Genomic DNA, 57894 nt, shown 5'->3' with positions numbered 1-57894 from the left:
CAGGGTTGAGCTTTGGTTGCCCAGAGTGGTAACCTGGTTGACAACATACTTTCTTAGTATAGTTCCAGCATGAATTAAGTTTGATAGTTTCACTTGCATTAATGAATAAGATGAAAGTGAAATAATAAGACCTATCAGAACCCGACTCTTGAATCAAAGACAGGAACAACTTTGCTGAATAAAGTAGGAGTTCCCAAAGTCACAGTTTTATGCTGGTCACAATATAAGTACCATCTACAATGTGAACAGTTTCTCCATCACTTTACATCTGGACCAGGATTTGGCAAACTTCTCGGGCTGCAGCCAAGCCCATTATGCATGGATTGTAGCAAGATGGCAGCTGAGCAGTCATGACGCAGCCATATGTTGACAAAGTCTAAACTTTCTACTCTCTGCCTCTTTACAGAAAAGTTTCGCTAACAAAACTAAAATTCAAGCCCTATTTGCAACATTAGCTGCCACTTTCAGGCCGTTTTGAAGCAACCAACCAGAGCTGCATTCTGCTTTTCACGGGCCTTAGGGACTTTCGCCTTTATGCAATTCTTCCTGCACAATCATATATTACAGCTTATGTCACCAAAGGAGACTGGGATATGGAAGCCCTTTGGGGAAAAAAATACAAAGCATGAGGAGGGGAAACATGGAAATATTGAGGACTAATATGCCATTTATGGAGCTTTGTTCTTTATCAGTCAGTCCTCTTTGGGCAGCCAGAAATGGGAAGAAACCTCTAGAACCCAAGCTCCAGAACTGGTTACAAGTTTGGAATCTATTTTTACTGTGACAATGACAAATCCCTCTTGTCTCTCAAGCTTCTTCCCTCTTAGGGATAATATCTGATTTACTACCTTTTAGGATGGTTGTGCAGGTCACCAGTTTCAATGATTTACTACACCATAATAAAGCAATCCCCAAAGCTAAAACAACTAGGCTCAGCTGGACAGTTCTTTTGTTCCTCCTGGTGCTGATGAGGTGATTCATGCAGCTCTATTTAGTTGGTAGCTCAGCTGGGGTTGGAATGTGTGGGCACATGTGTAGTGCTCAGCTGGAGTTTCCAGAATGTCTTGAGGAATTGACTGCCCTCTGTGTCTCTCCACATGGCTCTCCAGCAGGGTAGTCAGATTTCTCTGCACCTATGAGGGTAGAGCAAAAGCTGCCACACCTAATAAGGCCTAGATTCAGAAGTGGCAGCCACTTGTATAACATTCTATTGCAAAGCAAGGGATTTGACCAGTCATATTCGATGGGAGGATAATAGTTTATTTTTTGGAGGGAGAAACCGTATTCTCATGAAAGGATGGAAGGGCTTGTTGGTAGCCATCTTTGCAGAAAATTCACCAGGGTGCTCATAGGTGGGGACCAAAGTTCACTGGTCCCCCTGCCAATAGGTAGAATTAGATAACTAAGAGTCTTAGGAACTATTTTTGCATAATGTTAAATGCTACTGCACACAACAAATATTCAGTCAATGCTGATTATTATCCCTAATGATTATTCTTTTAACAACTTTTTGAAACAATATAACAAGATATCCAATTTACAGTGGTATGCATAGACCAAATGAATTTTGAGGTCTTTTCCATCTATTTTTTTTTTTTTTTGCAGAGGGGGCGGGGAACTGGGGATTGAACTAAGGGTCACTTTACCATTGAGCTACATCCCCTGCCCTTTTTATTTTGAAACAAGTGTATCACTAAATTGCTGATGCCAGCCTGGAACTTGGATCCTCCTGTTTCTGCCTCCCAAGTCGCTGGGATCATAAGTATGTACCTCTGGGCCTTGCTCTCTCAATCTTAATACCATGATGATTTGAGTCTCTTTTTACCAGTATTGGAAACGAAGGTTTAGCAAGACTTAGTGACTTGCCTCAAGTCACACACTTAGCTAGTCAAACATGGTGAAGTCCATATTCAAAGATGTCTCCCTCCACTAAATATGCTGCATTTCATTTATTCATTCATTTAATACATAGTGTACCGTTCGCATCTACTATAAGCCTGAAGGAGTGTAGCTAAGCATATAATGATAATTATTTATTGAACGCATCCTATGTAACATATGTGACTGAATCTTCATCAGAAGCCTAGGATGGAGTTACTATAATCCCTTCCCTGTTTTACAGATGACAATGAAGTAGAGCAAGGTAAAATAAAAGACAGGACCCTAACTTCCTGCAGAGGATAGTCTATTAGAAAGGATATATGTTAGTCAAGCAAATAAACACATAATTGCAGATTATTCTCAGAGTTCGGCCGCTGCGGGAGCACCCTCCTCCTTCTATCAAGGTCTCGGTAACCCTGGCAACGGGTCTTTCTGCCAATAGTAAAGATGGCACCTAGAGAGCAAGCGTGTTTCGCACACTCCATTACCCACAAGGCAGCGAGAGTAGGGGAGGCGCCGTCTCTGCCAGGAGCTAATATGGCTCCAATAGTTACACCAGCCTCTCTCTCCACCTCGTCAGTGACATGACTGCTCGGACTAGCCTGTCTTGCGGGAGTTAAGTCTCCTTTGCCTTTTCGCTGACCGCGACGACAGGAGAGATTGGAATTGATAGACCACCTCGAGGACTCGAAGTCCGTAACCAGGGAAGCACCACTTCCGCTGACGTCATCACGGCGACACGTGGATCCAAGATGGCGGCGGCGATGGTGAGTGAAGGAGACTCCGGGAGCCGGAGCTGAGGCAGGGCCCTCTCGGGTATCCCAGGACCTTCCGGCACCCCATGCCTGGTGCCAAGCCACTTTCAGAACCCCTGCTCAGGTTACTCCTGACTGGGCTCTCCTCCCAATTCCCCCTCCCGGATCTTGGCCCCGCATTCAGGCTTGTCAAGGCCCGGAGTTTTAGGAGAGGCGCCTTTTCGGAGGAAGACCTCGGCTACTGCCTCCGCTGGGTTCCCAGCCCTACTTTGGTCCCCGCCCCCAGTGATCCCCACTTCCCCATTTCACCTTTCAGCCCTCACCCCCCGAAGAATCCCCGTTTTTTCCACCCTCGCTCCTCCCCCTCACGTCCAGACCCTGTTCTCCCCGCCTCCCCAACGTCCTGGCCAGTCCGCTGCTGCGACCTCGCTTCGGACCAGCCTCCCAGTCTAAGCTCTGTTCTCACCTCCACCCTCAACTGTCCCCATCACACACCCCTCTTGACTGCTGATAACGCAGAGCACACCCTCCCCTAGCCCACCGCTATCTTCCATTCCCAGATCCTTTCCTACCCCTTGTCTTTTTCAATGAGCTCCTTGCCTCTTCTCGTGTCCTTCTATCCCACTGTTTCTCAGACTTTACTATGCATAAGAAAAAGGTTGTGTGTGGGAAGACAAGTTAAAAGCCTCCTTCCCAAAGGTCCTAACTCCGTAGGGCTGGGCATTGCCCTGGGATCTGCACCTTTATATGCACTCCTGTGATTATGATGGAGGTGATCTGTGAACTAGATTCTGAAAAACACTTCTAGCCCCACCAGGCTGCCTCCCCTTCCCATTCCCCTACAGAGCCACACAGCTCCTTAGGGATAAATGCTCATTATGATGAAGCTCCTTAGGATAAAGTCTATGTTGGGTGAAGGCGGGGGTAAAAGCTGTGCGGGCTTCTCCTACAGAACCCTGGGAGTAAGTCTTTGAAGAACTGGCTTTTCTTCCAAAGTTCAGCTCACATTCTGCTTGTTAAGTGTTCAGAACTAAAATTGAAGTCACTTAGTCCAGAGATTTCCTGGGTCTTCCTGGATATTGTTATCTCAGCAGATAATTTCATCCTGGGAGTGAATGATAAGGAAAACCTGGAGAATAGGATGTAACATTTGACTTTAGCGGAGGAAGATTCTTGCTTCAATTCTTTGTGTTGATTTTCTCCAAACAGCAGTAGATTATTGACCAATAATGGATTTTTCTCCTTCTGTTAGCTGACTGATAACTTATCTTTTGTTTGTTTATTTGATGAAGGATTCTTTGTAGAATCACAAGTGTCAGGTAAAAGATTTCACATCCTGTGGCTGGTGTTGTAGCTTAGTGGTAGAGTGCTTGCCTAGCATGCACAAGGCCCTGTGGTTGATCCCCAGCACCACCAAAGGGGGAAGGGGGGTTGCAGCCTCACCTGATTCCCATGGTCTCAGACTTCAGTTTGAACCATAAGTGGGGAAAATCCCAAGTGATATGTTGAAACCCCTGTTTTTCCTTTACCACATTCAGAACAAAGATGGTGTAAGAACTTGACAGGAAGTCACACCCTCTCACCATAGGGAAAAGTTCAATAAAGTGGCATTTATAGCATTGCACTGGGAAATTCCTGCCCTGTTCAGAGGTTTTTAAGAGGTTATAAGTTAGCAATACATATTTTTGGTACACATTTATTTAATCAGCAAATATTTGAGTGCCTACTCTCTGCCAGGAACTGGAGGTGTACTTGTGAATTTGAGCTCCTTGTGGAGCTTTTCTAGTCTGAGGTGACAGGCAGTGAACATAGTAAATATGTAAATGCATAAATAAGTAAATACATAAAATAATGTTCCAGGGGCTGGAGCTGTGACTCAGTGGCAAAATGCTTGCCTAGCATGTGTGAGGCACTGGGTTCAATCCTCAGCACCACATAAAAATAAAAATAAACAAAATAAAGGCATGCTGTCCATCTACAACTACAAAACAGTTTAAAAAATAATAAGTTAATGTTTCATAATGTTAGGTTTGTGAAGACAGCAAGGTGAAGTAATAGTGATTGGAGTGACTGGGTGACACAACTATTTGGGATTGAGTGATTAGAGAAGTCTTCTCAGAGAAAGGGATGTAAGTTGAGACTTGATTGACAAGGAAGAATCAGGTATGCAGGGAATGTTCCAGGCGAAGGAAATGGTAAACCTAAAGGCCAAGATAGAGAGCTTGGCACATTTGAGGAACACAGGGTAGAGGATCTGAAGCATGTTGATAGGTGGGGGTTGGAGACAATGACACAAGATGAAATTGGACTGAGGCAAGAGTAAATGTGTACCTAGAAGCAGACTTAAAATCGGGGTGAGTTGTAGCCTACAGTTTGTAGTCTGCGAACTGTATTTTGAAATAGATTGTTGTTCTCTTAAGTTGTTCATGCTTCCTGTCCCTCCAGGACAATACATTAAGAGAACCAGTTTGTTCTCATGCTGCAGACAAGCCATGGAAATGAGTTTGGATTTTATCCTTAGCACAATGATTTAGTGTGCCACCTTGGAATATTATACTGCACTTTCATTTGAAAACCGTAGCCAATTTTAAGAAATGGAGTATGTGATATAAACAGTGACTCCCAGAGGCCAGTCTGAAGAGTGCATAAAACCTACACTTTGGTGCAGAGAAAGAATGAAAGTATTGTTATAGGGGTGTATGTGTAATGGGCAAAATGGAAATTCCTACCCTGTTCAGAGGTTTTTTAAGAGGTTATAAGTTAGCAATACATATTTTTAAAATTAGACTGAGTTTGGTCTGTGTCAAGCACTTTATTACGCGGAAGTCACAATGGTCCCCACATCTTCATACACATAGACTGTTTCACAACCATTGGGGATGGGGTGTGTGGGATCTAATTTGGGGTGCACAGGTTCCTGAAGCAGGTCATACAACCAAAGAGGAACTGAGCTAGTGGATTCAGTGGCCATGGGAACAGGCTGGGGTTTTTGCTTTGTTCTTTTGTTTTGAAAATTCAGGTTGTGACTACAGGGCTTCCCTCCCCCCCCATTTTTTTTTCTTTCTTTTTTTGGCAGTGCTAGGGATTGAACCCAGGGCTTTATGCATGGGAGGTAAGCACTCTACCAACTGAGCTATATCCACAGCCCCCCTTTCCCTCTCTCTTTTAGCTTGGTGAATAGTTCTTTTTCCCCAAGGGTTGGGCTGCTACCTCCCAGGTGGTCTTAGCACAGTGGCTGTTTTCTGAACCTGCAGGGCAAGACTTCTCCCACCATAGGAGAAGGTAGCCCCTATAAACTGAAGTTCTTTTTAAAATTTTCTTGCGTTCCTCCCATCCTACCCTATAAAATTATAGGATATGGAATTGATCTGGCTAGGTCTAAATTGAGAAGCAGGCTCCTATCTCATTCTTTATGTAAAACTGCTCTTGGGAATATTATTTTGGTGGAACTTGGGAAATGTACATTGAGTATATTTGTAGGCATTTCTGGTCTAGAAACTTGAATTTAGAGAATAAAACTCTACTTGTCTCACTTGTCTCTACTTGTCTCTCATTCGCACTGTTTTGGATTGTATTATAGTTTTATTTTTTACATATAATTCACATGCCATAAAACTTGTCCTTTTAAAGCGTACAATTCAGTGGTTTTTAGTATATTCAGTGTTGGGTCTCATTCCAGAACATTCTTATCACCCTAAAAAGAAACAGTAGTAGTCACTCCCACTCTTACTGCCTGCAGCCCTTAGCAACCACTAACATATTTTCTGTCTCTATGGATTTGCCTTTTCTGGACATTTCATATAAGGGGAATTTATAATATGTGGTCTTCTGTGTCTGAATTTTTTTACTTATGTTTTCAAAGTTATCCATTTATAGCACGTATCAGTGCTTCATTCCTTTTTATGCCTGAATAATGTTCTATTATGTGGTAGACCACAGGTTATTTTTTCATTAGTTGACAGACATTGGAATTGTTCCCACTTTTGAGCTATTAGGTATAATGCTGTAGAAATTCATGGGCACATTTTTGCATGAATATATCTTCAGTTTTCTTGGGTCTTTACCTAGTAGTGGAATTGCTGGCTCAGTGCACACTGTTTTGAGGTTGCTTAGATTTGATATGGTTTAGAGGCAGAGAAATGGATAGAATGACTTCAGGGTTCTTTTGAGCTGGGCACAGTGGCACAGCCATGTAGTCTTTGCTGTTTGAGAGGCTGGTATAGGAGGATTGCAAATTCAAGACCAGCTTGTTTCAAAATAAAATTTAAGACCCTGTCTTAAGAATAAAATTTAATGGGCTGGGGGTGTGGCTCAAGTGGTAGCGCGATCGCCTAGCATGCGTGAGGCACTAGGTTCGATTCTCAGCACCACGTAAAAATAAAATAAAGATATTGTGTCCACTTAAAAAACTAAAAATAAATATAAAAAAAAAAAGAATAAAATTTAAAAGAGCTGGGGTTGTAGCCTAGTGGTAGAGTATTTATCCAATATGCAGGAGGCCCTGGGTTTGACCCCAGTACCATGCACACACACAGAGTTTTCTTGAGTGCAGGCAGCACTGGCCAGCACCCGGCCCCCCCCCCCCCCAGCCAGAAGCACAGGAACAGTTTTTAGTTATGGAATCTAGTGCTAATCATAGGGCACTTGGATGGGAAAGTCCTGAACAAGGAGGCAAGAAGCCTGGACTCTGCCACCAGTCATGATGTGGGGAGCTGCTCTCCTTTGGACCTCATGTATGGCTGGGCATTAGCTATTGAGAAAGGAGCACAGGGTCAGTCTGGATGTGGTTCCAACACTATCACATTTTCTGTATACCCTAGACAAATCACTTTGGCTTTACTGGTCTGTTTTCCAAGTATGTCATGTGTGAAATTAAAACTTGGACTTTATGATTTCTAAATTACAAGTCAAAATTCTGTGGTCTAGAATACTTGCCTTTAAGGTGATTTTTTTGCTAATATGCCTATAACATCAGATTTTTTTTTCCATGATCATAGTTTTTGTGATCTTTGCAGGTTGTCTTGTGTTGGTTGTGTCTGTCTGCTCTCAAGTTGCCCCACCTGGTGCACACTCTGTAGGAGCTGCGGTGTTCTGAGAGGTGAAGTGCTGAAACTAGGCCTTGGTTAAATGTGTTTCCCTGAGGAGTCCCTTTAAAGGAGTGCCCTTAATCCCCCCAGGAAGTACAGAGGAGGGAGAGCCAGCATTTAGTTGCCTCTTGGTTTCTCTTTTACAACATGGACAAAAGTTCCCCTTTGATCTTGGCATTAAAAAAGCAGGTTACAGAATGTTGGAGAAGGTTGAGTTTTGATCTCTGGACACTGGCAGGATGGTGGGAAGGACCCAGGATAAGCAGGGCCATCTGGCCACAGACGAATAACAGGAGCCACCTACCTCCAAATCTGCTTTGATCCCTGAACCATTTGCTGACACCACTCTTTCCCAAATGGAGCACGAATGGGGACACCCAGGACTTCTCAGTTCCATCTCATTCCTCTTCATTGCTTCCTCTGTGCCAATCTAACATGATTTCTTACCTATGCCTGACACATGAAACCGAGCTCTCAAAATTTGAAATCTTTGTCTCAGGCTTGGGCTAAGAATCTGGGCTAGAATTCCAGCTCTTGATACTCTTGTTACTTCTGTGACTTTGTACTGGTTTTGTGACTGTGGTCAAACTGTTTGCCTCCTTATGCCTATTACCTTATTTTTTCCTAATCTTTTGTGTGTGTGTGCGTGTGTGCGAGTGCATGCATGAGAGAGAGAGAGACTGGTTTACCATTGTAGCCATTTTTAAGTGTAAAGGTTCCAACATTAATTCACAATGTTATGCAGCCATCACCAAACTTTTTTCATCATCTCATACTGAATCTATTTTTTTGTTTTTGAAGTGGGATGATACTCTGCTCAAAAGGGTTGTTGTGATGAGATGATCCTTTTGTGATGATCCTGTTTTGTGATGTGTGGATGATACATAAGATAAAAGGGCCTGGCACAAAGAGGGCGTTCTGTAACTCTACTCCAGGGTTTGAAATGGTGCGGAGGTGCTCTAAGCTGAGAGTTCTGTGGTCAGCCCTGAGGGCAGGAGAGAAGGGCAGGGCATTTCTGGCTGCCTATTGCTTTATGTGGATGGTTAGTTTCACCTGGACTTACACAACCTATTGGGGGTCTTCCTCCTCCCTCAGTAAATTTTTGTCTTTTTGTGTGTCTCTATTATTCTGTGTCTATTGGCCCTGAAATAAAGGCTACATTTTTCAGAGTCCCCAGTGGCTAATTTGGTTGTGGGTGTTTTTGTTTTCTTTTTCTCTATGAGTTCTTTAGCTCCATGGGCTTCTTAGTAAGTGTTCTTCAGCTGTCATTAGCCTTCATTCATGTGGGGTTGAATTCTCAGGGAGTTTTAACTGAGTGGGGAATTGATTTCATTTAACTGTTGGCAAACTGTGTCCCCAAAGCCTTTTTTCTGCTTCCTTTTCTTCCTCTCCCTCCCCTTTCTTTTTCCTTTTCTTTAATCTAGGAGCAGTTACTGATGTGGTCTTAACAAGGTGACTATCTTTGAGAAAGAAAAAGAAGAATCTAGCCACCTGTGAGGAAGGTGCTGCTTTTTCAGCAGCAGGAAGGGCATGGAAGAAACAGGAACCACTGTTCTTTGGGTTGGGGGGGGGGCAGTTACCAAGGTCTGAACTCAGGGGCACTCAATCACTGAGCCACATCCCCAGCCCTATTTTGTATTTTATTTAGAGACAGGATCTCACTGAGTTGCTTAGCACCTCACTTTTGCTGAGGCTGGCTTTGAACTCATGATCCTCCTGTCTCAGCCTCCCGAGCCACTGGGTTTACAGGCATGGGCCACCAGGCCCAGTGGAACCGCTGTTCAGATTGGCCAGACTGTATAGCTGGGTGATACTATTTATGGGAAAGGAGATTGCAAGGCAGAGGGCTCCAGAAAAGAAAAGGTTAACTTCTGGTCACGCAGCAATGTGAGTGAGTGAAATCGTTTTCAGTTCTCAGGGGAAACTTCCTATTCTTTGGGTAAATTAATTGTTCACACCTTTAAAACTAGGTGGAGGGCTGGGGCTGTAGCTCAGTGGCAGAGCACTTGCCTAGCATGCATTGAGGCACTGGTTTTGATCCTCAGCACCGCATAAAAATAAACAAATGAAAAAAAGGCATTCTGTCCATCTACAACTACAAAAAAAAATTTTTTAAAAACTGGGTGGAGCAAAATTTGGTGGGTAAGGAGTGCTATTTTGTTCTAGCAGTCCTTTTTTTGTTTGTTGTTTGTAGGGTTTTTCTGATTGTCCAATCCCCAAGAAGAAACGACAAGGAAGGAAAGACCTTGATTCTTGGGTCTCTTGAGCTTTATCACTTTTCAGGTCACCCATATCTTTGCCAGTGATGAAGTGTACGATTACTACACAAGAGGCCTTCTAGATTGCCATCACCTTGTTCTCTGACAAGCTGCCTTTGTGGTCTGGTGACTTGGAAACCAAATAAAGCAAAGTGACATTGAATGGGCTAGTTCATGTCTCTTAGAAGTCCCCCTCCTTTCATGGCTCTGAACATGCAAAAGATGTTTGCCAAATACTTAACTGACTTTTCATACTGAACCTCAAATGGGAGTTACTGAGATGATCGGTTGAAAATTATAGAAAAACACAGAGGAATTTCCAAAGAAGCAAGTGCTTTGCTACTTTGCCTTCTATACAGAAATGAACTGTGGGTCAATCATCCTTTCAGGCTGTCAAGGCTACAGAGGATAATGGAGTCCTAGTTGGAACAGCATGTAGTATGGCAGTCTTGTCAAAGGCCCATAAGCTACTATGGCCCTGATTCTCCTGGAATCATGTTACATTCTGTACATTGGAACTTCCCCACCTCCCTGCGAGCAGGGTCTGTAGCTCCTGTAAGGTTCTCAGAGAGGTTTGTGGTACTCCCTGAGCTGAAGAATTGCATGGAGCCAGAGTTGTGGTTCAATGGTAGAAGACTTGCCTAGCATATGTGAGGCACTGGGTTCAATTCTCCACACTGCATATAGATGAATGAATAAAATAAAGGTACATCAACATCTTAAGAAATAAAAAAGAATTGCTGATCTGTCTGGTTACCCACAAATCTGGTGGCAGAATCTTTTCTGCATCATTCCTCCTTTTTTTCTTTACTTTCTTTGTGATACTGGAGATTATATCCTGGCCCTCTGCCATGCTAGGCAAGTGCTCTGCTACTAACCTTCAGCTCCAGCTCCTTTCTGCATCATTCTTAAGTTTAACTCTTAATTGTCACTATTCAGAGGCAACTCATTTCCTTCCCTTCTTAAAATACAAATGTATTTTTTCTAATATTTATTTTTTAGTTGTAGTTGGACACAATACCTTTATTTTATTTATTTTTATGTGGTGCTGAGGATCGAACCCAGGGCCTTGCACGTGCTAAGCGAGCGTTCTTCCGCTGAGCCACAGCCCCAGCCCCCACAAATAAATTTATTTTGAATAAGAGTGACTCGTGGGCTGGACTGTGGCTCAGAGGTAGAGCGCTCGCCTACCGCGTGTGAGACATTGGATTTGACCCCCAGCACCACATAAAAATGAAATAAGGATATTGTGTCCTTATAACTGAAATAACTTATAACTGAAAATAAGTATTTTTATAATTTATAACAGAAAATAAATATTCTTTTTAAAAAAGAGTGATCCATGTACGTGGAAAAAAAAGTATAAAAGTTGTAAAATAAAAAAATGTTGTGATAGTAAAACATATAATTGTGTCAGTTTCTTAGAAAGCTATAAAGTGAAAAAGTCATTGAGCTACCTGTAATCCATTCATCAGAGGTAGTTTTTGACTTTTAAAATATCTTTACAGAACTTTTTTTTTTTTTTTAATGTACTCAGGATAGAACTCAGGGGCATGTGACCACTTAGCCACATCCCCAGCCCTATTTTGTATTTTATTTAGAGACAGGGTCTCACTGAGTTGTTCGGTGTCTCGAGTTGCTGAGGCTGGCTTTGAATTCACAATCCTCCTGCCTCAGCATCCCGAGTCACTGGAATTACAGGCATGCACCACTGCTCCAGGACATTTTTATGCATATAGCTACTTTTTTAAACTTTTTGTTATAAAAATTTCCAACATAAGTAAAAGTAGAATAACATAGCTAATCCCCATAATGCATCTCCAGCTTTCAATAATTATCATTATATTGTTAAACTAGTTTGATAGTCAGACCAGCTAGTTATTTTTTTCTTCAGACTTATGAAGCAAATTTGGTACCATAAAATCACTCACTGAACTTTAGTAAATGTAGACTTTTGCAGCTATCACCATAATGACACAATGCTTTATAACATTTCTATTACCTCAGTTTTCCTTATAGTCAACCCCTGCTTCCATAGCCAGCCAACTACTGATCTGCTTCCTGTCTGTAGACTTTCCTTTTCTAGGCATTTCGTGGAAGCAGAATCATGGTGTGTAGACTTTTGTATCTGACTTCTTTTACATAGTATAATGTTTTTGACATTTATCCATGCTTTAACATGTATTAGTAGTACTTTTTTTTTTTAATTGCTGAATACTATTCCATTGTGTGGAGATAGTACATTTTGTTTCTTCATTACTAATTGATTGGCCTTTGGATAGTTTCCAATTTTGAACTACAACAGTCTCCCCATTTGATGGAACAAATTCTGATGTTCCCAAGTGGATATTCGTCTAGTACTGAGCCCTATATGTACTGTTTTTCTCTATACATGTATATCTATGATAAAGTTTTAATTTATTAACTAAACATAGGAAGAGACTAAAAATAACAAATAACAAAATAGAGCCGTTATAACACTATGCTATAATAAAAGTTGTTTAAGACCTATGCATTGATTATTTCTGGAATTTTCCATGTAATAGAAAATTTTCCAGACCTTTATTGACTGCAGGTAACTGAAACTGGAAAGTGAAACACTTATATGAGGGGGAACTACTATGTGGTGATTAAATTTGCTGTGCACATTCACATACAGGTCTTTGGAAGTATATTTTTCTCTTGGGTAAATGCCTAGAGTTGGGAATGCTGGCTAGTATGGTAAGTTTAACTTTTTAAGATACTGTCAAACGTTCCAGAGTGCCTGTGCCATTTTACATTCCCATCAACAATATGTGGAGGTTCCTTTCTCCACATCCTGGTCCATATTGCTTGCCTGTATTTCTGGGTTGAGTCATTCTAGTGCTTGTGTGGTTACCTCACTGCGGTTTTGGTTTGCATTTCCCCAATGATAAATGAGATTAAACTTTTTTTTTTTTTTTGTAGTACTGGGAATTGAATCCAGGGGTGCTCTACTATCAAACTATGTCCCCAGGCCTGTATTTGTTTATTTTTATTTTGAGGCAGAGTCTTACTACCCAAACTGTCCTCAAACTTGTATTCTTCATGCCTCAGCCTCCTGAGTAGCTGGCATGTGCCGCCATAACCAGCTAGACATCTTATGTGTTTATTAGCCGTTCATATATCTTTATATATCTTCTCTTGTGAAAAGTCTATACACATCTTTAGCTTCTGGGGCTGGGGTTATGGCTCAGCGGTAGCGTACTTGCGTTGCATGCGTGAGGCACTGGGTTAGAGTCTCAGCACCACATGTAAATAAATAAATAAAGGTCAATCAACAAATATTAAAAAAAAAATCTTTAGCTTCTGTTGGGGGGGGGGTACTGGGGGTTGGACTCAGGGCTTCCCACCTGCTAGACAAGTATTTTATCACCAGCTTTCACCAGTTTTTTTATTTGGGGGGTTGTATTTGTTTGTTTTGGTTTTTTGTATTTTGGTACCGGTGATTGAACTCAGGGGCACTTGACCTCTGGGGCACATCCCCAGCCCTATTTTTTATTTTATTTAGAGACAGGGTCTCACTGAGTTGCTTAGCACCTTGCTTTTACTGAGGCTGGCTTTGAACTCGTGAGCCTCCTGCCTCAGCCTTTCAAACTGCTAGGATTACAGGCATGCGCCACTGTACCTGGCTCACCTGTTTTTTAGTTGGATTATTACAAGAGTTCTTTATTTATTCTAGATATAAATCCTTTATTATATAAATGATTTGCAAAGATTGTCCCCCTAGTCTGTGGCCTATCTTTTCTTAATGGTGTCTTTGAAAGTATAAAAGTTTTATTTTTTTATGAGATCTAAATTATGATTTTTTTTTCTTTTCTTATCAGGGATTAAACCCCAGGGCGCTTAACAACTGAGCCACATCCCCAGCCCTTTTTTGTATTTTATTTAGAGACAGGATCTTGCTAAGTTGCTGAGGCTGGCTTTGAACTTGCAATCCTCTTGCCTTGGCCTCTGAGCTGCTGGGATTATAGGCATGCACCACTGTGCCCAGCTATTTATTAATTTTTTAATGAATTATACTGTTGGTGACATGTGTAAGACATCTTTGCCTAATCCACACAGGTTTTCTCCTCTGTATTCTAGAGATTTTGAGGGTTTGGGCTTTTCTATTTAGGTCTATAGTTCACTTTGAGGTTGTTTTTGTTTGTTTGTTTTTGTGGTACTGGCCTATTGAATTGCCTCAGCACCTTTATTGAAGATCAGTTTATTATAAATGTAAAGATTTATTTCTAGAATTTAAATTCTGTTCCATTGACATGTATGTGTATCCTTACTATACTGTCTTTATTACTGTGCTTTATAATATTTAGAAATTGGATAATGTAAATCCTCTGATTTGGTTTTTAAAATTGTTTTGTATGTATTAGGTCCTTTCTGTTCCTGTGTAAATTTTAGGGTCAGGTTGTCAATTTCTGCAAGGAAGTCTGCTGAGATTTTGATAGGGATCACGTTGAATCCAATATGAGGAGAATTTCCATCCCTAACAGTATTGAGTTCCAATCCGTAAACATGGAATATCTCCAATTATTTAGATCTTCTTTAATTTCTCTTAGCAATGTTTTGTAATTTTAAATGTACAAGTCCTTCTTAAAAATATATTCCTAAATATTCTTTTTGATACTAAGTAGAATTTTTTTTTAATTATATTTTTCAGGTTGATTGCTGCCAGTATGTAGAAATATAGTTAATTTTTTGTATGTTGATCTGGTGGCCTGTGACCTTCCTCAATTTGCTTATTAGTTCTAGTTAATTATTTTGTAGATTCCTTAGGATTTTCTAAATACAAGATCATGTGATGTGCAAGTAAAAGCACTTTTTACCTCTTCTTTTTAAAATATTTTTAGTTGTAGATGGACACAATGCCCTTTATTTTATTTATTTTTATGTGGTGCTGAGAATTGAACCCAGTGCTTCACATGTGCTAGGCAAGCACTTTACTACTAAGCCCAGCCCCTTTACTTATTTTTACTGTAGTTGCCTTTAATTTCTAATTAATTTATTTGCTTCCATGTATTGGCTTATAGCATAGTGGTGAAATAGATGGTGAAAATGGACATCCTGCCTTGTTCCTGATTTTAGGGGAACTTAACATTTAGTCTTTCACCATTAAGTATGATGTCAGCTATGGGTTTTTCATAGTTGCCCTTTATCTGAGTGAAGAAGTTCCCTGGTTTGTTGAGTTTTATGATTGCCATGTGTTGGATTTTGTTGTGCTTTTTTTTTAGTCTGTTGCAATAATGGTGTTGTTTTTGTTTTCTATGCTATTTATTACAGCAAATTGTATTAATCTGGCATTCCTGGGATAAATCCCACTTGGTCATGATATATAGACCTTTTTATATGTTGCTGGTTCAATTTACTAACTTTTTGGTAAAGACTTTTTTATCTATGTTCATGATAGATATTTGTAGCTTCCTTTTCTTGTGATGTCTTTGTCAAGTTTTGGTACTTGCTCTTTAAAAAACTATTTAAAGCTGGACATGGTGATGCAGGCCTGTAATCCCAGCAGCTCAGGAGGTTAAGGCAGGAGGATCATGAGTTCAAAGCCAGCCTCAGCAATTTAGTGAGGCCCTAAGCAACCCAACAAGACCCTGTCTCTAAATAAAATATAAAAAAGGGCTGAGGTTGTGGCTCAGTGGTAAAGTATCTGTGGGTTCAATCCCTGGTACAAAAAAAAAAAAAAAAAGCTATTTAGCAAATGAGACCATGCTATACATAGACCCTGAGCATCATACTTTTTTTCTCTCCAATAACTCACATTGGCAGTCCTTCAATAATAGTTCTGCCTTCCATTTAAGAATACATGACTAACTTGCTCTCCCCAAAAACTATGCCAGACATTTTTATACTTTGTGACTCTGATAGGTTAAAAATGAGATGTCATTATTTTGACTCACATTTTTAAAATCATGAATGATATTGATCATCCTTTTGTGCTTAGCCATTTGAACTTTTTGTTTCATTTTGTTTTTAAACTGCCTGATTGTATTCTTTTGAGTTATGAGTTATTTGTTCTTCATTAATTATAAATTATTGGTATCTTGAAGAAATGACTCTTTTGTCAAGTGAGTTGTAGATGTTTTTATCTAAACCATTTTTTTTTATTTCTTTGTGGTGTGTATTTTTTTTTTTTCATTTTCTTCCTTTATATGTCCTTTATATTTTTAGCTCCTGGATTTTTTTTCTTAGAAAACTTTCCATCAAGATTATTTAAAAGGGGCTGGGGATGTGGCTCAAGCGGTAGCGCGCTTGCCTGGCATGCGTGCGGCCCGGGTTCGATCCTCAGCACCACATACAAACAAAGATGTTGTGTCCGCCGATAACTAAAAAAAAAAAAAATATATTAAAAAATTCTCTCTCTCTCTCTCTCTAAAAACAACAACAAAAAAAAGATTATTTAAAAGTATATCCATACACCAAAAATTGTTGTCATTGCCTGATACCTCATTAGGAATGCAGAATCTCAGGACCCACCACAGACCTACTGAATCAGAGTCTGCATTTTAACAAGGTTGCTGGGTGATTTATCCACGCTGTCAGCTTTGAAGAATACAGCCTGTGCTTTTACCTGCCAGAAACTTCCAGTTGCCACCAGGCCTTTGTTACCTGTGTTTTTCTCTTCCTGGAACACTCCTCCCTTCCTTATGCCTGCCTTCCCCTAACTCTTAAGACTAGGTGTGTTGCTGTATACTCCCCAATAATTCCTATCCTCTTAACCAGCTGCTAGCATTGGACACCTAGTGGGATTGACTGGTGTCTTGTCACTGTCCCCCTGTAGGCTAAAAGCTCCTTGTAGGCATCTGTGAGGCTGCTCACATGGTACTACCTGACACATAGTAGGTGGTCAATAAATAATTGGTGAACTCATTTCTGTACTGGCTCAAACATGGGCTTTGGGCTCAGACTGCCTAGGTATAAATCCTGGCTCATCCAATATTTGTCACCTCTCTGAACCTCATTTACCTTATCTGTGAATTGGGAATTATAAGAGTCCCTTTCCAATAGGATTGTTGTGATAATTAGTTGTTAAATGAAAAGAACTAGAACTGATTATGTGCCTGATACATAATCAGTATTGAGTAAATGTTAGCTGCCATTTTTATCAGCAGCATCATTACATTCTCATTTTCTATTACAACTCACCTGTCCTCCACTTTCTGGCTGGATGACCTTATGCAAGTTATGCAAGTTATGAATCTCTGACTCATGTTAACTGGCAATTGCCTACAAAATGGTGGTAAAAATCTACAGGTAGTTGTAAGGCTATGACTCACTGTGTATGTGAAGGACTTAGAACCAGCAGGACTAGGTGAATGGAAATTGGAAGTTACCATGTCTGCCACAGTGCCTTGTACTTGGTATGTACTGAGCAACTGTCTTCTTTTTTATTTGTGGTGTGTCTTTCCCTTAGGGTGAGTATTATTCTCACTGTGGTCTTTCTGTTTTTGTCCTGCCTGTGTGGACTTGCTCCATTTGTTTAAGACTTTGGAACAAAAGTGTACTGATGTCTCTCAGGATTTGGTTTTCATTCCTCTGCAACCTGAACTCTCAGAGAGCCCTTGAGTTCCCCAGGGCAGGGTCTCTCATCTAAGTTTGGAAGATTCTGTTTCAAAAGAAGGTAGAACTGAAGTAACTTCTTAGATTTAATTGGCTTGATAAAGAGATTGTAATCCTCTGCCCCAGCTTCAAGTCACTTATCAGATAAAGCTAAAAGGTCTGGTGTCAGGCTTCTTAGAAGGGGAAACTCAGAACACTTGCTTTTAGTTAGCAAGAAATAATGATCATAATGTCTCATATGTGATGGTAATGGTGTTTCCACACCCCCCCTTCTGCATGAATCTATCCCAATAAGTAAGGACACCAGCACCAACCAAAGTTGATGGCCCAAAGCTTCGAGCTGAAGGATAGGGTTCAATTTCCTGTTTGTATTTTGGGGCCTTAGGCTCAGTACTTTCCCCAGTGTATGATAGCCACCTCCCTGTTGATTGTCAGGATGTAATTTTGGGGTTTTTTTTGGTGGGGGGTACCAGGGATTGAACTTGGGGGCACTCAACCTGAGCTACATTCCCAGCCCTATTTTGTATTTTATTTAGAGACAGAGTCTCACTGAGTTACTTAGTGCCTCACTGTTGCTGAGGCTGCTTTGATTCTCCTGCCTCAGCCTCCCAAGCCGCTGGGATTACAGGCGTGCACCCAGCCAGGAAGTTTGAAACATGGCCAAAGAGAAACAGAAACCTAGCACCTCCTTTCCAAGGGGTGTATATCATCTAGGATAGACACTGCCACCTGAGCAGTGGTTCTTAACCCTGGCTACATTAAGATTACCTAGAGTGGTGATCCTTTGACTTGGACAGCGTGCTAAAATGTAGATTCTGGTTCAAGTCCTAGGGTAGGGCCTGAGGTTCTGTATTTTTTAACAAGCTTCCAGAAAATGGTAATACTATTCTCCAAAGATCTAAGAACCTAGTGACCCTTTAAAAATGCTGAAGACAGGGCTGGGACTGTGGCTCAGTGGTAGCTCACTTGCCTGACATGTGTGAGGCACTGGGGTTCGATTCTCAGCACCACATATAAATAAATAAAATAAAGATCTGTCAACAACTAAGAAAAAAAATGCTGAAAACAGGATCCTATCTCTCAGAAATTTGACTTTTCATTGGTCATGATGACCAGTAATCTAGCATGAGACTTTGGCGTGGGGGTAGATTTTTGTTTTTTTGATACTAGGGATTGAACCCAGGACCTCCTCACACATGCCAAGCAAGTGCTCTACCACTGAGCTATGTCCCCAGCACTTGGAATATTTTTTTTTTTTTTTTTTTTGAGGGAAACAGGGAAGATTAAGAACCACAGTATTAAGCCTGTGTGTGAATGGATGGTTTCATATTTTAATAGATCAGAGTTTGGTTGGTGTTTAATAAGGATTTATTGAGCACCCTAATCAACAAAGCTAGAAGTGCAGGGAGAGAGATGGCAGATACTGAAATGGCCATAACTAAACGTGAAAAGTGCCATAATAGCACCTTAAACAAGTAGAGAATTGAGTATTTCTCACTTAAGCAGCAATCTTCAGAAGTATATATAGGTGTGAAAGTTCACTTGGGCATCAGGTGATGTTTCCATTCTCTTTCCTCTAGTGTCATAGAGATATTTATAAAGCACCTTGAAAAGTAAGGAAGAAACATTTCGTCCGGACCTCCACGGGGCAGTAGGACTTGATCAAGCAAGGTGGAGTGTCTAAAACAAAGCAAGCCCACCAGTGTGCTCTCCAGGCCAGGAACATTTCCTGGATCTCCCCAAGGCTTCGAAAGAAAAGGTGGGAGATGCTGCTGGAAAGTCGTCCTAGGGCCAGCAGGAGGATGTTCTTCGTGCCAGACTCAAATTACTTGAACCTGAACATTCACACAGTGACGTTTTGTTTGGCCTCATTTTTTTCTGAAGTTATATAAATACTATATAATTTTGTTAGAAAATACAGATACATAAAGAAAGAAAAAATCCATCACTCAATTCACTTAAATAATGCTGTGGGAAACCCCTTTTAGATTTTGTCATACTTGCCATATGTTTTTGAACATGACTAGAAATAGAATTGAGTATATACTTTTGGGGGCTTTTGGGATACAGATGCCAGGTTGTCTCCAGAAATGTTCCAGTTTATAATTCCTCCAACTATGTGAGAATACCATGGCAGTGACCTTTAATATCTAATACTAAGCCAGGAATGGTGGCACACACCTGTATTCCTAGGAACTCAGAGTCTGAGGCAGTGGGATTGAAAATTTGAGGTCAGCCTCAGTAACTTATCAAGGCTCTGAGCAACTTAGTGAAACCTATCTCAAAATAAGAAATAAAAAGGACTGGGGATGTGGCTTCAGTGGCAAAGTGTCCCATCCCCCTAAAAAAAAAAAAAAATCTAGATTAAAATTAGATTTAGAAAAAAATCTAACACTGCCGGTCTTGCATGAGTATAATGATTAGTTCTAATTCTAAGCTGAATTTCTGAATTGCTTTTGGTTGTCAGTGTAAGTATTCAAAGACTCTATTTGCCTGACTATCTATTTATCTAGCCATCTTTTCTATTTATTTTGGTACCAGGGATTGAACCCGGTTAACCACTAAGCCACAGCCACAGTCCATTTTTTTTTTTTTTTTAGTTGTAGATGAATACAGTACCTTTATTTTCTCTTTATGTGGTGCTGAGGATCAAACCCAGTGCCCTCTGTATGGGAGGTGAGCACTCTCCACCACTGAACTACAACCCCAGCCCAGCCACAAGCCATTTTTTAATATTTTGAGTTAGGGTCTTTCTGAGTTGCTCAGGGCCTTGCTAAGTTGATGAGGCTGGCTTTGAACTCACGATCCTCCTGCCTCAGCCTCCCAAGCCCCTGGAATTACATACATGTGTGCGCCACTGCACCTGGCTCACAAACTCGAGTTTATTATGGAGATATTCTTTGTAATTTTTTGCTTCCCTTATCCTTTCTCTAAAACAAATTGGTTTGCTAGTAGTATCTTTGTGTGACAATTGTTTTCTGCATTTTCAAAAATTGAGTTTTTTAAGCGACTTTTGAATGGCAGTTTATGCCAGTAACACAGGATTTGTCTTCCTTATATCTTGGCTAACCAGAATTCAGATATAAAGGGAAATTAGAGAAAAAAAGGAGGACAATGTTTATTTCTCAAGTGAAACACATTCTAACCACTAAGTGAGTGTCCGCAAAGCTTTCAAGAAGGAGGACTGGAATCTTCAGATGGCTGATGAAGTGGAGGAAATCCTCCCATGGAGAGAAAATCGGACATTGAAGCCAGCTTTCCATTACTGTCAGAAAAAATCAAAACCTGTTTGTTGTAGTCAAGGCAAGCCCCAGCACTGAAAACCTTCCCTTTGTGCAAACATAGTATGCCTCTGGAGGGATTTAAAAGAACTGGTGGTAGCAGTTGTCCCTGGGTAGCTGGAATGGGAGGAAGATTCATTTTTCCCATGGATAGTGTTTGAATTATTCATTGAATGGTTTTACTTTTTAAAAAAACATGTATTTCTTTCTTTTTTAAAATTTTTTGTTTAGTTGTAGATGAATACAGTACCTTTATTTTCTCTTTATGTGGTGCTGAGGATCAAACCCAGTGCCCTCTGTATGGGAGGTGAGCACTCTCCACCACTGAACTACAACCCCAGCCCAGCCACAAGCCATTTTTTAATATTTTGAGTTAGGGTCTTTCTGAGTTGCTCAGGGCCTTGCTAAGTTGATGAGGCTGGCTTTGAACTCACGATCCTCCTGCCTCAGCCTCCCAAGCCCCTGGAATTACATACATGTGTGCGCCACTGCACCTGGCTCACAAACTCGAGTTTATTATGGAGATATTCTTTGTAATTTTTTGCTTCCCTTATCCTTTCTCTAAAACAAATTGGTTTGCTAGTAGTATCTTTGTGTGACAATTGTTTTCTGCATTTTCAAAAATTGAGTTTTTTAAGCGACTTTTGAATGGCAGTTTATGCCAGTAACACAGGATTTGTCTTCCTTATATCTTGGCTAACCAGAATTCAGATATAAAGGGAAATTAGAGAAAAAAAGGAGGACAATGTTTATTTCTCAAGTGAAACACATTCTAACCACTAAGTGAGTGTCCGCAAAGCTTTCAAGAAGGAGGACTGGAATCTTCAGATGGCTGATGAAGTGGAGGAAATCCTCCCATGGAGAGAAAATCGGACATTGAAGCCAGCTTTCCATTACTGTCAGAAAAAATCAAAACCTGTTTGTTGTAGTCAAGGCAAGCCCCAGCACTGAAAACCTTCCCTTTGTGCAAACATAGTATGCCTCTGGAGGGATTTAAAAGAACTGGTGGTAGCAGTTGTCCCTGGGTAGCTGGAATGGGAGGAAGATTCATTTTTCCCATGGATAGTGTTTGAATTATTCATTGAATGGTTTTACTTTTTAAAAAAACATGTATTTCTTTCTTTTTTAAAATTTTTTGTAGTTGTAGATGAACAGAATGCCTTTATTTTATTTGTTTATTTTTATATGGTGCTGAGGATCGAACCCAGTGCCTCACACATGCGAGGCAAGTATTCTGCCACTGAGTCAAAATATTATTTCTTAATAGCTTTTTCCATGGTATGAAAGATGTTAATGCTAGGGGAAACCGAGTGAAGAATAACATGGGAACTCATGGTGTCTTCGCAACTCTTCTGTAAATCTAAATTTATTTAAGAATAAAAGGTAGGATCGAAACCACTACCTGTAATCCCAGGACTCAGGAGATTGAGGTAGGAGGATCGCAAATTCCAGGCCAGCCTTAGCAACTTAGCAAGACCCTATCTCAAAATAAAAAGAACTGGAGATGGAGCTGAGTGGGAGAGCACCACCACTGGGTCCAGTCGGCGGGGTGGGGAGGGGTTCTGCCTTTCAGTGTGGAATTCTGTCCCTTGAATCAATTTTCTACCTTCTTTTAAAGATTTTTCTGTTCTCCCTATTCTGTCTACTTCCTGACTACCAAATACAGTATACCTATCTTGGCCAATGTTGCTATTTTTATCAGGGTCAAACTTTTATTTCATAATGGTATTAGATACTAATAAAAGTGTACATCAAACCTGAAGAGAAACACTGTGAATGTATTGCTTTTAAGACTTTTTGTTGTTGTTGTTCTTTTGTTTTTGGTATCAGGGATTGAACCCAGGGGTGCTTAATCACCAAGCCATGTCCTCAGCCCTTTTTTAAATTTTGAGACAGGGTCTCACTAAGTTGCTAAGAGCCTCACTAAGTTGCTGAGGCTGGTTTTGAACTTGTAATCCTCCTGCCTCACCTTCTGAGCCATTGGGATTACAGGTGTATGCCACCATGCCTGGTACTTTTAAGACTTTGACCAAGCTGTGTTTCTACAGAAAGTACACTGAACTCAGAACCTTAATTTTTTTTGTCTTTGAGATGGAATCTCTCTATGTTGCCTAAGCTGGCCTCAAATTCCTGGGCTCAAGCAGTCCTCCTGACCCAGCCTCCCAAGTAGCTAGGACTTTAGGCATGTACCATTGCCCCCAGCTAGAACCTAAAACTTCTAAAGCCATTGTTTTTCCACTTATAGTCCAGGTAAAGACACAGATGAGTGTGTTCTTGGTAGTCAGTGACTGCCTGCAAAACTGGACTTCAGAAAGATTCATGAGTATGTCTTTGGGGGCTGGGAATAACTTGGTGGATGGAGGGACTGCCGCAGCAAAGTAATGAGTCAGCTGTAGCCAGTGTCTGAGTGGGAAGAAACTAGCATCTGAAATAGAGTAGCAGTGAAGGGGGAAAAGAAGGCAGATACAGAAACAATCAAGCTGGTGACTCAGATGTGTGGATGATGAAAGTTCCTTGTTCAGACCAGGCAGAGGAGCAGAAGGAGGCAACTCTTCTAGTTCCTGGAACAGGTAAAGTGCTGATATTAATGGAGGGAAAGGGAAGCTTTGATGGGCAGACCTATTGAGGTCAGAAATTGGTCTCGCTTGCCTTGGATTCCCACGTGCATATCCTACATGCAGATATTTACTGAGTGCCTGCTCTGTGCCGGGCACTATTCATGGTACTGGAGAAATTATGTCCAAGTGGAGGGGACATATAATATACAAATAAATCTGTATCATCCATGTCAAGTAGATAAATCCAGGAATAATAATAAAGTAGAGTAAGGGACTAGAGAAATGGGTCATGGGAACCGTAAAGATACTATTTTAGATAGAATCTTGTCTGAGGAGGTGACATTTGAGATACCTGAGTGAAATAAGGAATGTGGGAGCCATGCAGATGTGGGAGAAGCCTTCTGGCAGAAGAAACAGTAAAGGTGAAGGCCCTGAGGCTTAGGGAAGGGCTTGGGGTCAAGGGAAAGCTAGAGGGTCCCTGTGGCTGGAGCTGAGGAGGGTAGGAGGTGATGAGGCCTGTTCCATTTTGGGAGAAGGCTCATAGAAAAATGGTAACATAGGAGCATCTTGACAAGGAGAGGCTGTTGATATAAAGAGAAATGGGAACATTATGGAGCTTTACTTCCTGTGAGCTGTAGTGGAAAGTGATATATATGAAGTGGTTAAAGGAACAGTGTGATCTAGGCCAGGCACAGTGGCACATGCCTGTAATTCCAGTGTCTTGGGAGGCTGTGGCAGGAGGATTGCAAATTCAAAGCCAATCTCAACAATTTAGCAAGGTCCTGTCTCAAAAAAGGGAGTCAGGGAGTGGGGATGTGGCTCAGTGGTTAAGTGCACCTGGTTCAATCCCTAGTGCTGACAAAAAACCCACTGATCCAGAAGCAGGGAGGTGTGGCTCCTGTGTGGCAGTGTTGCCCAGATGTTGATTACCTGATCCATTCTGTGGCATATTTCTGGAAGTACAGAATCGTTTTGTAGCTTGTTTTTTTTTTTTCTTTTGTTTTAAGAGACAAAGTCTTACTATGTTGTCCAGGCTCTCCTCGAACTCCTGTGCTCAAGTGTTCCCTCAGCCTCCCAAGTAGCCAACATTACAGTTGTGTACTACCATGCCCATTATTGGGGATTTGGGAGACAACATTTACAAGGGCGCAGCCTTCCCAAAGGGGAAGGGACACTGGCTCATTGGAAGCAGGCATGAGGGTAGTCTGCTGTAGGAGAAAGTTCACTTCTTTCCCCCATTCCATCTGTGCCCTTTCTTCTGAACAGGTATGGTTGCCGTGGTCCCTGTTACTTCTCTCTCTCAAGTGTGAAACGAACGCCTTCTACGTCCCTGGGGTTGCACCAATCAACTTCCACCAGAACGACCCAGTAGAAATCAAGGTATGTTTCTGCACTATTGGAGCCTCACTAGACAGTCAGGCTGGAGTGTGTGGTGAGCTGTTCGTGTCCATCCTGTGGTTACGGAGAACACAGATGACTGCCATTGACACTGAGAAAAAGAGAGCTCAGTGCATGCTTCCTGACCCAAAGTCGAGTGCCCCGGAGCGTGCATTCCGGGAATTCTGTCCTGCCTCTTCATCTCTGTCTCTGTGTCTCTGGCTGTCCTATTGAGTGACCTCTCTGTGCTTCTGCTTTGTTCCGTTTCTCTCTGTTTGATTGAATTCATGCAGATCTCTTTTATCTCCTTCTCTCTCTGTCAAGGGGGTGTGTGTGTTGGTGTGTGTGTGTGTGTGTCCACGTCCATCTCTGTCTCTTGTCTCACTCCACTTGCCTCTTCTTATGTGGCATTTCTGACTCTCTCTTTAATCGGCTCCATCCTCCTCTCAGTTACCGGCTTTCTCTGTGGAACTCATAGCATCTGCTCATATTGTTTATATATTGTAAGTATCTTCCTTAGAGACAGACTCGTATCTTGAGAAAACAATAAAAATAAAATAACATTTACTGAGGGTTATTTACATGCCAGGTTTTGGGCCTGGCTTAGCTCAGGATGTCCCCTATCTAAGAATGCTCTAAGGCAAAGTATGTTTTACAGATTTTCTGTACATTTTATAGATACGGACAAGGCCTGGGCAAATGAACCAGTTTCCCAAGGTCACATGGTTAAGAAAGATACAGAATGTATTTCAGGCCCCATCTCTTTACCATTGCAATACTTTCTCCCACTGACACCCAAGGTTTTTCTAAGCTACTGGAGGCAAGACCTGACCTCAACTAACATGAAGCTACTTATTCACATCATTTATCCCACTTAGTATGAATGTTTTTACATTTCTCTTCACAAATGGTCATGGACCATGAGGTACTACTCCCGACCCATCTGGGGATGTTATGAAACCCACAGTATGCATGCCACATTGCCTATCTGAAGTCCAAAAAAATGCCTAATTCCAAAGCAAGAGTTTTAAATAAACAGACCTAGAATTCTAAAATTATTTATATTTTTTGATGATATGAATTTGGTGGGTAGCTTCCAAATTATAAAGATAATTTTTGTTAGATATTAAAATTTAATTTTTTTTTCTTTATTTTATTTATTTATTTATTTATGGTGCTGGGGATTGAACCCAGGGCCTTATGTGCAAGTAAGTAGTCTACCAACTGAGATAATATCCCCCGCTCCACTATTTTTGATGATTCCCTTATTTATGGTTTGGGTTTTCTGTGACTGGTGCACTTTCTAAAGCTGTGTTCTGTGTGCTTGCATCATTTCCTATACATGTTCCTGTATCTTATACCTCATTCTCAATGGCTATACAGTGTTGAATTGAACAAAATATTGTAGCCTATTGATGGGTTGGTTTTCTCATTCAGCAGACATTTAGTAGCACCTACTCTGCCTTATTCTTAAGGCACAAGGGCTAATAAGATGACCAAAACACCTGTGATTCTTGCCCTCCAGGAATTTAAATCTTAGCTTCTGTTTCATAAAACAGAATCATTGCTTTTTTGGCAGATGGGGGATGAGACAACCAGGGATTGAACTCAGGGGCACTCAACCACTGAGCCACATCCCCAGCCCTATTTTGTATTCTATTTAGAGATAGGGTCTCACCTCGCTTTTGCTAAGGCTGGCTTTGAACCCATGATCCTCCTGCTTTAGCCCCAATCTGGCATTACAGGTGTACTGGGATTTTAGGCATGCACCACCACACCAAGCTGAATCATTGCATTTTTATTTGATATGTTGTAAAGGAAACTGAGAGGGTTGGAACTGGGAAAGATGGAGGGTTCCTTTAGGTGGATTAGTTAGGGAAGGACTCACAGATGAGGGCATTCAAAATGCATGAAGTCATTAGAAAGGGTCAGAGAGGAGCAGCAGGATGAATTCTTGAGGCAGGGGAGTAAGAAGGCCTTGTGGGTATGAATAAGGAGTGCCCTCTTTGTTCCTAGGGGCTTTTTTTCTCATCTGGAATATTTCCTTAGGAAAGAGGCCCAGAATAAAATGATCTTTTCAAAGGATAGTAAAATGTTCAAGACTCGTAGTGTCTTAAATCAGTTGTGATTTTTAAACTAAATCTGTACTGCAGTCTAAAATTACTGAAAAGTGAAATAATCCAGGGTTATGGACACTATAGTAGGCCATATTCATGTCTGCTACAGTTAGTTTGCTTGGTGGATGATACTACCAAGTGTACTGAATATGTGTGGCTGTGGGGAGGATTCTTAGAGCAATTATCTTGGTTTCTGCTGGGTTGAGGAATAACAGCCTCTCTTCTCCTACCAGGCTGTGAAGCTTACCAGCTCTCGAACTCAGCTGCCTTATGAATACTACTCATTGCCCTTCTGCCAGCCCAGCAAAATAACCTACAAGGCAGAGAATCTGGGTAAGTTCTCTCACACAGCTGCAGCCTGCCCCAAAGGGGAACCCAGAACAATTTTTGCAATGATAATAGCAGTTGACCCTTATCTAGACACTGTTGCTCATAGTTTCTGTGCCTGTTAGCTTATCTAATCTTCATAGCAGCTCTTGGGGGAGAGGAGTTGCAGTTTTCATTCCCATTTTGCAGATTACGTGATTTGCCTTTGGTTGTACCATGAATGGCTAAACTAAGCTTTGAACCCACCCAGCTGGTCTTTTTCAGAATTGGAGCACTTGGCTTCTACTCAGACTGGCTTCCCTCTATTTCTAAATATCCCCTTCTCTCTGGTGGCTTCTGTCACCTGCTCTGCCTTTCATTGAAAGAGGGAGCGATTACCTTTGCTCTAAAGCAAGCAGAGATGTTGCCATATTAGCTAAGCTGTTGAAGAGGTGCCTCAAATAATGTGTTAAGTACCCAGCGCAGTGTTTGACACAGGTGTTCCATAAATGGTAGCCATTTCATTCTAAGTTAAGTAATTCTCCATTTGTCATCCACACTTGACCCATTCACACTGAAGGTGCCTGCTCAGGACAGTTTTTAGTGCTTCCTCTCTGCCTGGCTTGTGTGTTAAGTCCTGGAGCTAAGACTGGGGAAATGCTTTCCCTGACCTCTAGGACCTTTCCTTTTCTCATACCTTAGGAAGAAGAAAGAGAGAACTGGTTCTTGATCAGGCCTCTGAAAGAGCTGTCTTCTCTATTAGGGCTCTCATGGCTCAGATACTTCCAGAACCCCCAGATGACAAGTTTTCCTACTGCCAGATCTTGAGGGTCCTGAACCAGCTACAGGCAGGTCATGGAGCTAGTTTAACCAAAAGTGGGCTGCATCCCTTCCCCTAAATACCACCTGTGCATAGGCCAAGCACTGTGTTCTAATCATCTGTGTGCTTCACCTTATTAATTCTCACAATACCTATGAGGTATAATCTCTTAAGGAAAGTGAAGCACAAAGTAGCTAAGTCTCTTGCCCAGTAGACCACCTAGTAATAGTGCCACTTACACAGAACCCTGGGAGCTGTGGCTCCAGTTCACCTTTGAGCACCATGTTCTGTTCATTGTCCTGCCTGATCCTTCTATTAACTCTGCTAGCTGAGTAAAATTGTCCCCACTCAGTATCATATGCCCAATAGGTGAAGAAATTGAGCTTTTAACTCATTTTTTATTTATTAAAGCCAGAGTTATTTCTGTTGTCCCAGCTGCCTTCTCCAGAAAGGTTCACCAGGGCTATCTGAAGGCTGTGCTTGTGTTTGTCAATGTTGATGGCGATTTATATTGTGGCATATGTGTTGGATCATCTGTGGCATTGCTGGGGTATGGTAGTAGGTGCTCTTAGCAGGTCCATGTCATGGCTTGTGGCTCATTGTGAACAAGGAATACTTATTGCCGGGCATGGTAGTACATACCTATAGTCGCAGCTACTTGAGAGGATTGCTTGAGTCCATGAGTTCAAGATCACCCTGGGCAACATAGGGAGACCCCCATTTAAAAAAAAAAAAAAAAAATGCTTCCGTATTAGAAATGAGTCATTTCAGACTAGTATGTCCTCTTTCTCGGTTTAAGTTTAATTTCTAAATATCAAGAAGTGTACCAGCTTACATGGTCTGTTCCTCTCTCTGCAGATTCTCCTCTCCTCAGGCCAGCTCCCTACTAGACCTTCAAGAAAGTGAGCAGTAGCATTGGGTGTGGGGAGAGAATGCAGGACACTGGTACCATCACAACTCCATGATGATCATGGGCAAGCCACTGTCCCTCTTTGGTCCTCAGTCTTTAAAATGACCTTTTAGCTGTGGCCGTGCAGATGTCCTATTGATGGCCTTGCTGTCTACTGGGTCACTCCATCCCTTAGCCTTGCAGGCTCACCTGCACTGCCAGTCTTCTAAAATAGGACACAAGGGGGAGAGGCCTTCATCCAGGCTCAGCTTCTCCTTCTCACTTCCCCTCAGGGGTGACCCATCCACACTTGAGGTGTCATTTGCCAGGGTGCTCATTTGCCAGGCTTCTGCCTTGCTCATTGAGCACTGCCATTGTACTTATCACCTTTGTACCAGCCACTCACAGCCTCCATCTCTGTCCTGATCTCTCCTCTAGGCCTTAAGTCTTGATATCTCTTTGGTGTGTCCAAACTGAAAATACCTTCCATCTGAGTTTGCTGTTTTTCCTGTCCTGCTTTCAGGTTCTGCCTGGTCTTAGAAACCTGCGAGTCTTCTTAACACGTATCATTCCCCCTCATTCCTCATATCCAGTCTGCAGCAGGCCCCTAGATTTATCCCTTCAGTAGCTCCTCAATTTGTGCCCTTTGCTCCAGGCTCCCCTCATGCTCACCTCCTGCCGCATCCTCAATCATCTGCACGACTGCTGCCATTGCCCCCACCATCTTCTCACATCCTCTGTTTTCTGCACAAAGCAACTTGAGTGATTTTTCTGTGACCAGAGTCAGATAAACATCTCCCCCATCATATCAGGAATCCTTCACTGACTTTCATTGCTTTCTAGATAAAGATCGAACTGTGGGTGGCCCACAGGCCCTCTGGGTCCAGCTCCATTCCATCTCTCACCCATCTCTCCAGCTCACTCTAGTCCTTCCCCAGCTCTCTTGATTTGCAGCCACACAGGTCTCTTTGCCTAGTTAACTCCTCCCTTCCTTTAAAGTCACTTCAGGCACCACTTCCTCGTGGAGCCTTTCCTAGACCCACTCCACTCTCCACAGCAGTTGTACAGTATATTCTCATTTTGCTGATTATTGATCGTGGTCCAACTTCCCGCATACCGTAACATTGTCTAACATTGTAGCTTCAAAGCCTTGGCAAGTAAGTAAGTGTTTATGATGGAGAAACAAATGACTAGGTGACAAGGCAGACAGCTGTATCAAGCAGATCCACACTGGTATGCAAGTGTTAGAACAAGTGCACGTGGGGGCATTCGTCCTGCCTGTTGGTACTGGGCGCTCTCCTTCAGTTTGCTCCAGTTTCACATCATCACAGTAGAATTGTTGAGCAGCTCAGGATGAAAGCTCAGTAGAGTTTAGGTGACCTCCCTAATTGCTCAGTGCCTGTCTGTATGACATCTGGCAGCAGGTTACTGAAGACAGACAGTCTTGCAAGGGGTGTGCCGGTTCATTAAGCAAAAAGATGTTTTGGCTAAAAATGTCAAGTGCTCGATTTCACCCTGCTTTCTTCTCTGCCTAACCAGGATCTAAAGACACAGAGATAAACAGGAAATAGTGTCTCCCCTCAAAAAGCTCATGATCAGATAGAAGAGGCAGAATCACAAATATATTAACACAGTGTACAAAATAACATTGCTGGGGCTGGGGCTGGGGCTGTAGCTCAGTGGTAGAGCACTTGCCTTGCATGTGTGAGGTACTGGGTTCGATCCTCAGCCTCATAAAAATAAATAAATAAATAAAGATATTGAACCAACTACAACTTAAAAAAAATTTTTTTTTTAAAATAACATTGCTGGGGCTGGGGATGTGGCTCAAGCGGTAGCGCGCTCGCCTGGCATGCGTGCGGCCCGGGTTCGACCCTCAGCACCACATACAAACAAAGATGTTGTGTCCGCCAAAAACTAAAAAATAAATATTAAAAAAAAATAAAAATAAAATAAAATAACATTGCTGACATATGAAAAGGTGCAGGGGTATTGCTGATGATAAAAATGGTATCCTCCCCAACGGCATTCCTCACAGAAATAGAAAAAGCAATTATGAAATTCATCTGGAAAAATAAGAGACCCAGAATAGCTAAAGCAATTCTAAGCAGGAAGAGTGAAGCAGGTGGTATCGCTATACCAGATCTTAAACTATACTACAGAGCAATAGTAACAAAAACAGCATGGTACTGGCACCAAAACAGGCTGGTAGACCAATGGTACAGAATAGAGGACACAGAGACCAACCCACAAAATTACAACTATCTTATATTAGACAAAGGTGCTAAAAGCATGCAATGGAGAAAGGATAGCGTCTTCAATAAATGGTGCTGGGAGAACTGGAAATCCGTATGCAACAAAATGAAATTGAATCCCTATTTCTCACCATGCACAAAAGTTAACTCAAAATGGATCAAGGATCTAGGAATCAAACTAGAGACTCTGCGTCTAATAGAAGAAAAAGTAAGCCCTAATCTCCATCACGTAGGGTTAGGCCCCAAGTTTCTTAATAAGACACCTGTAGCACAAGAATTAAAACCAAGAATCAACAAATGGGACGAATTCAAACTAAAAAGTTTTTTCTCAGCAAGAGAAATAATATGTGAAGTGAATAGGGAGCCTACATCCTGGGAACAAATTTTTACCCCTCACACATCAGATAAAGCTCTAACCTCTAGGGTATACAAAGAACTCAAAAAGTTAAACAACAAAAAAGCAAATAACCCAATCAAAAATAGGCCAAGGACCTGAACAGACACTTCTCAGAAGAGGATATACAATCAATCAACAAATACATGAAAAAATGCTCACCATCGCTAGCAATCAGAGAAATGCAAATTAAAACTACTCTAAGATACCATCTCACTCAAATAAGAATGGCAGCCATTATGAAGTCAAACAACAAGTGCTGGCGAGAATGCAGGGAAAAAGGTACAGTCACACATTGCTGGTGGGACTGCAAATTGGTGCAGCCAATTTGGAAAGCAGTGTGGAGATTCCTTGGAAAACTGGGAATGGAACCACCATTTGATCCAGCTATTCCTCTTCTTGGGCTATACTCAAAAGACCTAAAAACGGCATACTGTAGGACACAGCCACATCAATGTTTATAGCAGCACAATTCACAATAGCTAGACTGTGGAGCCAACCTAGATGCCCTTCAATGGATGAATGGATTTTAAAAATGTGGCATTTATACACAATGGAATATTACTCAGCACTAAAAAATAACAAGATCATGGCATTTGCAGGGAAATGGATGGCACTAGAGCATATTATGCTAAGTGAAGTTAGCCAATCCCAAAAAAACAAATGCCGAATGTCTTCTCTGATATAAGGGGGTGACTCAAAATGGGATAGGGAAGAGGAGCATGCGAAGAAAATTACCTCTAGATAGGGAACAGAGGTGGGAGGGTAAGGGAAGGAGAAGGGGAATTGCATGGAAGAGGGAAGGAGACCCCCTTCGTTATACAGAATACAGGTATGAAGATGTGAGGGAAAAAGAAAGAAGTGGGTCACATTAAATTGGGTAGAGAGAAGTGATGGGAGGGATGGGAGGGGAGGGGAAGGGCGGAATGGAAGGATAGCAGAATAAAAATGGACATTATTATTGCTGTGGGTAAATATGTGACTGCATGACCAATGTGATTCTGTAACCTGTGCACTCAGAAAAATGAGAAATTATACCCCCATCTGATTCAAATGTATGATATGTCAAGATCATTGTACTGTCATGTGTAACTAATTAAAACAAATTAAAAAAAAAAAAAAAATGGTATCCTTGGCCTGCCTGCTCTGTGCCTGGACTTTACTTGTCTCACTGTAACTCTGTGAGATGGGTACTGTTATTATCCCATTTTATGGATAAGGAAATTGAGGCTCAGCAAAGTTAAGTGAATTACCAAGACTGTTAACCTAGTAAGTGGCAGAGGCAGGGCACAACAGCAGATAGCCTGAAGTCAGCTATCTCTTCAGTACACGATGCTGCCTCTGCTCTGCACAGGAGACTGGGGGAAAGTAAAGAACACTGTGCTGATGAGGTCAGGAAGGGCATCTCAGAGAGGGTGTAAGGGAAGCTGAGTGTGTAGCCAGGCATGTGGGACAGGGCATGGCACCCCAGGTCCAGGTGTGTGGTCATGTGATGAGCTCTGATAGGCTGGTACTAGAACTCAAAGGAGGAAGGAAGGACGACAGAGGGCCTGTTAGATGGGCAGGCTGGGCACAAACAGATGAGACACAGCATTGACCAGGTCAAGGCACTGCTGAAGTCCTGGGAAGTCCATTTTGCCCTGCCGTCCCACGACTTGTGACTCTGCTGACCTCAGCAAACTCAGGGCTGAGACTCTGAGCTCGATCTGTCTCTCTTATGGCAGGAGAGGTGCTGAGAGGGGACCGGATTGTCAACACCCCTTTCCAGGTTCTCATGAACAGTGAGAAGAAGTGTGAAGTTCTATGCAGCCAGGCCAACAAGCCAGTGACCCTGACAGTGGAGCAGAGCCGGCTGGTGGCTGAGCGCATCACGGAAGACTACTATGTCCACCTGTAAGTTGTCCTCTGCCTCCTGTTGGCCTCGCAGTCACTTAGGGGAGGGAGCTGATGGGAGAGGCGGTCCAGAGGGACTGAGTGGGGCCTTGGGTTTCCAGCATTGCCGATAACCTGCCTGTGGCCACCCGGCTGGAGCTCTACTCCAACCGCGACAGTGATGACAAGAAGAAAGAAAAAGATGTGCAGTTTGAACATGGCTACCGGCTCGGCTTCACAGATGTCAACAAGGTAGAGTGTCTTTGGTGTGTTCAAAGAGCTGGGGAGCCATAAGCACTGGGGGCCACAGAGAAGAGGGATACATTCCTCTCTAGGCTTGTGACAGAAAGATAGGGTCAGTCCAAGGCATATTTCTCCCATTGCCTCTAGAGGAGATGGTCTGTCGGAAGTCTGCAGCCTTGGATAAGGCTCTGGTAATTCTGTAAAGTGCAGAAAGCCAGTTGCTAAAATTTTAGAATTTGTTTTGATAGAATTCAACCAGACAAATCTGGAAGTTCTTCAGTATACAGAAGAGGGCCATGTAGCAAGCATGAGCAGGTGGGCAGCCTGGGTTTCTGAATCTGTAAATGTGTATAATAATGATATTCACCCCCTGGGGTTGTTCTCCAGGGTAAATCTGTGAGCGCTTTGTGATGTAAATCCCAGGAATAAGCTAATAGTGGCGACAGTGACTAACTGTTCTCTTTACATGTTATCCCATTTTCTAAACTGAAAACATATTACTTAAGGAGTAAAGGACAAAAAGATTTCATTTGAGGTGCAGCCCCTGTACTCAAAGGACTTCTTTCCTATTTGGGAGCAAATTCGCAGTGTGAGGCCTTGGGTCCTCTCAGCTGATTAGCAGGGAAGCTCGTTGTGCATCCAGGTGCCACAGGGGAGGTAGGCCTTGGAAAATAGGCAGGCTTGAGCCAAGAGGAAGTGGTGCTGGCTTGCGAGCTGCAGTGAATATGAGAATGGAGGACTGTGAGGCAGGCAGGGGCTGGGGAAACCAGGTGGACTAGTGTATCTTAGAAGATGCTGATGGCCAGCTCTGTTAGGGTCAGAGGGTAGAAGGCCTTGAATGCCAGGCTGAGGAAATAGGACTTTTATCTGATAACCCCCAGGGAGCCCTGGAGAGCTTCGGAGTTGGAGGGTGATAGGAAGAAAGCAGTGTTTTTGGAAGGTTGGTACAACCAGGCATGTTGGACGAGGGGAGGGACCTAGTGCCTGGGCTGGTCTCTCTGAGTGGCTTCTGATTGTTTCTTGGCTGCCAGCTGTATTGTTCTCTCTGTTGCTCTCTTTTAGATCTACCTTCACAATCACCTCTCGTTCATCCTTTACTACCACCGGGAGGACATGGAGGAGGACCAGGAGCATACATACCGCGTCGTCCGCTTCGAGGTGATTCCCCAGAGCATCAGGCTGGAGGGTGAGTGGGGAGGTCTGACCAGTGGGGCAGGGCTGGATGGGCCTGTGCTTCCCACTCAGTTTTCTCATTTCTCACCCCTGAACTGGCCAGTAGGCCCAGGTGTAAAGTATGGGTCTGGCCACAGAAGGGTCACTGTATTTCCAGAAGAGAATGTGGGGATCAAGGGAAAGTTGACATCTGCTATGTCATAGGCTGGGCACCCACCAGCTTACCACCATCTAGCAACCCCAGGAGGGTGTTGATTACCTATGAGGAGTCAGAGGCTCAGAGAGGTTGGTAACTTGGGTGAGACCAAACAGCAAGTGAGGCTTTGTTGAGCCTCTTCACAAGAACCAGGCAGCTCACCCTGGGTTGCAGTACAAGGAGTAAGGATGCAGGCAAAGCTGCTGGGCAGCAGCCGTCTTGTTCCCCTCTGTGTGAGTGATTGGTACAGACTAAAATTGCCCAGGGTCAGCAGTTATGTAGGATTTTGAGATCCTAGCCCAGTCCTGACAGGCTTTATAGGACCTGATCTAGCTCCCCCTCCCTTGTAGGCCCTCACTCCACAGGGAGGTCTTCAATTAAGCAGCAGGCCAGAGTCATACACAGAAGCCTTATAAAGCAGATCCCATACTTTAAGGGCACCATGCTGCCTCTCCTATGAGCATGATGGACACGCTCAAAGATTATTTTGATTATTTTGAGGTTTCTGCTCCATCAGTGACTCATTGAGATTAGAGTCTCTGTCTCCTTTTCTCACCATTTTATCTCTAGCACCCAGCACAGTTCCTGGCACATACTTGGTGCCTATCATATGTTTGTTGGCTGAATGAATGGGGCAATGGCAGAATGAAAAAATGATTAAATGAATGGAGATAGCACCTAAGTGATTAAAGTCATGGGGGCAGACTGAGTGAATGAGGAAACATGATAGAATGAGCCACTATCGTGTGCTGAATGGGCCTGACTGAATAAGTAAGTGGATGTTTGAATCAAGTGCAAGAGATTGATTGCCTAAAGGAGGGGCTTAGACTTGGACCCCTCTCTTCCCCCCTTCCCCTCCCCTCCCCCCATGCATACACCTCTCGCAGCCCCAAAGGCCCTTTGGAAGGTCAGGGCCCTAGGGGATATAATTTTAAAAGCCACTGTTGCCTGCTGAGCTCTCAGACCCTTGAGGCCAGAGTCCCAGCAGTAAGTAGCCTTGAGGGGAGCCCCAGAACAGCCCTTGGATAGTGGTACTGGCCACCATGGGAACAGACTGAGTCTCTTGTTTCTCACAGACCTCAAAGCAGATGAGAAGAGCTCATGTACCCTGCCTGAGGGTACCAACTCCTCACCCCAAGAAATTGACCCCACCAAGGAGAATCAGCTGTACTTCACCTACTCTGTGCACTGGGAGGTGAGAAGGAACCAGAGCTCACTGGCAGGGGAGAAGGTCTAGTCTGGATTTAAGAACAGGAGGCCTGATTCTGCTTCCTCTTGCCTATCAGGAAAGTGACATCAAATGGGCCTCTCGCTGGGATACCTACCTGACCATGAGCGATGTGCAGATCCACTGGTTTTCCATCATCAACTCTGTTGTGGTGGTCTTCTTCCTGTCAGGTGAGAGCTCTGTGGGTCAACAGGTGGAGAGGACCCAGTGGGGGGATTTCTGATTTGTCCTCAGGGCCCAGTGTGGGTCAGGATCTATGCTGGGCACCAAATATACTGAAGTGAACAAGATTCAGTCTCTGCTGAGAGCTCACTAGAGGAAATTGGATCTGTTTGCACACACATTCATTGATAATTCAGTAACACTTTATTGTTGCGTAGTCTGTACCAGGTGCAGTGCCAGATGCTGGTGATAAGGTATTGAGCAAGCCAACCAGTCAGTCCTCTCTGTCCAGAATCTACAAACTAGTGATGGGAGGAAACAAAACATCAAATAAGTAGTGGTATTCCAGATAGTAACAAATGCTTCATGGAGCAGATAAAGAGAGGGATCAAGTATTCAAAAGTGGAAGAAAAAGTGAAGGCTACTATAGGGAAGTCTTCTCTGAATGAAGGGGAAGAGCCACCATTCAGAGACCCAGGGAAGAACTATTCCAACCAGGGTTGCAGCCCTGCAGTGAGACATGCTTGGCAGGAAGCCCGATGGTGAGAGGGCAGTGGACAGAGGTAAAGAGACACTGATCATTTCAGTGTCATGAGAAGCAAAGACTGTGCAAGCTACTATTTATTAAACATTTGCCAAGGGGCCAGCTGCTATCCTAGTACTTTACAAACATCTCAGTCCTTCATCCCCATGAGCTAAGCCTAAAAGCATTAAGTGAATCAGAATCATAGAGTTTGCTCTCCTAACAGCTATACTGCTGCCTTGGGAGGTTGAAAGGCCAAATCAGGACAGGGGCAGCGGGTGTCTCTGAGCTAGTTGGGGGCACTAACAGGCAATGATGCCCGGAATGAGTCTTGAAAAGTGCGTAGGAGGCTGTCAGGGCAGCATGGGTATTCCCAGTTGGAGTACAGCATGGAGGTGAGAAAGAGACGAGCTGTGGACTCAGTGTTGGGTGAGAGCGAGCCTGGGAGAGATGAAGCCAGAGAAGCCAGGAGGACTAAGCCATGAAGAGGCTGAGATACTCTCCTTCCTGACATAAAAAAACAGTGTCCTGTGGCTCTCCCACCCATCGTAGCAGCCCTTTGTTTCTGCACACCTCTCTCTAGTCAGCTTGAGTGGAGTTCTGCCCAGGGGAGGAGCTGAAGTGGCCACATGGCCTAGTCCTGCTGGAGGGCTCAGAATACAGACAGCAGTTAACCACACTCAAAACTCTCCCTCCCTCCTCTGTTTCAGGCATCCTGAGCATGATTATTATTCGGACCCTCAGGAAGGACATTGCCAACTATAACAAGGAGGATGACATTGTATGAGGTCTTGGGATGGATGGGCTGGAAAAGGGAGGGCAGTCTGGGGTGTGAGTGTGCGTGTGCGTGCACGCGCCCACAATTTCTGACTGCAGTCACTCAGGCAGTAAACCTCAAAAGTGTTAAACGACCCCATCACATGCAGTGGCACATACCTATAATGGAGGTTAAGGCAGAAGGATTGCAAGTTCAAGGCCAGCTTGGCAACTTAGGGAGACCCTGTCTCAAAATTTTAAAAAAGAGCCTAAGGGGCTGGGCTTGTGGCTTAGCGGTAGAGTGCTCACCTAGCACATGTGGGGCGCTGGGTTCAATCCTCAGTACCACGTAAAAATAAAATAAAGGTATAGTGTCAAACTACAACTAAAAAACAAGATATTAAAATAAGAAAAAAAAAGAGCTGAGGAGTATAGCTCACTGGTAGAGTGCCCTTGGGTTTAATCCCCAGTGCCTAGCCGCCCCACCAAAAAATTTTAACTACCCAAAATGATGGGCTTGATATTTCTGATATCATAGTATAATAGCAATGGAAGAAGTCACAGGAATAAAACTTGATTAATATGACATTAAAAAATTTAAAACTGCATGTCAGATATACAAGAAAACAAACAAATGAAATGGCAAAACAATATTTCTCACAAACTTCAATAAACAAGTACAGGGCTAGGGCTCAGTGGTAGAACACTTGCCTAGCATGCATGAGGCACTGGGTTCAATTCTCAGCACCACATGCAAATAAATGGAATAAACGTCCATCAACAACTAAAAAATATTTTTAAAAAATAAATAAATAAAATAAAAGTATCATTTCCAGCTACAACTAAAAAAAAAAAAAAGGTCAGCTTGGTGCCAAAACTTTTAGAGATTTATTTAAAAAAAAAAAAAAGTACAGAGGAGCTAGGGATATAGCTCAGTGGTACAGCACTTGCCTAGCATGTTCAAGGGCCTGGGTTCAATCCCCAGACTGCTTCAACAACAACAACAACAAATTGTACAGAATTCTTTTAAAGAACTCAAAAACCTAACATCATTAATATAATGCTAAACATCAAATTTATAGACGAGGAATACATGGCCAGTAAGCTTATGAAAAATTGTTTTTGCTTTAGGAATAACCCCCCAGCTGGCAGATTCAATCATGAGAAAATGGTTTTGGACCATCAAATTGGCATAGATTTTTTTGGGACATTGAGAACCAAACCCAGGACCTTATACATGCCAGACAAGGGCTCTCCACTACGCTACATCCCCAGCTCTCAATTTTTTTTAATAGTACTAATTGTTTGCAAGATTAATATAAAAGCACCTTCCCATTCCACCCATGGAAGGGAAATTTGGTAATTTTCTGAAAAGTATTTAATAGTACTTCTCAAAAACTATAAAATAGCAACTTGCTTTGCCACAGTAATTATAGAATTTTCCTAATGAAAGAACCAAACACTTGGTCTAGAAACATTTATTGCAGCTTTGAAATATAATTTCAAAGAAGTGTTTATTGACTTGAGATGCTCATGATCAAATACCAACTGAAAATAAAAAACTACACAGAAGGTGTCACTTTTAATGTTTAAAACATATGTATACTTGGCACACAAACATATATAACAGACTAAAGCAAATATACCAAAACATGGTATCAGGCTGGAGATGTAGCTTAGTGGTACAGCATTTGCCTAACATATGTAAGACCCCTGAATTCAATCCCCGGCATGGGGTGGGGCAGGGGGAGAAGTATCATTATCCTATGTTAATGTTTAAACATTACTTAAGTATAGAGCATTACTTTTATATCTATCCGTATTTTAAAAAATTGTTCCATAGTATTGTTTTTTGTTTACTTGAATTTCAAGATATATACCTCCTTTTTTTTTTTTACACAAATATTTATTTCTTTTGTAGTCAAAAAATAAATAAATAAATAAAGTGCTCCTAAATCTCACTACCTAAAAATGACTAAGTTACCATCTCAGTGTGCTGGTATGCTTTTATTATTTTTCCATGCACCAAATTTGTAGAATCAGGAGACTTCTCTTTCATGCACTACAAGCATCATGTTTGTGGCATCCCTTCCCTGTATGACAGTTCTGAGAAGCGTTTTCTCCTATCATTTTACACTCCTGTATCAGAACAGTAGTGATTGACACCTGAGGGACTCTCAACCCAGGTCTGGGGTCCTGGGGGCCTGGGTCCTTGGGGGTGACTCCAGTAGGAGCTGTCCTCATCCTCACAAACCTGTCTCACTCTCTGGCCCTTTGCTACAGGAAGACACCATGGAAGAATCTGGGTGGAAGCTGGTGCATGGTGACGTCTTCAGGCCACCCCAGTACCCCATGATTCTTAGCTCCCTGCTGGGCTCAGGCATTCAGCTCTTCTGTATGATCCTCATCGTCATCTGTGAGTGGGCCACTAGGCTGAGTTTGGGGCCCAGAGGACCAAGGACCTGATCTGGAAGCTTAGCTCTTTTTCCATGTGCCTCGAAAAGGGTGGGCTTCCAGGGGCGATCTAAGCACTCAGCAAGAAGCAGGCGTTTCTGCCTCTCTGGGCCAGACAACTGCTGGCAGCATCCCAGCAGCAGACCCAGTCCCTGGGAATGGTAATCTCCTCATGACTTTCTAGCTTCATTTATGGAGCCCCACTATGTCCACTCTATCAGTAAAGCCTCATATCACTGCTGTGAGGTTGACTTCCTTTTGCAGTCAGGTTAAGTGACTGACCCAAAGTCAATACCAGGATTAGGACTGAACTCTTTAACAAACAAAAAATACTAGTGTATAATAGTCACAAACAGCTCTAGAGTCACTGTGCCTAAATTTGTATCTCAGCCTCATGCCTCCAGGCTTTATGGCCTTGGATAAGCCACCTAATCATTTTAAGCCTCAGTTTTCTCATCTGAGAAATGGAGAAACTAATCTCCCCCTTGCAAAGTCAAGAATGCACATTCAGTGAGTTGGCATTTCTCAGTCAAGTACCTGGATCTGTGGACTAGAAGCTACAGTTAAGATTTGGCCAGCCAGGGTCCAGAAGCTGCCGTACCCCTGTGAGCCCCAGCTAAGACCTAGTCTTTTCCTGTAGAGAGGAAGGGATATTGAGAAGGCCCAGGGAGACTCTTCTAATCCTATCTACCCAGGATCCTGTTAGCCTGCCCGAGGCAGGAACTGGGGACCTGGCAAATATGCCACCCTGACTGTCCCCCTTCCCTCCTCAGTCGTGGCCATGCTTGGGATGCTGTCACCCTCCAGCCGGGGAGCTCTTATGACCACAGCCTGTTTCCTCTTCATGTTCATGGGGTAGGTGTGAGCATGCTCCCAGGGGCTGGCACAAGGTTCCTTCGTGTTACTAACAGGCCACCCTTGGTGTGCGCCCCTCTGCCCTTTTCCCACAGGGTGTTTGGTGGATTTTCTGCTGGCCGTCTGTACCGCACTCTAAAAGGCCATCGATGGAAGAAAGGAGCCTTCTGTGTAAGTTTCCTAAACCCCCCTCTGGCATTTGATGGGAACAAAGAGACTCCTTCTTGGGCTCCTCAGGAGGAGCATAGGCAGGCCCTGGTGGGGATCAGGCAGGGACTAAACAGCAGCATGATGGAGCAGGGAGGATTCAGGTCTGAGGGTCAGCAGTTCTGGGCTTTTACCTGTAGGCTCACAGAAGGACCTCTCAGGGCCTTGGTTGTCCCATAATAAAGTAAGGGTTTGGACTTGGGTTATTCTCAGTCTACATTGTTCAATGGCTCAAGCAAGAGAAGAAATAGGGGACACAGAATGATAGGATTTCAGTTGGCAATGCCACAGGAAAACACTATGCCCAACAGGATAGTAGAGAGAATCACCTACCAGGACAGAAGAGGCCAGGCCCACATGACTGCCAGCATGTTTCCCAAATGTGGTGCCTTCATTTATCTGCAGTGAGGATGGCCCTTGCCTTTCCCTGTCCTCCGGGGGATCGGGGAAAGAGTTTAGCAACAGAAAAGATCATAGAAATAGGAACAGTCCTAGGAGTGAATCTCACCTAGGGGTATCTGAGTCCCATCTCCATGGAACATTTCTCCTTGTTCATACTCCTGGGGACTGAAACAGTGCCTAGCCCATAAATTTCAGCCAGGAAGGCAGAAGAGGAATTCTCTGCATTGAAGAACATGAAAAGAGGAAGTAGCCTTTGAGCTGGTCCTTAGAGAGGAGTTTCAGACAGAGGGAAGCAGCCAGCAGAAGGGCCGCAGGCTCTGGGATTGCCTAAGTCCCAGTCCCGGATCTGTTTTTTCCCAGATTGATAATCATGAGAAGCCCTTTGAGCCTGTTTTCTCATCTCTCCAGTGGGGATAGTTCCATCAACCTCTTGAGGTTGTATGGGTGGAAAGAGACTGTGCACGTAAGGGCCTTGGGATAGCAGAAGCCTAGGCAGGAAGCAGATACCCCAAGGTGATGACTGTATAAAGGCCCAGGGGCAGGAACATGAAGGAGCAGCGACCAGTTACTGGGTGGGAGGGACTGTGGCCCCAAAATGAAACTGGAAGTGGAAGTTGAGTGCCAGGTTGTAGGGAGCCATGGTCCTTGTGGTCAATAACTTGCCTGGAAATCCTGGCTGGCTGTTGGCCCCAGCATGGAAAGAAGGAGGCTTACGTACAAGTCTGAGGTTTTGGTTCCCTGTACTCACACAGCCGAAGATTCTGACTGACTAGAAACCACAGTCTGGCTTAGGAATTAGACTGCGTGGATGTGAACCTCTGTTCAACCCTCAAACTTTAGTGTCCCTGTCTTTAAAGGGGGTAATGTTAGTCCTTTTCTTCTAAACCTATAGTGAGGTTGGGTGAGATAGTGCCTGTCCCAGCATTTGCTATCCCTAAGATTCAAAGCTAACTGTCATTCTAGGTGGTTTGGGCCAGGGCCTAGGCATACATATTTTGTGAAAGTTTATTCATTTTCTTATTTAATGAGTATGTATTCTGCTCTGTGTTCTAAGTGATGGAAGTCCATCAGAGAACATGCTGTTCTCACTCCTCCCAGGGAACTCACTATTGAGGAAAGGCAGGCATGCACCTTCTCAGGTAGCAAAAATGCACTCCTTGACTTAAAATGGGATCACATCCCAGTAACCCCATCATAAGTTGAGAATATCTTGACTCAAAAATGCATTTAACACACTTAACCCTCAGAATATCAAGCATGGTTTCTCCTGGAGGCCTGTTGCTTTTACACCATTATAAAGTCAAAAAATTGTGAAGTAGAACCTTCGTAATTTGGGGACTATCTATAATTGCTCACTGGGATGAAAGTAAGGAAGGAGCCATTTCAGGGATCTAAGAAGGCATAGCACCAAGACCTGACTATTCTTGGGGGAATGCTTCAAAAAAGAATGATACTTGAGCTGAGTTTTGAAGGACAAGGAGGATTTGAAACTGGTCAGGAAGCCCCACTGGGAACAGGTGGGAACTCCCTGGATACAGCTCCCCAGCCTGGCCCCTCTTGCTCCCAGACGGCAACACTGTACCCTGGCGTGGTCTTTGGCATCTGCTTCATATTGAATTGCTTCATCTGGGGAAAGCACTCATCTGGAGCGGTAAGTGTCCTGTCCACTCCCTCCCAGCCCCTCCCCAGCAAGGGGGGGCAGCCAGTGGTATTCTGTCCCACTCCCCAGGGTAACTTCCTGCTGTTCCCTTCCCTTTTCTAAGTCCCCAAAGTTGTGTTCCCAGCCCTAGGGGTCAAGGGCTGGCTGGGGTTTCCCTAGCACTGCCCATTTTCTGCATGTATCTGGGCACTGGCCTCTGTAGGCTCTCAGTTGGCCAAAGCTTACTTCTCTAAAGGGAGGTTTTCATGGTCCAGCAGCTAGCTGGGGAATTCCCCTTTGTCTCAATCAAAGCAGAGCTGCCCGGCATGAATATGCTAGGTCAGTATCCCAAAATAGGACTCTCCTACCTAGTGTCCTGCCCTAGCTAGCCCCTGCAGGTAGAGCAGCAAGGGTAGGCAGGAATAGGTAGTCTTATCCTTTGAGTGGGGATCCCACCCACACCAGTCGGTTGTGTTGCCGGCAGCCACACATGGGAGTTGTGCACACTGAGGCTCACTGAGTATGGCTTTGGACTCTGGAGGGTAGGAGAGCAGGGCTGTGGTACTAGGGGGCAGGTATTTGCCACCCCAGCCTTAGCATGTAGAACCACCTGCCCCTTCACTGCCGGTGCCTGTTAAAGGTCCCCCGGTAAGGCTGCAAGCTCAGGAAGCTAGAGGACGGGGTTCTTCCCAGCAGCTTGGGAAACTGCCCTCAGGAAATAGAGTCATGCCTGCCTCTCTTTTCCCATACCTGGATTTATGTTCTCTTCAACATATTACTCCTGATGCCAGTTGTACATTATTCACACTTATAGAAATTTTGAGAAGTACAGAGAAATTAAGAAAATTAAAAATAACTCATAATCCAACCATCCAGAGATAAATACTATATAGATATTTAATATATGTTATTTTATTGTTCTTTCCTTTTATAGATATATTTTAAGTGGAATTACATAATTTAAAAATTATAAAATAATAACAAATATTTATATGGTGCTTACTTTGTAATAAATAAATATTCTAAATACTATGTATATTAATTCATTTCTTTTGGCATGATTTTTGTAGAAACTTAAATCATGAAACTGCACAAAAGAAGATGAACAAAATCCCCCACACTCCATCCAAGGAAGCACTATTAAGTTTTTGCTTGAGTCCTTTAAAGGCTCATATATGTGTAAATATTGTGTTTTCATTAAAATGGAGTCCAGCCAGACCCATGGCACATGCCTGTAATCCCAGCTGTTCTGAAGGCTGAGGCAGGAGGATTATTAGCTCAAAGCCAGCCTCAGCAATTTAGTGAGGCCCTAAGCAACTTAGCGAGACCCTGTCTCAAAATTTAGAAAAAAATAAAAGGGCTGGGGATGTGGCTCAGTAGTTAAGAGCTCCTAGGTTCAATCCCCAGTACCAAAAAAAGCACTGTACATACAGTGATATAAAGTGCTTTTTTGCATTTAGTGGTATTTTACTTCAACCAAATTGAAAGTGCTTTGTGCAGCTTTTTGTTTTTTCCCTTTTCTTCTTCACTTCTCTTTACATATGATGGACCACTTGTAATTTCCTCTCATTCTGGCCTTTTTATGTTCCCTTTAGGTTCTTAGTCCTTTACTTCCCTGTTCTTCCCCACTTCCTTCCGGGGTGATGAGCTTCTGGGGTGCCAAGTTTCCTTCTTCACTGGGAGCCCAAATGGCCTGCTACATGCACTCTACTTTCCCCACCCCCAGGAAATTCTTGGCCCCATGAGATTCTGGCCAGGAGCCCTAGAGAGAGGGTGGGCATCTGCAGAACCTTCTCCAAGATGGTAGACCTGCTGTGTGTGTGGCTTTTCCCTCTCTAGAACCTAAAAGGTCACCTTCCACCTTGGATGGACCCAAAATGGGGTATCGGGCCTCATCGGGTCCTCACAGTGTTGTGTCCACAGGTGCCCTTTCCCACCATGGTGGCTCTGCTGTGTATGTGGTTTGGGATCTCCCTGCCCCTTGTCTACTTGGGCTACTACTTTGGCTTCCGCAAGCAACCATACGACAACCCTGTGCGTACAAACCAGATTCCCCGGCAGATCCCTGAACAGCGGTGGTACATGAACCGATTTGTGGGGTGAGTCTTCGGGCAGGGGCCTTCTGGGTGGAAAAGGCCAATGTTCCCCTGAGACATCTACTTAGGAAGGCCCCACAGGGTGCTATGACCTATACTCCAGCAGTGGCTGCAGCCATACCAGCAGCCTTGACAAAACCCAACTTCACTCCATGATAAGAGGCCCAGATTGCAACCAGACTTAGTGTCAGCCTAGAAAACAGGACAGGGAAGGGGACAGAGGACGGTGTGATGAGACAAATTAAGACCTACATTTGAACCTTGAGCAAGTCACTCACCTCTCTGTACCTCATTTTCCCATCTGTGAACTGGAGAGAATGATGCCCACCGTGCCTCTCTCTCAAAAGGTTGTAGTGGCCCAATGGCACAGGGAGACTGAGAACCACCACCCTCTCTTCACACTGGCTTGGGAGGAGCTTGAGCTTCCCAGTGGCTGGGTTGTAGGCGGTTCTAACACTCATGCTCTGCTACAGCATCCTCATGGCTGGGATCCTGCCCTTTGGTGCCATGTTCATTGAGCTGTTCTTCATCTTCAGTGTAAGTACTGGCCCGTCCCCATCCCCACATGCCACCTTGCCTCTTGAGCATGGTCCCTCCCTCTCACCTCAGCACTCTGCCTCTTCACTGCCTATGAAATTGCAGATGGGTCATTTAACCTCTGGAAGCCTCTTTCTTACCCTGAAACTAAGCCACAGAGCTGCTGTCAGGATAGTTTAAAAGTCAGAAGACTGAGGAGATGTGCCAGCATACATCTGTACGGCATCTGGTGCGGTAAAGGGTGCCGCACATGGAAGCTGCTTCAGTGATGCTCCATCATCTAGCACCATGAGTAATAGCATTGCTGCATCTGCTTCCATCCTGAGCCCTTCCCATAAAGACGGGAATACTTGTCAACATTTCCCAAAACCTCAGGCAAGTGGAGGCAATGATCCCTAGTTGTCAGGATCCTTGTGGGCTGTCAAGGCGCTCGACATGCAGAAAGTGCTGCTGCTGGGACAATAATGACTGCTGGCTGGGAGTGCCAGGGGGAAAGTCGGCAGTAAGTCTAGCTGACCCAGCCGGGCGCCCAGAACAGGTGGTGCCATACCCCAAGTCAGTTTTGGACAAGTCTCTACTATTCCAGGGTAATGGTCCAGCCAAGACCTACCAAGACCCTGGCGCACCCAGACCTGCCTAGGAAAAGGGTCAGAGAATGAGGTGACTGCCCTTTGGCCCCTAGGTCTCTCCCAGGAAAATCCCCTTTATTCTGTCCTGTGTGATCCTGGACCAATTACCACCCTTACTCAGCCTTAATTTCCTCAGCTCTAAAAGGGCAAGGTTGCCCAGTGTGGGGGGTCCATGCCTATAATCCCAGCAGTTTGGGAGACTGAGACAGGAGGATTACAAGTTCAAAGCCAACCCTCAGCAATTTAGCGAGGCCCTGTCTCAAAATAGAAAAATTTTTAGAAAGGGTTGGGTATGTGGGTGAGTGCCCCTGGGTTCAATCCCTGGTACCAACTAAATAAATAGGCAAGATTACATGGGCTCGTATCTGTAGGTGAACATAAAGGACAGAGCCCAGCACCCAGCATGTGGTAAGCTGACTCTGAGTGGCGGTGGCTGCTGTGTACTTTTGATTATTTCCTCATGCTACCATGTTCAGGCTGGGGCCACCTGCATCAGCCATAGCCCCTCCCTAAGAACACTATTATGGCTCACCTCCTGCTCCAGAGAGGAATGGCCAGTCAGAGCCACATACCAGGCACACAGGCTGTGATGATGTCACGATGGTGTCTCATTACTGCTCTGGTTAGAGGTGGGATGCCAAGGGAAGGGGCAGCTGAGTAGAGGCAGGCCAGCTGAAGCCCGCTCTGCTGTGTTCACAGGCAATCTGGGAGAATCAGTTTTATTACCTCTTTGGCTTCCTGTTCCTCGTTTTCATCATCCTGGTGGTGTCCTGTTCGCAAATCAGCATCGTCATGGTATACTTCCAGCTGTGTGCAGAGGTGAGGGGAATGGGGCCAGGAAGCAGGGAGTATGGGAGCTGGGTCCAGCATGGAACAGGTCAATGAGGCTGTATTGGGAACTGGGTCTGGGTTTCCCATGGTCCCTGCCTCAGGCCGTGAATGTTGGACCAGTATGTTGCTTCCTTATCCAAGCCTGCATTTCTCAGCTTGAGGCTGGATTGGTGATATCTCCCTCACTGCATAGTTGTGTGAGGTAATGCCCTCCACTTGATACAAGGATGGTATCAGTGCCGAGTCCTCTCTAGTAGTAGTTTCTCCACCCATCTGATGCAGATTAGTAATCTGCCCTTCCTTTAGGAGTAAACTCTTGCAGAGTGGGTAAGTCTGGCCCTAGAGCTACCAGTGTGAGCTGGAATCTGGCTCTTGCATTAGTAGCTCTAGATCTTGAGTAGGTTGCTTAACCTCTGTGCCTTTTGCTGCTCCTCCAAGTGACAGGGATAATAATAGACCTAACTTGGAGGGCTGCTATTAAGTAGTGAATGAGTTGAGTTGATTCGTATGTAGTTCTTATGAAGTGCCTGACAGGCTGAGCTGGATAGTGCAGCCTGCAGTCCCAGCTATTCATAGGCGAGCCTTTAGGTTCGCAAGTTCAAGGCCAGCCTGGACAACTTGGCTAGACCCACTCTCAAAATAAAAATTTAAAAAAGGGCTGAAGGCTGGCATGGTGACCTCCCAGCTAAGTCAGGAGAATCACAAGTTTGAGGACAGCTTTAGCAATTTAATGAGATTCTCAGCAGCTTATTAAGACCCTGTCTCAAAAAATTAAACAAAAAAAGGACTAGGGGATGTAGCTCAGTGGTAGAGCACTTACCTAGCATGTGTAAGTCCTGGGTTCAATCCTAAGCACCAAAACAAAAAAAGTACTTACTTAATACATGGGATGTATTCGCTCAAGAAATATCAATTGTTATTACTTTTTTATTCTGTTGTTGAGTTTTTTAAAATCAAGGTATAATTTATGTATAGTAAAATTCACCCTTTTTATTTTGTACTTCTACATTTTTTAGAAATGTGCACAATTGTGTAACCACCGTCACAAAAAAGGTATAAAATATTTCCCTCACCTAAATGTGACTCTTACTGTGAGCCTTGAGCCCTTCAGCCAGCTGTGCAGTGTGGCAGGAAGAGGCCCTGGAGACAGCAGTGACCCCTGCTCTGTTTCCTCCTCAGGATTACCGCTGGTGGTGGAGAAATTTCCTAGTTTCTGGAGGATCTGCATTCTACGTCCTGGTCTATGCCATCTTTTATTTTGTTAATAAGGTACCACCCTCCTTGAGGGGATCCCCTTAGTGCCCTCACACAGCATGGTAGAGAGGAGAACGCTGGGGGGAAATCTCAGTGTCTGAATCTTTCCCACCAAGAGCAGGGAGAACCACAGTCAGCTAGGGTTGTTTTCTACTCTAGAATGTGCCTTTTTAGGAAAGAACAATCTGTGTTCTGTACATGTAGGAGTCAAGCCTTCATATGAAATCTGTAAGATACCCCTAGGACAATACTTACAGGCAGTATGTCACCTGTACCACTTTTAAATAGGAAGTAAGAGAAACTGATAATACAGTATCTCCCAGGGAACTAGATAAAAGAACAGGAAAGAATAAAAGTAGGTGATAGGAGAGTTAAAAAGCACCTCCTTTCTGCAGGATTCCACACAGGGTAAGTGTGGGCTAATGAACAGGACCCCAGCCTGTCTGACTAGGGCAGACTCACAGTGGACCTCATTGTCTCTGAGTGGCGTGAGTGAGGATGCAAACAGATCCCCACAGTACTGGCCCTGGCACAACTACAGTACTGGTAGACTGCTACATGACACATAAAGCAGACAGACTGTGGGAAGAGTTTAGGAGGCTCTGGGAGGCCCCTCACCTCCAAGGATAACACTGAAGACTCACTCTTACCACAGTATTTTGGGTCTCCAGAGCCTAAAAGCAAGCAGTCCTCTGTATGCAATCAGAGTACATTTGCAAAATAGAGTTGTAGGTCCTTAGGTTGAGGCTTGGAATACCTTTTCCCAAAAATTCCATGTCAGAAGAGAGGATCATTTAATGCAGTGCTACGCCCCTGTTTTCAGTCTGGTGACCATGCCTCTCTCTTCAATTCCAGCAGCTGGTCATCTAGCCAGGAGGTCAGCAAACTATAGCCCATGGACCAGCAGAGCTGTTCCTGAAATAGTTTTATTAGAATACAGCCGTGCTCATGTGCATATCATCTGCGGCTGCTTTCACACTGCAGTGGCAATTGAATAGTTGCCACAGAGACCATGTGGCTTATAAAACCTAAAAAATTATAATCTGGCCCTTTAAGAAAAACATGCTGACCCCTGCTGTTGCACATCCAGTAACAGAAAAGACATTTCTTCCTGACCCTCCCCATTCTCTTTCTGGACAGTGTCTGTCATTTCAAGGGTCTTCTTGATTTAGATTACAAGTCGCCCCCTGTAACCTCTACATTCAGACCTTAATCACAGTCCTTGGAGCATCCAGAATAAATTGGATCTCCCTTTTCTACAACCCATGTGAAGAGATCTCTTGTAAGTGGCAAATGACCAAAACCCAGTTCAAAAACAAAGAAAATCTACTAGCTGATATAACTGGACAGTTTGAGAAGTTTGGATTTCTCGTTTCAAGCATGGTTAAGTCTGGGCTCTGTGTCCACACCTTGGTTCTGTATGTCTGTTTTTTTCTTCTTCTACAGGTGGGATCTGTACACAGAGTAGAAAGCTAGCCCCTGGTGCCCAGGGTCTCCTCATTTCAGCAATGGGATGGAATATCCTGATTGACTAGCTTAGGTTTTGTACTAGGATTGCTGACCCCAACAGCATCACAAAGTAGCCAATGTTTTCCTCAAAACATCTCGCGTTTGGGGACAGGAAACAGTGCTGGGCAAACAAAGCCAGAGATCTCATGGCAGCTACCGCCTGCCTCTCCTACTCAGACTGCTTCTCTGTCTAAAGCTGGCTCCTCTGGCCCTGTCATCTTGTCTGTAAAATGAGGGCCTTGGCCCCCCTGAGCTCTCGGGGCCCTTCCAGACCTGCCTTCTTGTTCACCTTCTTCTGGTTTGAACACTGTCCTGCCCCCCTCCCCCCCGCCATCATCCCTCCCCCATATGCAGCTACAAGAGTCTTGTGATGAGAGATGGTAATTGAACCTGAAAATCTGGCCGTCACCTCTTAGGCTTGGGAGAAGATCTCATACAGTGACCTTTATTTTCTTCCGGGCTCCTGGCAGTTGTATGATCATGTAGCTGCCCATGAGCCTAGAACAGGCCCCCAGATTAGCTTCATTTATCACAACAAACACTGCAACACAAGTCCCTATCCTCTCTGCCAAGGCCTCCAAACTCTGTCCCTTTCACAGAGGAGTCTGAAATGCTTTCCGATGAAAGACGCTGTGAGATGTTAACTCTCAGGGAGAAAACAGGCCAGCGGTGGCTCTGGACCTTAAACTGGAAGCTGTGGACAGCTCTCTCCCCTGCCTGCTTCCCCACTTCCTCCTGCTCCTTCAGCCATCCAGGAGTGTTTCCGTGCTGTTCTGGGGACTATGCAGGACCAGGAAGTAGCACTGCTGTGGCCATTCGGTCTTGTGACATTCTGGCCCTGGCCCCTGAAGTCATGAGCAGCCCAGGCGACGTACCAGTCCTAGTTAGTGCCAGTGAGGGTCAGCTGTGCTATGAGCCCCTTCCCTTTGTCAGGCGGTGGGTTGGCCGTGAGGTGAGGGAGAGGGTGGGACCCGTTGCCGTGCTGCTGGTCCTAAGCGCTGTCTCTTGTCTTCTCTCCCTGTTCTGCCCCAGCTGGACATTGTCGAGTTCATCCCCTCTCTCCTCTACTTCGGCTACACGGCCCTCATGGTCTTGTCCTTCTGGCTGCTCACAGGCACCATCGGCTTCTATGCAGCGTACATGTTTGTCCGTAAGATCTATGCTGCTGTGAAGATTGACTGATTGGGGTGGACCATGGCCACGCCCACTCCATCCTCGGACAGGAAGCCACCCAGCGTGGGGAACTGCAGGCACGCAAAATAAAATAACTCCTGCTCGTTTGGAATGTAACTCCTGGCACAGTGTTCCTGGATCCTGGGGCTGTGTGGAGGGTGGGAGGGCCTGTAGATAAATCTTGCATTTTTCTTCATCTTGCAGTTCTGTGGGGATGAGGTTTTGTTTTTTGGGGTTTTTTTTGTTTTGTTTTTTTTCTTTTTCTTTTTTTTAGTGGGTTGTTTTTTCTTCAGTGCTAAGAAAGTTCCCTCCAACTGGAACTCTCTGATGTGTTTATTCAGATTTCTTTTTGGCTTGGGTTTGTTTTTTCCTTAGTTTTTTTAAACCAATGGATCCAGGATGGATAAATCCACCAAGATAACTGGGTTTTGGTCACTGTCTCCACCTCAGTTCCTCAGGGCTGTGGCCACCCCACGACTCACTGGAAGAGGCAATGCCAGGGCTGCAGTGAGGGTTCCAAGCCTCTTGCCGCCTGTCCTCACCATTGATGCCACAACAGCACGGTTCTAGCCTGGACAGCACCCTCAGTGCCAACCAGCCTTTGCCAGCCCTCTCCTTTCCTCTTCTTTCTTTCCCAACCTCTTCCCAGAGCTGCCCAAGGCAGAGCTTCTAGGCAGGGCTTCCAGCCAGGCCTCTGGGTCATCTTTTCACCACGAGCAAGCCCACGCCTTGGTGGATGCAGGAGATCCCCTGGAAGTACCCGGTCAGTTCCCCAAGACAGCAGGAAGCACCCCTGAGAAGAACAGCCAGAGGCGCTGACCAACGAGGAGGAGAGACGAGCAGTGAACTATTCTTGTGCCAAGAAACCCTGGACCTGGAGCCAAGTATTTCCAGAGTGAAGCACCCACATGTCTGGGTCTGGGAAGGGTGGCAGAGGCCGCTGGGGCCCTCACCCCTCAGGACTGCCCCCAGTCCTCTTCTCAGGGGGTGCCACTCTTTCTCACATGTGGTAGTGGTGGACCTTCTCCCCCACTCCCAGGGCAGAGCAAGGAGCCTGGAGAACTCACATTCCTCCTTTAGGTGGCTGGGCAGAGGCCTTCTTGACGTCCCCTGGCCGCAGTGTTTATACTCAGTTCTTTTAGCTGGACCCATCCCCTCCACTTCTCACCTGAGTTCTTGTTGGGGGCACCCAGAAAACTGCTGTGAGAAGGAAGATGGTAAGTTCTGTCGTTCCTTCCCCAATTCCACCAGGAACAAGCAAGAAGTTTAGTTTCCCCGAGCTGGAAGGAGTTTGCTCATGTGGCTGGCCTGGTCCTCCACAGACCCCCACTCTTCTTGCCCATGCCCACCCTGTTGAAGTCACAGACGTTTGCTCTTAAATTGTAAGAGACCAAATCCACCTGGGATGAGTGTTTAAGTAATAGCCACTCACCCTTGCTCCAGTCCTTGGGCTCCAACCATGAGACTAAGCTCAGGATGCTGGTGAAGCCAGGAATACACCCCTCCCTTCTCCACCTCAGAGTCCCCCAGGGCCCTGCCAGCTCCCCATGAGTCAAACCAGTAAACTTCCCAGTCTCACCACGTAGCAACTCCTTGGTGCCAAGCGGCGTCCATCAAGAATCAGGCTGGAGAAAAGGGAACCAAGCTGTAGGGAATGATATTTGGAATCTATTGATAGTTCAAATCTTGACATTTTTTTTCCCCCTAAGAAATTCTTATTTGGGGGGGAGTGGGAAAATGGACTCCTCAAAGGGTTCAAACATCGTCGATTTTTCTGACTTTTTTAATCGTCATCATCATTATTTTTAATTAAATGCCTGTATGCCTTTTTTTGGTCCAATTGTAAATAAAAATGCCATTGTCCTGTTGTGATGTCTTAAGTCACATGCAGGGGTTGGGGTGTGATGTGTGATAGCCTCCCTAATGAACTGAGTGTTGCTCTTGATGTTCAGTCTCCTCTCTGGCTTTCTAGGGTTCAGGCCAACACTGTTTCCTGTCTGGTACAAGTCCATAGTCTTGCGCCATCTGCTCGGCTCCTCCACACCAAATTGTAAGCATTTACACCACCCTCTGATCCAACAAGCAGGAAATGGCAATCAGGTGTGCGTTTTGGAAGCAGTCCTGGTTTTGGATTCCCAGCTCCAATATTTTATTGCCAGGTCATTTTACCCTCTATCATGTAGGGCATCTTCAAATGAAGCAATAGAAATTTAGGTCAAAGGGCTGGGAGTGTGGAAAGCATGTGCTTAGCATACTTGAAAAGGCCTTGGATTCAATCCCTAGCATAAAAAAAAAAAAAAAAGATATATAGAGAGGCTGAGTCAGGACAATCTCAAGTTCAAGGCCAGCATGGGCAACTTAGCAAGCCTCTGTCTCAAGAAATAAAAAAGACGGGCTGGAGTTGTGGCTCAGTGGTAGAGCACTTGCCTAGCATGTTTGAACCCTTTGAGGGTCCCTCACATAGTAGTAGGTGCTCAATCACCTATTCCCTCCTCACTCATCAAAGGTGAGTCTCAAAGGCTAGTAATCTAAGTTTGGTAATGACTCAAACTTAAGGAAATTTTTTCTTAAATATTTATTTTTTAGTTGTAGTTGGACACAACACCTTTATTTTATTTATTTGTTTTTATGTGGTGCTGAAGATCGAACCCAGAGCCTCACACACGCTAGGCTAGTGCTCTAATGCTGAGCCACAGCCCAGCCCCTCAATATAAGGAAATTTATAGGCCTAGAAACTTGCAGTTGGACCCATGCTGGCTCAGAAGTCAGCACCCTGGAACCCTGAAGGCCATCACATTATGAAATTGCCATGCCGATGCTCCCATAGGAGGACTGAGTTGGTAGTGTGACCTCCCACAGACAACAGTCTAGCTACATCACCGATGTGAACAGACAAAAACTCACTCCTGATGCTTGGTCTAAGCAAATCAAGGTACACTCCCCCCGTTGCCAAGAGTTGATTCAAGTTATGATCCAGTTCTAGCCAATTCAGATACAGGGCCAGGAAAGTAACAGTAGGTTCTGGAAAGGTTTCTTCCTTTTTAAGGGGAGTCAACAGTAACTGCCATATCCCATTGTAATGCTTAGAGATATGGCCACCACTTAGCACCAATCCAAGGACAACACCAACATAAAGGATGGCAGATCAGAGAAGAAGGCCCAATTCCTTGAAGATAACATTGAACTGAAAATTACATAGGCTGTCTCACCTCTGGATGCTCATAGAAGGTTAAAAAACATACATATAGCTGGAAACAGTGGCACACCTGTAATCCCAGTTAGTTGAGGCTGAGGCAGGAGAATTGCCAAGTGTAAAGATCAGCCTGGGCAACTTAGAAATAAAACAGGGCTGGGAATGTAGCCTAGTGGTAGAGCAACCCTGCCTTTAATCTCTGGTCCCCTCCCCACAAAAAATATTGTTTAAGGTATAGCTCAACTGTACGGCACTTGCCTAACACACATAAGGCCCTGGATTCAACTCCCAGCACTACAGAAGCAATATCAACAGGAATCTGTTGAGTCAAAGAGTTTCCAATAAGGTTGGGGTTGTGAGGCTGGGATTGTGGTCAGTGGTAGAGCACTTGCCTAGCATGTGTGAGGCCCTGAGTTCAATTCTCAGCACCACATATAAATAAATGAATAAAATAAAGGTCCTTAATATCTAACAAATATTTAAAAATAAATAAAATAAAGGTATTGTGTCCAACTACAACTAAAATATAAATATTAAAAAAAAAAGAGAGAGTTTCCGATGGTTGTCAACAAAAGCATTGCCACAGTCAGCCCCCTAAATGGCTGGTGTACTGGAGAGGGAAGACAGCTTGAAGGGAGTTTTTCCTTCTGCTAAGGAATTCCAAGTTTCTTCTCTGGATGAGAAAACAAGCTAAGGGCTATGAAGTGTGTGGAATCCTGGAGAGCAGGCCATGGCTGCTCTCAGGCCTATTAGCCTTCCAAGTAGGGCCTGTTCCACCACAGCCTGGTGCCAAGGAGCCCTGGTGCCTAGGAGCCCAAGTGCCCAGGTCGCACCAATGGGGGCGCCTGTAGAAGGCCCTCGGATTTAGCAACTCAGGTCAACTTTTAGTTCTGTTGAGCAAAGGCAAGCAGACACCAGGGACTTCCTTGAATTTTTGTGCTGAAATAGCGTCCTTAGAGGAAAATATCAAAGTCCCCTGAGCTATAATCAAGGCAGTTGCAGATTACAAGTAATTACCCCAGTTTCGAGACATCTCAGATTGAAAAATAACTTGTCCAAAGTTCTTTTCCAGGCCAACAGAACAGGGCAGACGGCTGAGATGAGATGAGCAAAACCTTGGGATCCAGAGCTCATGTTTGAACTCCACACCACAGCAGGAAGTCCCCTCCTTACCTTGCCACCTTCCTCCACCCTTGGCACACATGTAAGCCACAGGACATCTCTCTGTAGTAGGGATCAAAAATGGGGACAGAGGTATTTACTGCTCCAACTCCAAGGCTGCCTGGAAAATGTTTGCCCCTTGGATGGTGAGGAGTGTTTTGTTTTTGGTTATCAGGGATTGAACCCAAAAGGCCCTGAACCACTTAGCCTCATCCTCAGCCTATTTTAAAAATATATTTATTTGTTTGTTTATTTAGAGACAGAGTCTTGCTTAGTTGCTTAGGGCCTTGCTAAATTGTTGAGACTGATCTTGAACTTGGGATCCTCCTGCCTCAGCCACCCGAGTCACTGGAATTACAGGAGTGTGCCACCATGCACCTCGGTAGAGTTCCTTTTTTTTTTTTTTTTTTTATATTTTTAGTTGTAGATGGCATAATACCTTTATATTTATGTGGTGCTCAGGATCGAACCCTGTGACTCAAGCATGCTAGGCAAGGGCTCTGTCACTGAGCCCGAGCCCCAGCCTTAGAGTTCTTATCCCTAGAGTCAGGCCCAGAAGGTCCTTCAACAGGCTTCGGTGCCTTGTAAACATTGTCTCCTGTCAGGTGACCTGTCTTCCCTCTGCCCACCTGAAAATTCCTCTCTAGCCTCAAGGATGTGGAGCATTCATTCATTCCATAAAGAACTACTGAGTCTCCAGCTGTGCTGAGCCTGAGGGGAAGGAGACTCTAGGCAGTGAACAAAACAAAGTCCCAAGAGTGTAGAGAAAAAGGCAAATGCATAAATGAAAGTACTGGATGAGATCCTGTGATGAATGCTAAAGCAAAACTCTAATTTAAAAAAGAGAAGCCAGTGAGGTGGCATGGTGGCACACGCCTATAATCCCAGCTTCTTGGGGAGGCTGAAGCAGGAGGATCAGGAATTCAAAGCCAGCCTCAGCAACAGCAAGGCACTAAGCAACTCAGTGAGACCCTGTCTCTAAATAAAATACAAAATAAGGCTGGGGATGTGGCTCAGTGCCCCTGAGTTCAATCCCCAGTACCAAAAAAAAAAAGGAAGACAGGAAGAGTGGGTAGTTCTAACAGTAATTGGGGAAGACTTCCCAACAGGGGTGAAATTCTCTTTTTCAAATGTTATGAGGTACAACATTTGAGCTGAGAAGCCTTAATGAAGTAAAAAAGAGCCAGACTATAAATAATCTGGAGAAGGTTCTAGGCCAATGGAATAGGAAGCAAGACTAGCAAGAGGCTGGTATAGATGGAAAGAAATCCGGGGAGGTGAGCAGAGGTCAGATCATGAGGGTCTAGCAGGCTGTGCTGAGCTAATTGGCTTTTCCTGTGTGAGATTGGAGTCATTGGAGGGTTTGGAACAGAGGGGCACAGCTCAAATCAGTTTAGAGACCTACACTGCTATTTCCATGTAAGCCCCTGGCATGTAATAGGTGCACAATATACATTGGTGGTCAATATCACTGTTTTTCAACCTGGCTACTGGACCTTGAGCTCAAAAGGCAGGAACAGAATCATCTCATGCCCTAAGAGGGGTGCTGAGATGTGTGAATACGAGTGAGTGACTCAGCGGGTTCTCACCAGGTGTGGTGGCGCACACCTGTAATCCCACCTACTCAGGAGGCTGAGCCAGGAGGATGGCAAGTTCTAGGCCAGTCTCAGCAGTTTATTGAGACTCTGTCTATAAACAAAAGATAAAGCCAGGTGTGGTGCAGTGGCACATGCCTGTAATCCCAAAGACTCAGAAGACTGAGGAAGAAGGATCACAGCTTTGGAGCCAACCTCAGCGACTCAGCAAGACCCTGTCTCTAAAAATAAAAAGGACGGGGGATGTGGCTCAGTGGTTAAGCATCCCTGGGTTCAATCCCTGGTAATAAAATAAATAAATATGGCTGGGGATACTACTGCAAAAGTGTTCTGGATTCAGTTTTCAGTACAAAAAAAAAGGGTTGGCGGGGAGGTTTCTCAGCACGAAACTCATGCCCCAGAAGAGTGGAGGGAACTGTGGTAGCTTCAGAGTTACTCAGAGTGACGGAAGCATGTCACTGAATGTACAGAAGATAAAAACCTATTTTACTTAAGTACCATTGTCTGGAGCTAAGAGATCACATGATATACCTGGGTCTAAACCTGGGCTGCAGGAGCCAAAGTACACCTGCCAATCACCAGGCAAACCGCATGGGGCATCAGCTTTTAAAATCACCAGGATCTTAGAGGCTCATCCTGATTCCTCTTGG

At 44.1% G+C, this 57894-nt stretch overlaps 1 protein-coding gene across 2 annotated transcripts; it reads left to right on the top strand.

The window, feature by feature from the left end:
• Positions 1–2420: 2420 nt before the first annotated feature.
• Tm9sf4 (transmembrane 9 superfamily member 4) lies at positions 2421–53163 on the top strand. Of its 2 annotated transcripts, XM_015481772.2 has the most exons (18): positions 2421–2648; positions 24665–24778; positions 27126–27225; positions 33281–33449; positions 33551–33680; positions 34734–34857; positions 36117–36235; positions 36327–36438; positions 37664–37734; positions 39993–40125; positions 40937–41018; positions 41114–41189; positions 43195–43278; positions 45190–45365; positions 45836–45899; positions 47228–47347; positions 48539–48628; positions 51155–53163. In XM_015481772.2, the coding sequence occupies exons 1-18, from the start codon at positions 2634–2636 to the stop codon at positions 51302–51304; spliced, it is 1929 nt and encodes a 642-aa protein (XP_015337258.1). In that variant the 5' UTR covers positions 2421–2633; the 3' UTR covers positions 51305–53163. The 2 variants fall into 2 exon arrangements, with proteins under 2 accessions (XP_015337258.1, XP_048667079.1); XM_048811122.1 differs by lacking the exons at positions 2421–2648; positions 24665–24778 and having other exon boundaries at positions 33325–33449.
• Positions 53164–57894: the final 4731 nt, after the last annotated feature.

Source organism: Marmota marmota, unplaced genomic scaffold (genome assembly GCF_001458135.2).
Source record: "Marmota marmota marmota unplaced genomic scaffold, marMar, whole genome shotgun sequence".
Lineage (NCBI taxonomy): Eukaryota > Metazoa > Chordata > Mammalia > Rodentia > Sciuridae > Marmota > Marmota marmota.
This window is presented reverse-complemented; position numbering and strand designations above follow the sequence as displayed.

Coding starts and splice junctions, on each gene's coding strand:
- Tm9sf4 (XM_015481772.2), top strand. Junction 24,779..27,125: donor ACGACCCAGTAGAAATCAAG/GTATGTTTCTGC, acceptor TTCTCCTACCAG/GCTGTGAAGCTTACCAGCTC. Junction 48,629..51,154: donor TCTTTTATTTTGTTAATAAG/GTACCACCCTCC, acceptor GTTCTGCCCCAG/CTGGACATTGTCGAGTTCAT.